We start from the raw sequence: 72,089 nt of genomic DNA on the forward strand, positions 1-72,089 counted from the left end.
TATTCTTAAGCAAACTAATATTGTTACTACCTAAGGTTATTTTTATGTTACTTAATCCTGTAGATGAACACTACGAAATACAGCAGGACCAGTTTATTGACGACCCATAATAACCTTAATTCAAGACTAAATTGTGTCATAACATACCCCTGTCATACTTCCTGTTGAAACTGACTCTCCAGATAATTTTGATAATGTTTCCATACTACCTTGGAAACTGCAACGCATCTACAAAATATGTTCTTTGTTGTTATTGCTACTAAGTAATTCTTTTACATTAATTTGATAACTAAATATGTGGCTATGGACTTCTTGTATTGCACTATTTTGTACTTTCAGATATGGTTCAAGTTGTATGTCTTGAAACGAAAGTCCCTATAAAGCTTGTGTCGCTCATCCATATATATATGCATCCCCATTTCCAACATTGTTGAATAAAAACATTTTTGTTTGATCTTTTATTTGTAATAATTTCTGATCTTTTATTCTTCGTAATTTCGGATCCATACTGGGTCTATGTGATCATTTCGAATTTTCAGATGGGGCAGCATTTTGATTTGAATACATATCATGAAATTAATTATGTGTTTTTATGACTTGAAGAAACATTATGTTGATTCCCGTATTTTGTTTCAAGTACAGTTATTCCACTTCTTTCCTAAGACACGTACGAGTACTGATACAATATCCGTATAGCAGGCAACTGCCAATTGATTTACAACTGTAATGATAATATCAATTGAGCAGGATCTATTTTACTATAAAAATCAGTGTCTTAATCATCTGATATCAGTCAATCAATGAGGTTAATTTATGTAATGTCATACGTTATTTGCTTGAAATCATAAACCAAATTGCATAAATCTAATCTGAGCATTTTCTGCAATAAAAATTAGTTGTTAATTCACTATTTATATTAAAAAATTATTTTACTGCCTGGTCAGGACAGGTCATCTTAAAATATTTAAACACAACTTTTCTATTTATATCACACTGAAGGTTAAACCGTATACCTTTAAAGTTAAGTGACATATAGTAAAGAGTGAGCCATTTGGACAGCAGTTTTGTTTTGTAAGTATTCATCTCTTGTAATATGATGCAGGCTACGTCATATTTTTAATCCAAACTTTTCAAAGTGTATTTATACCTCTTATACATCTACAATAAAACTGTTTGGTTAATCTGTAAATACCGGTTGCACTCAAAATATTTTTCCTTTCTTTTGAATTTAAAAATGTAGCTGTAGAGTGTTCCCGCATTAAGAAATCAGCTCAATCTAAAGATATTTGACATTATTGATCAAATGCCAAAAATCTTTTCTATTAGAACTAATTGTGTTATATAATTCAGACATGGATTAATTGGTAATACACACCACATCTTCCTATATCTGTTTATTATTCAGTGATTTAATAATCCTTGTTAGGTATTTAAATATCAAAACTATTATATTATTCAATAAATAGTCCGTAAAAGTATGATACCTTTGTTAAAAATACTTTGTTTTCTGCTTGGTGATTTGATTTCGGAGCATCGTCTGAACTCTGGGACAACTGAAAATGATATACAAAGTAGTTACAGACAATATCAGATGTAAAGTCGATATCATTCTTATTATTCAAAATTATTAATGTAAAGCATTTGCAAGTGCTTACATGTTTCATCGCTTGAACATTATGCTATCTATTTCATATTAAAGGGGAACTAGCTGTTAAATTCACGTTTATCGATGTGACTCAAATTCTCATATTTGATTTATATCCATGTAAAACTTTTATCCAAACCATTAGAAGTCTATAATAATCTTCAGAACATGGACTATATAGGATGTAGCTTCGTTTCGTGTGTATTTTAGTCTAGACGCTATCTCATCAACTATCGAGTTGACCTCCAAAGTCCTCCGATAACCATATAAGTGATGTAAACATAAATATAGATATGAATAAATTAAGCGAACTCGTGCAATTGGATTTTTCTAGGTCTATTAAATTGATATTATAGGTTAAAAATATGTGTGTATCATATTTTTTACCTGTATAAGAATAAATTTTGTAGATCAAATAAGTCAATCAAATGATTAACTAAAGGCAACAGTAGTATACCGCTGTTCAAACTCATAAATCCATGGACAAAAAAAAATCGGGGTAACAAACTAAAACTGAGGGAAACGCATTAAATATAAGAGGAGAACAACGATACAACACTACAATGTAACACACACAGAAACGGACCAAGCAACAGACAAAATCCCACGAGAATAACAAATATAACATCAAAACCAAATACATGAATTTGGGATAGACAAGTACCGTGACACGTCTTATCGCAATGTGAATTTACACTAAAAAATAAGAGAAAACAAACGACGCAACGTTAAAATGTAAAACATACAGAAACGAACTATAATATAACAATGGCCATATTCCTGACTTGGTACAGGACATTTTTAAAGAAAAAAAATGGCGGGTTGAACCTGGTTTTGTGGCATGCCAAACCTCCCCTTTTATAGCCATGTGAAATATAACACCAAGATGACAACTCAACACCACAGGACTACAATATAAATAAATTGGAGAATACAATTGACAAAGAAACATACGAACAACAGCCAACAAAAGGCAACAAGTTGAAAATTTAACATATTAACATTTGTTTCACTTTCAATGTTGACATTCTTTTCCTTTAAATAACTTGCAAGTGAATAGTTTACCAACAATGGTTCTTAGCTTATTGAACAATAGTGGCTGCTAAAAGAGAATAACTATCTCCCTATTTCACTTTCATAAATGATTGAACAATATTTTTTTAGATTTTAGATTTTTTATATATCTGGTAGCTAGTGGCCCTTTAAAACACATCAATTTCTTAAAAAACTCCTTTAGTTATTTCTTGTCTGATAGAATGACATATTTTAGCATAGTGTACAGACATGTTTTAAATATTAGTAAGACATTTACAGTTTTATGGTAATCACTGCTTTAAGACAAATATGAATTTTTGCATAAAAAATATATGGCTAGTGATGCTCATATCAACGCCATTTGGTCTCGTGTGTTAGTTTGTCTCATTGTAATCATTTTTGCGTCTCTTCTTAGGCCAGTAATCGTCAGCCCTAAATATTTGTTGACATGAATATTGATACATTAAAATACATATATGTCTTATATATTTCAACATTTTACTTACACATAGTGTATTACTTTGTATATCTGACCATTCACCAATGAACATGTGCGTTTCTATACATGTCTCACAGTAATATTCTGGATTCTGCTCTTCTGTAAAGGCAAAAGAACCTGTCACAAACTCTGGTTTTTTAATGCCACATTCCCACTTTTTCTCATAGTTCACATTGGTCATCCTAAATCTTGTACTTATAATTTTGTTGATTTCCTCTGTCACAAAGTCGGCAATGTGTTTGTACATGCCTCCCGTGATAATGGCTCTCCGACCAAATTCTAAAATCTGCATCTGAATAATATTTGGACAAGTCGTTACTAGTAATTTTCTTAGTTTTCTTGTCTTTTCTAACTCAAAGACAGCAGTTCCTTTGAAAAGAGCAATTACCCTTTCTACTTGTTTGTTTCCCTGTTCAGTGATGCCCACTTCCGACACTTCATACTCCCGACACAGTGAAGCAATCAAATGATTCATTAGATGTGGTGGCAAAAACCTGAATTTGAAGCATATCCAAGTGGATTTTTTACAGGTATCATCTGCCACATTAAACATTTCATAAATGTCACAACCTGGTTTTTCCATAATCATGCAAGGTACATAATAACACAATCTTTCATCGGCAGGATATCTATCTGATTTGATTGGACGTATAATTATATCAAATTTCTCCATTACATTCACGATATGGTCCTTGTGTTTGTACAAAATGTGTTCTTCTTTTCTTAATATATCTTCCAAAACCACAGTATGTAATTTTCCTTTAGAATGAAATTCTTCCCATCTTTTTTGATTCTTGATACTTACAGCTCGAAATTTCTTTGCAGTCACTATGCATTTAAAAACATTAGACAACCATTGTGTATCTAAAATAATATAATCTGGAAGATCTTGAAAATAAACCAAAGCTCTTATTTCGTGATGAAATTTCAAAAACAAAATTAGTTCCTCATCCTTCAGTGGCATTGGTGTTTCTGTACAGATATGCTTCAATTCCTGAAAGTCAATAATTGGTATATCCTTCTTCTTCTCTTGAAGACGTTTTTCCAGTTGAATAAATTTCAAAGGATAGTCTATATTCCATGTTCTCATCGTTCTAGCTAATTTTAAGATGTCTTTTCGTATTTTCTGGAATACATTATTATCATCTTCAGTATTGGAAATGAACACTTCATTCCTTATATGACCGCGTTCATCTTCAGCCATATTTTTAGTATACATTAAGATGTTTTCTCTGTATGAGTCTTCAATCTTAAAAAGAAATGAAATATGTGTTTTTGCTTAGCCTTTTCAACAAGGATGTTTTCAGGTCAAATGCTTTCACAATATTGTTTTACAATAATTGTCATATTGCTATTTCGTGTTTTTCTTGACAGAGTTTCAAGGCTTGGAGTCTACAAACAACATGTTTAATGTGGTACCCAACACTTTGACTAAAATTAATTTGGCTCGTTAAAATTTTGAAAAAATATTCACTTTGACCCTTTGAAAAAAATGTAAAAATTAAAAAAAAAAGTGAATCAATCACTTTCACAGAAAAATTTCGTTGGATATATAGCAATTTGATAAGCACTTATTTTGATCATTGAGAAGCTTAATATTTCATTAACAAAACAACGTGATTAAAACGTTTAGCTGGTTTTACAGTGTTATCTCCCTGTAGTGTTCGGTACTACCTTAAGGGTTAAACCTCCGTCACCTTGATATATTTGTTTTTAATCAATGCCTTTTTTTATTTGAATTCGTCAAAGGCATAGGTGAGATAAGGTTTCAATTTTACTAAAATAACAGAACAAAATGGTGATCAATATACACAACGAAAAGTTTGATTTGCTTTAAAAATTTCTACAGGTTCTTAACCTCTTCTGACTCTGAAGTCACAGCATCTTTCCAAGTACCAACAATTACTACCGGTGGATCAAGACTTTCAGATGCACTCATGTTTTCAGCAGATTTTTGTTTGTCCTCTTCAAGTCTACTGTAGCAATGTATAGAGTCTATCCACAATCGGAATAAATCTACAAAGTAATAGGACAATGATTTTGCATCAGCATTTTTCGAATACAACGAAGATTTTATGTTCGTTGTAGTAGACAAAAAGATAAAACAGTTACTCTTCAATATAAGTCAATGATACCAATAGGGGGCAACTGAAAGTGTCATTAGAAACACATCATTTACAATATTATTATGTGTCCTCATGACACCATGCCCTACTTGCACTTCCATATATCCATGATAAATGAAACGCCTTCCATGTATTTGAATTTAACAGTTCACTGCCTAATAAATATGTCATGTTCATTTCGGAAGGGTACCCGAACTTTAATATTTACTTTGAGGGCCATAACGCTTGACAGGTAAAGGTGAAAACCATCAATATCTGTCTTCTATTGTTGATTTTATCAAGCGCTGTATCATCCTTATCATCGGAAACCAGTATGTATTTTATGGCCCATGACTGTCCTTGACATTCTTTTTAGTTTCGAAGTTTTGGTCAGGCAGTGGTTAATCAAGTTTATCATCCGGAAAAAATCAAAACCGAATTCCGAAACATCACGAAACATAATCTGTGTTAAAGATCATTTGACAGAGAATAAGATTTCAATAGAGAAAATGGACAAATACACATTAGAGAACTTATTTTATGAATGAATACAGTGTTCTTGATTGTCAATGTATCTGTTCTTGTCCAAAGCAACAAAATAGGTCTAAATGTGCTCATCTGTGGTTGTGGTGTGATTGGTTTTATTCGATCTTTTTCCCCCTTTTAAACCCTTATTCTTGTTGTGCCTTTTTCATACATGGTACCTTGAACCATCTTATTTCCCAATTCCTTCAATGCATTAAGAAGATTTTATCACATTAGTGGTAGTTTTGTTACCTTGCGCCTTTTTGTCATCAGCCTCGTTGAGCTTTGTTACAACAAGGTAAATTGCATCTGGAGACAAAAAAGTTTGATGTGTATGGTAAAATTCTTCATCGCCTGCAAAATCCCACAAAAATAATGTAGCATACTCCTCTTTGTCATACAAATCAACTTTAGATTTGAGCATAGTTTTAATATCACTATATGCTTGTTGTAATAATACATTAGCAGGTAGTTCATGAGATGTGGTAGCTACTGGATCTGGAACTTGAAGATTTGGCTGCGACGATGTGGATTCAGATTCCTTTGATTCATCAATGTTTTCTGCTGATGTGCTCTGAAATGCTTCATGGGCTGCTACTGCTACTGATAATTGTAGTTCATGAGATATGGTAGACACTTGATCTGTTACTTGAGGATTTGGCTGCAAAGATGCTGCTTCATATTCCATTGATTCATCAAAGTTTTCTGAGGATGTGTTCTGAATGGCTTCACGGGCTACTACTTTAACTGATGATGGAATGTTCTTCAATTTTTCCTCATATGGTTTTAACAGTCTTGCATGAAGGTCAGATTCTTCATTGTTGCCTGTGATAGGATAATAAAAGTACTATATTTATGTTTCTTTTTTTTTTATTGTGATTAAAAAGGAGATAAATGGTAAATGTTAATGAGATAACAACAACAGTAGAAACCAAGGAAAAATAGTATTGTTTTATTATTATATCTGATGTAAAACATTTCGTGGATTTCACGATGTAAAGATTAACCAAGATTATAAATCGTCAACAAGAGGGGCGAAAGATACCAGAGAGACAGTCAAACTCATAGATCGAAAATAAATTGAAAAATAGTTATCAAAGGTATTTGGATTATAATTTAATACGGCAGACGCGCGTTTCGTCTTATCAGTGACGCTCAGATCAAAATAGTTAAAAAGACAAACAAGTACAAAGTTGAAGAGCATTGAGGACCCAAAATTCCCAAAAGCATTGGCTAAAGAATAAAAAGACAAACAGACAAATAAAAGTACAATGGACACAACATAGAAAACTAAAGATTGAACAACACGAACCCCACCAAAAATAGGGAGTTTTCTGTGACTTGTAAACATAATGTATTGTAGCGTATCCACAATCGTTGAAAATAGGTACTCATGAAATTCCAAAGTAAGAGCTAAATCATAAACTTTGTGCATCAACTTAAATTCAAGAGATCCATATTAATGTTTACAGTTTCTGTTTAGATACTACAGTTTGTCTAGATATTGGTTGCTAAAAGTTGATAAAATAATAATTTAGTATAAGGGTTAACTTGAAAATAAGACAAAAATTAATTAAGAACTATGAGCAAAAAACGAACATACACAGCATGGACAAATACAAAAAAGAAAGACATAATCAACCCACAACGCATCCCACAGAAAAGTTAACATTAAGCAAGTACTCAACCAACAACTGGGAGTGAACTATGGTGCTCAGAAAGAATACCCGTAATCAATTTTTTACTAAGGGTAACTTACATTTAACTCATATTCAAAGTTGGCTTATAATTATGATTTAAGGGCAAAAGCTCTCACAAGGAATTGATTGATAATTGAAGCCATATTGCCATAAGGTAAAAATTTGACATAATATGAATTAGGACTAAACTGAATATATTGTATTGCTTTTATCTTTACCACATGAAAACCTTAGTAAAATACTTTTACCTTCTTTCTAGGAAATCATGATATGAAATGAAAGCTCTGAATTGTCATTTTACTTAGTGTTTGGAAGATAAATACTTCTTACACTGTTTGAATGTTGCTACATACAATTGGAAATTGGTAAGCTGAAAACATCTCTTTGGACTTAAAGGTATCTTCTTAATCGACTTTCATTGTGAATTTTATAGATGTAAATAAAAAGAATGAGACTGTGACCAGGAACTTTCACCCAGTAGTCTCAAAATCGATAAAGTCTTTCCTCCCCAAGGCACATTGAAGATGTTTGAATATTAGTGCTTTGAGTCAAAATATATTGATTGTTTGTAGGAACTGTCACCTCCACAAACTAGAGGGATGCTGTTCCTTCCATTGGTTATGTTGGTTTTCGCAAGGATAATAAAATAAATAAATGATGGACATGTGGTTCAAACGATATCATCCAGAAACCGAGACAGAGTACACGATTCCGTCTATCAAACACTGGTGCTTCCTTGACCTAGTGACCACAAACTCAATTCTTTCTCTGTACGAGTTTATCAAACAAAGATTGGTAAATATCTGACTTATAGATTTAACGACATTGCCTTGCAACAAGACATTCTGACAATTTCATATTATTTATGACTCTGTTACCTTTACGTTTGATTTGTCCAAGACATCAATCATGGGTCTGTTTATATCCAAGGATTATTTTTACTTCAGGTTGGTAAGTGGATTAGACAAATCATTTAAACGATAACATCTCGAAATCAAAATACTGCCCTATGAATTAGCTAAAAATTAGTGTTGACCCAATTATTAAACTGAAAATCAATAGGGATCTTTATAACAAAGAAAGTGTCAATGACTGAAAAAGAAACTTCCGGGAAACCGAAATGAAATGTCATTGAAATGATTCATCTTATGATAAGCTGAGTTTGATCAAAGTTTTAAATTTTGAGAAATGAACTATAATGGTATTATATCATGGCAAAACAAGTTCTTTGGATAAATCTAATGGTATTAATGTAATAGCCTACAAGATATATTAAAATTTTATTAGTATATCAGTAATGTTTACTACAAACCTATATATTCAAACTATCGATATCAGGATTTATCATATGTTTAGTAATAAATACAGTAGTTTTGAATATTTAAATAGCCTGCAGTTTAATCCATATCGCGCAACTTTGATGCGCACCCTTTATCGTATACCCTTTATCTCATCCCTACCCTTTATCGCATACCCTTTATCACACCCCTACTTTTTTTTCTTTTTTTTTTACATTAAATCAGTTTTTATTTATGTAAGCTTAAAAAATATTTTTCCTCAAAATAGGTACGGTCATTCAGGCCTAATGCAATTTATTGAATGACGTCATTGTTTGGTATGTACATGTGACGCCACGAACTTCAAGTTTTCATATTTTTTGGCACACTAAATGCAACTATAAAATATACAAAAACACACAAAAAAAATCAATAATAAACAAAATATTTTTTAAACAACAGCACTCAAATTTTAAGGTAACCCAGGTGCTTTGGATAAGTAATTGAGCAGTTCTTTTAAGGCTTTTAAAACAAGACAAAAATAGAACTGAAGGTAACCCAGTGAATAGTTCATATATTATAACTCTCCTGTTGAAATATATGATAAAGCGTATAAAACATGTCAAAGTCCGTATCACATGCCGTATCACCCTCGAGCCTAAAGGCCCTTGGGCTGATATTGGTGTATCGGGATGATACGACATATGATACGGATTTTGCCATGTATTATTCTCTATGTATCACACAAATGTCCTCATATTATCTGGCTTTTCAAGTTTTTTCCTCAAAAGATCATAGGAGTATTACTTAAATATGAGAACCAAACCTGACTTAAACCCGGTTCATTTTGATTCAGGTTTATAAATGGTATTGTATTTTTATATGACACTAGAACACACCCGTGATATCGCGGGTCCGTGACTGAATTAAAGTATATAATTATGCGTATGCCTTATTTTAGTACTGATATTGTCATCTGATAAAGTCATGCCGATTATAAGATGCACATGCAGTTTTCTCTGCTTTCAAAATCTTTCTGTTTGAACCCGTCGATCTGGAACCTATCAATTATTGGTAATATTAATTATTTGGAAAACAAAAGGGTCTGAAATGGAGTACTCTTTAATCAACGACATTGCTCTATATTAGTTATGAATTAAGTTGAATTCTTAGATTCGCTGTTTTACGTCATACCGGCTAACAAATTGAAAACTGTACCTATACTTATTTTAAGTCCAGATTTTTAGTATTCGTATTGTCATCTTAGAAAGTCATACTGATTAAAAAACTACAATAGGGAACAATGTGACAATGATTGATTTTAGTAGTGTCAACCCTGTGATAATGACCCGTGTATATAGCAAAGTCCTAAATACACCGTTTGGTGGTGCGCCTGTGAGATGCGGAACGTACAGATAAGGTAATAGGTAACAAGTGAATATACTATTGGTATCGGTATCGGATTCGACCCGGAACTTGTTAATTATTGGCAATATTAATTATGTGGAAAACAAAAGGGTCTGTCGTAGTGTAATTTTCAATCAACACCATTGTCCTATACTAGCTATATATCAAGTTGAATTCTTTGATTTGTCGTTTTTATCCCATGACGGCTGACAAATTGGACCTCGTTATTTTAGAATTATAGATACTTCATAAGATAATCTGGGACTAATAAATTCATCTAGTATGCTTGGTGGGATAGGAAAGATGTGTTTTATTGCATATTTCCTGGTGGCTTAGCTGACCACTTCCTAGGTCAAGCTATTGTATTCTTTTTTATTTCATTATCATTTTATGTTTTGCATTTATTATTATCTTGTTGGACTAGTGTATATGTCTAAATATTTTCTTTTTGTATGAGAAACATTTTTACTCTAAATGAGTAAACATTTTGCAATTCACTTTCCTGTTTCTCTTTTCATTTATACAATGCCCTAATGGCTCAATAGAATGGTAAATACGTGAAATACTTATTGATGTATTCAAGTAAATGGTTTAGAGGAGGAAAGCATAAAGGCAAGCTATTTGATTATGTAATTTTATGCAAACGACGAAACCCATTAATTTGTTTCTAAATTTCGATTATTTTCCTTTGGAGGAACCCCAGGATTACGGTCTTTTGACTGGATGACCATTGGTCAATTTTCTACACAATGTATCTTATAGTAACACATTCTTGCCGATTTAAAGGGCGATAGTTCGTAAACAAGATTTTTTTCGGGGATTTTATAAATTTTCCCTTCCTCCACCTCCTTTCAACACCTTATGTTTTTTATTATGATGTTTGTTAGATGTACATAATTATATATTTTGTCCATTACAAATATATTTTTGTAGTAATGTTAGTTGAATTTTGTGGACATCTTCATTTTTTAATGCTTATGTTGCATGTTTAAAAAATATATTAATAAATCTTGAATAAAGATAGATAATTTAACGTTACTTGGTACTTTGACATCCAACCAAAATAACCAGAACCAAGCAATATATCATTGTATTTTTTAAACTGCTATTTTTTTTGGGGGGGGGGGGGGGTTTCAAATACGCAGGCTCTGTTATAATTACTCTACCGTTTTCACATTTGGAATATTTACAAACTTAGATCGGTCAATGCTGTTTATTTGGACTTTTTATTAAGGCAACATCGCAACTGTCGTCACTTTCGAATTTTAGAATTGTGCCAGTTGATATCGCACATTACAATTTTTATTTCAAGCATGTCTTTGCAGACTCTGTTGTTAAACCTATATAACATATGTCATGTTTAAAAGTTTGAGAATTGTACAATCGTCTAAACTATGATAACTTGTTTCCCAATCAATTAAAATAAATATGTTTAAACTAACTATGATTTTCGGTTTTAACTATTTTATATTGTATAAATTTCAAGATTGTAATAGTTTAATCAACGTACTAGTAGATTGATATGATTCATTTTACATCATAATCAAACACTAAAGAAAGATATATGTTATCCGAAATATTTATAAATTATTACATTTATAGTTTCCATTTTTTGTGATTGGTGTTGTTTTGTACACTTTTTAGGCATTACTATATATATATGTATGCCATTCTGGTCTAGAGAATAATGAAACAATTTTGTTAAAGTTTTAAAATCTTACCATCTAATTTATTCCATTTGCCATCATCAAAGTTTGCTTTACATTTTATTTTATGAATTTCTATCCCATTAGTACTGGCCACCTCTTTTACCATGCTAATCTCTTCTCCAAATAGTCTCTTTAGTAAAGATGTTTTTCCAGTTCCTTTCATTCCAACAGTAACTAAACGAATGTCCCTTTTTTTCTCAGATCCTGACTCCAGTAATTTGAGGTACAAAGGAACAGAGTTTATGTCTGCCAAATTTTTAATTTCAGTTGGAACTATATCCTCTAAAATGAAATATTTTCACAGACTAGAAAGTTATACTAATCATGAAAACAAATGTTGTAAATATTGCCCACAGAGTTATAGACAAATTTATTTTAATTCAATTTTTAACGGTGAGTTAAAATTGAAGAGTAAAAAGAACAATATGTATCTTCGTTACTTATGTAACTAAGATATGGAAGCTAAATATATTTTCTAACATATGGGTTTTATAGACTTGAATGGGATAATTTTATCATAAAACACTTGTACATGGACTTTCTTATAAAAGAAAATCCTTTATCTGATCAAAATCATGAGAAATGAACAGTTATTGAATTATTATAATATAATATTTCAGGCTCGAAAAAATGTATTATAATTTTGGTTAAATGCTGATGTTTTATAACACTGAAAAACCACCAAGGTCTTACCAGAAACAGTATTATCACATGCCAATGTATTTGTACAAGTCGAGGTTTTTTCTGCCGATTCAAGTTGATAATCACGAAGCTTGATCTTCTTCAGCTTAGTTAAATCTTTTTCAGAAACTAAAATATTTATTAAGTACCAAGTTACTTATACATTTTATATTGTCTATACAATTTTATGTGACAAGTCAATAAAGTTAGTTTTGACTTGAATATAGAGCTTAAACAACCTTTTTAGAATGTTTTAATTTTTTAGCTTAACGGTAAAGTATTCAGTAGCAAAGTCAGATAATAATGCGTCGAAATTAAACTTTGCTAATGATAGAAATTGTTATTTAAGATTATTTCACTTGATGTAAGTATGCTGTACAAGATGCTAATTACAAATAATGATCAAGAATTAAACAAAATAAAACAGTTCAAGACCCTACGAATTTCTCTTTGTTATCTTAAACCTCTCTAAAAAATTAGTATCCACTGTTAAAACAAGCGAAACTGCAAGCTACTGCTCACTGATGATACCCCCTCCCAAATATGTCGGTAAACAGGAAGTTGTTGAGTGAAGAATCTAAAAAAACATCACACAGTATAGCTGACTTACAAAAACTCTGAAACCAAATGTTAGAAATCCTTATGATGTATCCTTATGTAGTTATACTGAGAAAGATGTGACGAAAAATATTCATTGGACAGATGGATGGACTGACCAATGGACGAATGGATGGACTGACGAATGGACGGACGCAGGTGAAACAGTATAACCCCTATTTTTGTTTTAAAGCGGGGGTAAAACTAAACAAAATAAAAATGCCCCAGCTGGCTGTTAAAGGACGACTTGAGATGGTTGTGTCTTATCGGATACAAGAAATCAAAATCCTTAAAATATGTACACATTTTGTATAGTTACTTACACCCTATATAATACAGTAAATAATGTAGGAATAATTAGCCTTACAAACCATATACACTATATGTGGGACAGAAGGGGATTAAAAAATATGCCCAAGACATTTTGTTGAAAAGGTATAAAATATCATTGACTTTTAAAAATTTGGATACTGGATTCCAATGATGGATTGTCACCTTCTATTATATATTTTTCTTCTTTTCCTTCAGAATCCAGTCCAGCTTTTTCTCTATCTTCAGCCAAACCTAGAACACTTAGTCGTTCTGATAGCTCATCTTCATTATCACTGTCTTGTACTGGTGTCTCCATCTTTGAGTAAAGATATTTACAAGTACATATGTAAGTAATTATATTTTCATCTATAATATATCAAGACAGAATTCAAATGACTAAGCACTTATATAATCCTTATGAAATCAATGTGCGAATAACTATTAAATAGTACACGATTAAATTTGGTCTTACTTAATCTAGACAGTTTTCTGTTTTACAAATTTTCAAATGCATTCTGTCCAAACACACCGTCAAAAAATGTTTGGAATCAATAGTATCTTATATCCGGTACGGTGACTGACCATCAACAGACAGAGAAAAGGTACGATTTCTTATTAGTTATTTGTTATATTTTAATGATATTGAAGAACATAAATACAAAATAAATATTTTCGTTTGTAAGATGTAGTATTTTCGGTTATGCTTTGCAACATGTAAGGACGAAACCGGGTCGTACACATTACACAAAAAAAAAGGTCCGCCCATTTTGACATGAGGTATTTCTTTCGTTCCATACACATAAAAATAAACATTGAAAGGATCAAAGTGACTAGTCTTAGATTGCAATCTCCATGTTAATTTATTACGGTTTGCACCTTTAATTCTGTACAATGTGCATTATTTAACGAAATATAAAACAATTTCGAGGCAAGTTTAATAATATTTAATTTTCCGTGCCTTTTTTACCTATTTATCCGTTGATCTAGAATTATTGAAGAAAATATTTAATCTCACAATCGAAAATATTTATAAGTGTATTAATCTTCTTCAATACCATAAAAATAACACATAAATAAACAGAAATCCCTACTTTTTTTCAGTCTGTTGATGGGACATCACCGTATAAGATATTAAATATTACTATGTCCAAACATTTTTTGCCGAGGTAGTTTAGACACAGTTAGACAAATGGTCAAAAGCATTAACTAGTGAACACACATTTCCTTTTGTCTTTTGAGTCAATAATTGCTGTCTCGTTGAAGTATACGTCTTCGATGATTATCCTATGAGTATATACTTCATCAATTGGTTGTGTCTCTGAATTGCTGGTGGGTTGTGTGCTATTGAAGTGATTATGTTTAATCTTTTCGATTTTCTACATGTATTGGTAACTTCAAATGATAAAACATTACATATTAACCATGAGTGTTAACTTTCAAATGAACGCTGAATAGCACAAAAATGATATGGTCAATTTTGTGATCAGCCATTACAAATGACAACATTGGGAATCCACACGATGCTCGTTTAGCTAAGAGATACAAAGTAAATCAATTTGGCCATTTTTTTATATGACCTTCCCACTCAGGCACAACTGATTGAAAGAGTAACATGTTTTTACAATAATAAATACAATTAAAAACCAATTGTTCAGAGAACAATTGAAGGTCTTTCCACCAAAACAATGTATTTTAATATGAAAGGTGTAAAAATAGGTTTAAAATGTCATTTCAATCGTCAAATGATAGCTTATTGTACGCTGATTCCAAAAATATATGGTTTCTAAACAATATTTTTTTTAGATAAGGGAGATAATTTCTTACTTCCGGTTTGAAAAACTCTATTTCCGATAATATTTGACTATTTACTTGACACTGATTCCAAAAATATCTTGTTTTTTATACTTTTATGTAATAAAGTACAATAAATAGCTACTTCCGGTTTACACAAGGTCACTTCCGGTTGTTTTTTTAAGTTTAAATGGCTTGATACCGTTTGTCAAAAAGTCTCATGACTTTATTATGTATACAGATGGGGTAAAAGCAAAGGTCAAAATCTAGAACGTCAAATTAAGCTATGACCTTGTGATCAATTTCAAGGTCATTAACCAAGAACCTCAAATCAAAAGACCATAGGTCTTAATTATGTTTAGTTAATGAGTTATATCACCATACGCGTATTTTTAAATACCAAAGGGGAGAAAACTCCCTTTCACATTCAACGTACCCTTGCAATCAAAATTTACGTGTTACGACATGTCACAACAAACGATTTAGAAAAAATAATTTGTCGATATCTTAAACGATTTTTGGAAATGAGTGGAAATGAGCCATATTCAAAAATTAGAATATGACCTTGACCTTTGACCTTGACCTAATTTTCATTTTTTTGGACCAAGGACCTCAAATCAAAAGATCCTAGGTCTCTATCAATTATGGTTTACCAGTTAGAAATGCAATTCACTTATATCAAATGAATAAGGGGAAATAACTCTCGTAAGGAGCATTCATATCACTTCGGTCAAAATAGGACAAATCATGCAAAGGATATAACGAGCAATTTTGTAAAATAAATTTGTCATAATATTTTACGTTTGCGAAGGAGTTGCGCTCACAAGGAAAACAGTGTTTGGGGAGATTACTCCTACAAAGAAAAGTTTTCGGTTACGCAGGGTAAATTTCAAAAGCGCATCAATTGTTCGATATCATATACCAAATATCTAAGCGACATATTGCAAAACAAATGTTTATCGCAAGAACAAAATTAGGCGGAAGAAAAAAAAAAAAAAATTCAGAGAACAATTGAAGGTCTTTCCATCCTTTTTGATATGAAAAGTTGTGAAACTAAGTTTAAAATGTCATTTCAATTGTCAAATGATAGCTCCTAGTAAGCTGATTCCAAAAATATATTGTTTCCATACATTTTTTTTTTAAATAAGGGAGATAATTTGTTACTTCCGGTTTGAAAAATGTTACTTCCGATTATATTTAGATATTTACTTGAAACTGATTCCAAAAATATCTGGTTCTATATACTTTTATATTAATAAAGTACAAAAAATAGCTACTTCCGGTTTACAAAAGGTCACTTCCGGTTGTTTTTTTCAAGGTTAAATGGCTTGATACCTTTTTCTAAAAGTATATCTTTATCATGTATACATATAGAATAAAAGCAAAGGTCAAAATATAGAACGTCAAATTAAGCTATGACCTTGAGATCAATTTCAAGGTCAAATACCAAGGACCTCAAATCAAAAGACCATAGGTCTTAATTATATTTAGTTAATGAGTTATATCACCAAACGCGTATTTTTTAATACAAGAGGGGAGAAAACTCCCTTTCACATTCAACGTACGCTTGCAATCAAAATTTACATCTTACGACATGTCGCAACTAACAATTTAGTAAAAATAATTTGTTGATATCTTATACAGTCTTTGGATATAAGTGAAAATAAGCCAAATTCAAATATTAAAATATGACCTTGACCTTTGACCTTGACCTAATTTTCATTTTTTGGGACCAAGGACCTCAAATCAAAAGATCCTAGGTCTCTATCACTTATGGTTTATAAGATAGAAATTCATATCACTTATATCAGATGCATAAGGGGAAATAACTCTCATATGGAGCGGTCATATCGCTTCGGTCAAAATAGGACAAATCATGCAAAGGATATAACGAGCAATTTTGTAAAATAAATTTGTCATAATCTTTTACGGTTGCGAAGGAGATGCGCTAACAAGGAAAACAGTGTTTGGGGAGATAACTCCTACAAAGAAAAGTATTTGTTTACGCAGGGTAAATTTCAAAAGCGCATAAACTGTTCGATATCATATACAAAATATCTAAGCGACATATTGCGAAACAAATGTTTATCGCAAGAACAAAATTAGGCGGAAGAAAAAAAAAAAAAAAATAATCAGAAGAAAAACAATAGGTCTTTCCACAGAAAAGTGGAAAGACCTAATTAAAAAGACAAGTATAAAAAAAGCCAGTCAGTGACCCTGTAAGGTGAATCTTACTGATCTATTTTAACATAATGAATTTTAAATCTCAGATGACTTTTTACTCAGTTTAAAGTTTAAACCAAAGTCAATGATAAATGAAAAGTTAGTCGAATTTACCATATCTGCATTCACTAATATATACTAGTAATTTGGGATGAAATAAGATCTTTTAATTCTGTTTTCACTAGTTTCAACATTGTTATCAATAACTTTTAATATTATTGCTATACAGCTAAGGACATTGGATAAGCATGCAGTCTGTCAATATGTATATTTCGGCATTGCACATGATCTTGTTTTTCTCTGTTCAGTTGGTTCATGTATTTTAACGGATCAATCGGATCTGTATTGATTGATATTTAATCTTGGGTACGTGACTTTTGGCTTTGAAATAGCTCACAGTAACAGTTACTGTGCTCGACAAATCAGTACTTTGTGTCTTAAGTCTTGGTTTTGTTGTGCTTTTTTTTGTGTGTGTGTGTGTGTATGCTTGCTTGCTTGCTTTTGTTGTGTATCCAATATCAACTAAAGTACTAAAAATACTGATACGGTGACTAAAGATAATAACATGATCATTATATACTCTAACAATATATAATAAATTTTGTCTGTTCCAAACGTACCCATTTAAGAACTGTTTCTTCTCCAGAAGTTCTACTATTAACTGAAAAGAAAATAAATGATATATCAAAAAAAAAATTTTGAAAAGGTATATACATTTTGATTTGCATTTATATTGAAATTTGACTGTGTCCTTCTAGTAAAAGATTTGTTCTTTTGCTAATGTGAATTGCCATTTAAGTATAAACTTCAAAACAACCCTACATTACATTGGTAACCAAATGGTAGATATTTCTAGCAATGCCTGACGAAATGTCTGCTTTTTTTGTATAATTTTAGTATGATGTGTTATTGGTGTATATTTTAAATCTTCATATTATTTATTATGGTTGTGTCCTATTATCTTTTTTTTGCATGAGAAGATACTTCTCGTATCACTTTGTACAGTAATTGATATGGATAAGTGATACGAAACTTTTGCTTATTTGACTTATCTATTAATCATAATAAAACGTTATTGCGACATTTCCGTTTTCTATTCTTTAGGTCATAGGTGACTTTTAAAGGTCAAAACTATGTTAATGTTCTCCTTGATAACGTAAATATATGAATGCATTATTGATGCCAAATTACCACTAATCAAATATAGTCTTTGTTTGTTTAAATGAACACTGGATTTGATGAAAAAAACTCGAAAACTAGATCATACAAATATTTTGGTATCCATTATGAATGTTTGAATCTCTGAACAATCAAAGTTATTAAATGGTGTGAAGGTTTTGTATATTACTCTTTCTTGAGCACCTGAGATTACCCCCGGTTTTTAGTGGGGTTTGCATTGCCCATTTTTATTTTCTGTGTCGTGTTTTGTATTCTGTTGTTTGTCTCTTGGTCGTGTTCGACTTTTTGCGTTGGCGTTTTCAGTTTATCGTTGACTTGTGATTTTGAATGTTCCATGACGACATTATAAATGTATATAAAACCTAAATGTAGGGCTTTTATATCTAGCATACGTGACAGGATGTTGCAGGCTTGACAAAAATGTATTATAATTCTGGTTCAATTCTCCTGTTCTATAACATTGCAGAGCCACCGAGTTCTTACCCGAACCAGTATCAACACGTGTCAATGTATTTGTACCAGTCGAAGCTTTTTCTTCTAATTCAAGTTGATCATCATTAGCCGGGTTCATCATCAGCAAATTCGTGAACTCTTTTTCAGATACTGAAATATATATTAAGTACCATGTTACTTATATTGTCTATACGATTTTATCCTTAAAGTCAACACAATTAGTTTTAACTTGAATAAGAAGCTTACAAAACCTTTTTTAAGATATGTTTTAAATTTTAAAGCTTAACAGTATACGGTACAGAAGCAAATGCAATAATGCGTCATAATTAAGGGCGTTCATTTCACGACAATGCTAATGAATAGCAACAAAATTAGACTAAAAAATAAATCACTAACATCATCAAATTGGTTACTGGAATTTGAAAGGATATGCAAAGGTAAACAAACACATTGTATATTTAGGCACATAAAATCTACTGCAGTCGCATAACATTTTTAAGCTACAACATTAATGTATAGACTTGATACTAAAGAAATGGAATTGGAAAGAATTTTTTTATTTTATTTTAAGCTACAAAATGAATATGTAGACTAAAAACTAAGAAAAAGAAAATAAAAAAAAAAATGTTTCTATTTCAAGCTATAAATTGAATATATAGACCCCCATTTCTTTTCTTTTGCAATCGACAATGTACTATTTCAAGAATGAATTATCGAAATTGCAAGAAAGAGTCAACAACAGAATGTTTTCTATATGAAAGGACAACTTGAGATGGTTGTGTCAAATACACGAAAGTCCAACTCTGACAATATGTACAATATGTTTAGTATAATAACTTTCACCACACATAATACACTAGTAAAAGTTTCTTGCCTAAATAATGTTTGAGGAATGTATGTAAGGTATGCGTAACGAATTTGAAAGATTGCGCATTAATTTTATAATGGGAAATTTGTATAAGTTGTATAACTATTAACGTTGACCGGTTTGGTGGTAGTATAAAAGAAAAATTGCACGTCGGGTTTTAAGTTATCGAGGACTGGATAGTGAGCACATAATCGCACTAATATATGTATATAATACAACTCGTCTAAACATCAACCCATCAATGTTAGATCTGTACATTTGCTTTCGCAATTTTTTTGTTCTTCCCTCGCCGGGATTCGAACCCATGCTACTGAGATATCGTGACACCAAATCGCCTGCACTGTATCCGGCGCCGCGCTAGACCACACGACCACCTTGGCTTCACAAAGCTTTCGGTGGCCGTATGTTACCTTTCCCCGTCCGTTTTAATCAAGACTGAGAATAATATAACATCTACATACGCTTAATAACACGTGTAGTATGTCAATCTCTAGATTCGACTTCCGTGACAAGGTTACACTGCGACTATTGAAGTAATATTTTAATATAGCGGATGTGGTCAAGTGGTCTAGAGCGCTGAACATGAGACTAAGCGATTGATGCTGTAGTGTATCATAGGTGTGAGTTCGAATCCCGCTGACGGGACGGACAAAAATTTGTCAACAAAAAATCACTCTAACACTGTTTGGTGTAATTTTCAGACTATACATATATATATATATGACAATCGCCAATGGCAGTCAGCAGGGTTAAAGAACATCAGTTGTTCGACCTGTTAGTCATATGCGTTTTGTTTGAAAATACTTTTTCACTTTTTTGGTCTTTTGGACAATGTTGTTAGTGCTGTATTTAGACCCTTCTACAACGAAATTTGTTTGACATGCACACGTATAAAAATTGCGGTTTTTATCCAACGCAATCATAGGTTTGAACGTAGTTTTCAATTTAGACTCGTTTATATATATATATATATATATATACATAAACGAGTCTAAATTGATATATTCATATATATACAACTCGTATAAACATCAACCAACAATGTTAGATCTGTAAATTTGCTTTCGCAAATTTTTGGTTCTTCCCTCGCCGGGATTCAATTTATATATATATATATAGAGAGAGAGACCGAGAATAATTTACAATACAAAGGAAATCAGGTGCAGTTTGATCTAAATTCAGACATTTCAGACAATGTTAGTGGCGTAATAGACAACTTGCATCATAAGAGATATTTCAAGGCCGTTTCTTTATTTGAGGAGTCGATAAAGGTGCTAAAGAAGAAAAACAAATTGATCCCTATTGCGGACAAGTCAAAAGCAGGATAGAAAACCGTTGACGAATATCTTTCAGACGAGGTAGCTAGCAATTCAGAAGACGAGAGGAAGATACGAGCTGCAGAGACCAGAGCCGTGAAGAAGATAAAGGTAACAAAGGATAGTAACAGGAGTGTAAAGAAAAGACCCGCTGAAGCTTCAGATGGTCCGTCTTCAGTTGATCGTGGAGCTGATGGTGTTGCAACTGTTTCACAGCCGCCCTTTCGTGTTGGCGGGGCATCGGGCCCTAATTCAAGATTCGTCAGATCAAAAGCCAGAGACATCTGCTACAAGTGTGGGTTGTATGGGGATTGGGCCAAAAATACAAGAACGGAGGTAACAGTAACTCCACAGCTCCCAGAAGATCTTCTGCTTAAAAATAGTTCGAACATTTTACAGGTGCAAAGCTTAGACATGCAATTTTCAAACTTATTTTGGATATTAATCTGGTTCATTTTTTATTACTGTGCATAATAGACTGACGCATTCTATTCCTTTTTGGAAAAGCATCAATAACTCAGGTTTTATTCTAGATATTAAGTCTAATTATAAAATTCTAAAATTTTAATGTTCAAAACGCTGCTTTCAGTTCTAAATAATTTATGTGTAATTTCTGCTCTTCATAAGACCAAAAACCCTTGGTTTGAAGTTGTGTCAACAACATCACCCCAACCAGTTTTTTAACTGTCTTTTTTTTTAAATTATCTCAGGATCTGTTTGTATTAATGGCTTAAAACTAGACTCAACATGAGAAATCCACCAATTTAACACATCTACTGATTCATTTGAAATGATAGTTTTAGTGTCAAAATCTCCATTGCTTTGTTTTAAAAACTTGTCTTTTTCTATTTCTAAAGATTTTATACATATAAGTGCATGTTAAACTCCTGGTTCGGCAGGAAATAATTTGTCTATAATCTGTGCAAATTGCCTGATTGACATTTGTCTGTTTTTAACATGGGAACTCTTGCGTAATATTTATTTATAAAAATTCCTTTTATCAATGAACCTGAAAATCTATTATTGAAAAAAATAAATAAATCTGCAATTGATAATTTAGATTTTGTAGGGAAGGCTATACAGGATTTGTTAGATACTAATTTGATCAGAGAGGAGTCAAAGGCACCTTTTGTTTTAAATCCTTTAACAGTATCTGTAAGTCAGACAGGTAAAGGTCGTTTGATTATAGATTTACGACATGTAAACAAACAGGAACCTTATTGTGAGGTCAAATTCGAGGCCTTGAAAATAGCTAGTCAGTTTTTAACTTCGAATTGTTTTTTTTTTGTTTTTTTATATTACATCTGGTTATCATCACATAAATATTTTTTCTAATCAGCAAAAATATGTGGTATTTTCATGGAAGTTTGGTAATTCTGTAAAATATTACGCTTTTACTGTTTTACCATTTTGGGCTTTCATCAGTAGAGTATATAGCAAACGTAGTTCGTCCTTTGGTAAAACATTGGAGTAAGGATGGGATTAAGCTAACTGTTGATTTTGGATGATGGCTTGGCGTTAGCACATGCAAGAAGAACAGGTATGTACCCAACAAGCTATACGGGTGAAACATGACTTGATTTGTCGGGATTTGTCTCCAATAAAGACAGGTGTATTTGGAGGCCTGTTCAGAATTTAGACTTGCTTGAATTGATATGGGATTTGAAGAATTGTCTATTTCAATTGCTTCCAGAGAAAGTGGCAAATCTTGTAGATTAAGCAGGAGTCATTTTAGAATACCCATTTTAGAAAATAAGGCTGCTTGCGAAATTTTGTGGCAAAATAATTTGTTTTACCCCAGTAATTGGAGATGTCACTCAGATAATGACTAGGTGCACTTTTTCAGTGATTAACAGTAGAGATGAGAGGGATCAATTTGTAGATTTGAATTTTTATTCAGGTTCCATACGAGAGATTTTATTTTGGAGACAAAATATTGTAAGTTTAAAGCCTGTGGCAATCTTGCAAGCAATTTCAGATTTTAATGTGTTCACTGACGCCAGTGACGGTTCAGCTGCATGTTCTGCAGCTAATTCTGATTATATCATGCATAAGCAGTGGTTGCAGCATGAAACTATAAAAAGTTCCACTTCGAAAGAATTGAAAGCTATTGAACTGTCTATAGATAGCTTTAAGCATTTACTATCGAATAGTTTAGTTTCGTTTTTCACACATAACCAAAATGATGTTGGTATTATTCAGAAAGGTAGCAAAGTACCAGAGTTGCAAACGTTGGCTTTGTCAATATTCAGTATTAGTGTTTCTTTTAATATTTCGTTATATCCACAATGGATCCAGAGGGATGATAATGAATAAGCACATGCTTTGAGTAGGATCTTCGATATTGACAATTTGGGGTATTTCGTTTGAATTTTTTTACTTCATAGATGCATTACGGGGATAACATACAGCTGAAAGATTCGCTAATATGATCAAAGCGAAACTCGGGAGATTTAATTCTCTACTTTGGAATCCGGGTACGAGTGCAATTGACGCTTTTAATTGTAATTGGAATAGGGATAATAATTGGTTTGTCCCTCCTGATAATAATCTAGTTTGCAAATGCATCAATCATTCATTTAATGACACGGTAGTAGGAATATGCTTGGTTTGTCAGAGATGTTTAAGAATTTCATGAGATTGACAGAATCTTATTTGCAGGCAATAATAAGGATTCTAAGTTCGCTAATTTATTAGGACATTTAGTGGGCAATTATTAGCTGTTCGTTTGGATGCTTGATGAATTAGTATGCTGTTTATTATTTACAGATTGTGAATAAAGATGTTTCACCACTGGGTGTTTTTTATGTACTGATTACGCCAGAGATCCAGGGTTGCTGGAGAATGAATGTCTTTAGAGGTCACTGGACCATATGTTTAAGTGACCCTGGACGTACATCTTCTAAGATGTGTTACGTATTTGCATTGTGTAGTGTTGGTCACAGGACATATAGAAATCATAACGGTATGTGTTTATTATACAATGAATTTTTGATTGGAGTGTTTATTTGATTACAGAAAATATTTTTTACTGGATTCTGGTCTGAAAATGAAAAAGTGGCACATCCTGAACTTCGTCTGCTTATACATAATTTGCCAACAACTGTTACCGATGCTAGAGCTAAATCTACAGTAGACAAATATAGTTGTGGTTTTTAAAGATTTGCCAAATGGACGGAAAAGTATCGTGAAATAACTTGTATTTTACCATGCAAAGAAATTTATGTTGGTCTTTATCTGCAAAGTTTAATGGAATCTGTATAATTGAGTCTGCATTTTATAGCATCAGATGGGAACACAATTTTACTGGTGTAAAAAATCTTTGCGACTCAGATTTAATTTCTTAAATAGTTGAGTCAGCTAGAAGAACACTTTCTAAAACTTTAAAGAAAAAGGAACCTGTGACACCTGATTTTATGATTAAATTGTTTGCTAGAAATAATACTTCAAAAAGCACACTCAAAGAGCTACGTTTACTTACTATCTGTTCTTTAGCTTATACTGTTTTTTACGTTTCAATGAATTATGTAACATTAAAGCCAAACATATAAGTTTTTGTGAAGGTTATATAGATATTTTTGTCGAAGGGAGTAAAACAGATTGCTACAGAAAAGACAACCATGTTTTCATATGAAAGCTAGAAAGTGAACAATGTCCTGTTGCTTTCCTTTGAAATTATTTAGATGTAGCCAATATGGATATGAAGTCAGATATGTATAGTTTTAGATCGATCTCGCGTTTTTAAGAGTCGAAATGTATTTTTATTAAGAAAGAAAAATGTATGTTTGTCGTACACAATAATTAGAGAACTAGAGAAATCTATGGCATTAGCTGATTTTGGCTGTAGTATAACTGATTTTGGTTTACATAGTTTAATAACTGTAGGGGCAACAGCCGCCGCCCAGAATGGTTTATCTGATAGATTATTTATAATGGATGGTCGCTTGAAATCAGATGGTGCAAAAGACGGATATGCACTAGAAAATAAAAAAAAAGCGTTTATCAGTTTCTAAGAATCTTGGAATTTACATGTATATTTCTGTCTACATTCCTTGTGCGTCGAGATGGTTATTGCGCAATTCAGTATCCAAACTTGTAATTGTTCTATTGTATTTAGAAAGAAAAGACTAATGTTGAAGTGTACACAATTTGATGTGCTCAATTATCTACTACACATATGTTCAAATTAGATGGAGCCTTTTAGCACATAAATACTTAATCTTTGGTTAAACAACGTGTGTGGTATGCGGAAGGAATTTGAAAGATTGCACGATATCTCAGTAGCATGGGTTCGAATCCCGGCGAGGGAAGAACCAAAAAATTGCGAAAGCAAATTTACAGATCTAACATTGTTGGGTTGATGTTTAGACGAGTTGTATATATATGTATGTATCAATTTAGACTCGTTTATGTATATATATATATATATTTAAACGAGTCTAAATTGAAAACTACGTTCAAACCTATGATTGTGTTGGATAAAAACCGCAATTTTTATACGGGTGCATGTAAAATAAATTTCGTTGAAGAAGGGTCTAAAAACAACATTGTCCAAAAGACCAAAAAAGTGAAAAAGTATATTTAAACAAAACGCATTTGACTAACAGGTCGAACAACTGATGTTCTTTAACCCTGCTGACTGCCATTGGCGATTGCCAAATAAAATTGATCACAAGATGTAAAAAAATGGATCTTAATATAAATTTAATACTAAACAGAAAAAAACTTTTAACTTGTGGCCACGATGTTATGCCACAAACATACGGTGTCAATATTTTTTTAGTACAACAGATCCGGATTTCGACAATAAATGTCCCTTCAGTGATGTTAGGGATCGAAAAGGTACTTGGAAGGCCATATTAAAAGTACCCTCATTTTTAGATTAACTCTTGAATTTTAAGAGTCAATATAGGATGAACGGATCATATAAACCGGAGGGAAAATATGATACAAGCTCAAACAAAACAATATAAACGAGTCTAAATTGAAAACTACGTTCAAACCTATGATTGCGTTGGATAAAAACCGCAATTTTTATACGTGTACATGTAAAACAAATTTCGTTGAAGAAGGGTCTAAAAACAGCACAAACAACATTTTCCAAAAGACCAAAAAAGTGAAAAAGTATATTTAAACAAAACGCATTTGACTAACAGGTCGAACAACTGATGTTCTTTAACCCTGCTGACTGCCATTGGCGATTGCCAAATAAAATTAATCACAAGATGTAACAAAATGGATCTTAATATAATGTAATACTAAACAGAAAAAACTTTTAACTTGTTGCCACGATGTATAAAATGACTAAATAAACAGTCAACGATTAATCTTACAGGGCGATGGATCATGTAATATGATACTGTACACTACAAAATATAATATATAACAAGTCAAAAAGGGTACAACATTACCATTAAATAACTATAAAATGAACAAATATTAGATATTTCGGATAACAGATATCCTTCTTCGGTAATAGCACGATGTCAAATGAATCATGTCAATATATTCAAATTGAGACACTATCAAAATCTTGAAAGTGTATACAATTTAAGCGGACACTATGAAGATTTGAAAAAAATCTTATCCTAGAATGGAAAGTTCATATGTACTACAATTTTTTTTCAAAGGTCAAAATATAGGGCTGTGCGGCATATTTTCAACGTTTATATGCCCTGAACTTCTCAGAGTATAAACTAACAGTATTTTTCTTAACTACTCCTAACTCGAATGTAAGGTTACCACAGATTTCAATATAAACAATATGCACATGTATATTAACTGGTAACATTCCCAAGGTATGTCTCTGTGAGATGCAACACACAGAGCATTACTGGGAACCAGTATGTAAACAAAATTAATTTTCTATGAATATTCTAGATCTCCCCAAAAGAGGCGTGCTTTTAAAACAGCTGTATTTACAAAGTGCAACCTAGAGTATTTTAGTACATACATACTTTATGTTTGGTTAAACAACGTGCACTAAAGCATAATCAGTCTGACAAATCATATACACTATATATGGGATAGTAGTGAATAAAACATATGCTCCACGACATTCTGTTTAAAAGGTATGATGTCCATATCCAGCAAAAGCTATAACACTTAGTCGATCTGATAGCTCATCTTCATCACTGTCTTGTATTGGTGTCGCCATCTTTGAGTAAATATGTTTACAAGTACATTTCTATTTCATTATATTTGTATCTATATTATATATAGACTGGAAACAAATGACTCAGATTGGTACTTTTTTTTTTACTTAAGTCTTTGTTTAAGTAGGGTTATATTTTTTAGTGTGCTTTTGCTGTGTCGATCTGATAAGTCCAGCCGTTTTCAAATGAATTTTATAAGTTGTTCTTATGTTGTGTAGTTACACAAATGTTTCAGATTAGAGGGATTGGGATCCCCAAAACATGTTTAACTTCGGCAAAGTCTATACGTATGACCCAAGGTTGGAACCTGCAATTCAGTGGTTATCATTTGTTTCTGTATATCATATTTGTGTATCGCTTACATATTTTATTTTACATTAATTCGGCCTTTTTTTTCGTTTTTGAATAATTTTTTTTTACATTCTTTATGATTGTTTATAATTGGCTTTTAATAATTTAGTATGCGGTATGGGATTTGCTCATTCATGGTTAGGCCTTTCGGTTACCTAAAGCTGCGTACTTCAACAATATTTGATCTGTGGTGGAAAATTGTCTCATTACCATATCTTCTTTTTTTATATAAGCTTTCAGGCTTAAGTTAAGTAATGAAATTTAAAACATTAACATAAATGGTCATAATACATACAATATTTTACCATCTTATGATATCAAGATACTAACAAAGTACATATTCATGCACAAATTAAATGATTCTCTATCTACTTGTGGTTTGATAAAAATGTGATCTGCATTAACCCAAGCACTACATCATACTGATTATGAAGACTAAAATAATAACATAATCATTATATAATCTAAGACATCTAACAATATATTAATTTATCTATATCACACACATACCAATTTTGGAACTGTTTCTTCTCCAGAAGTTCTACTATAAACTGAAGAAAAGTAATTAAATGATATTTTAAAAACATGATTTTAAAAAGGATTTTGATTTGGTAGTCAATTGGGAATTTGACTGTGTTGGTCTAGTTAGATATGTGTTCCTTTACTTATGTGAATAGCAATTTTGAAAATAAACTTCAAAACAACCCTACAATACGCCAGTTACCCAATAGAAAATATTTTCAATAATGCCTGCAGTTAGCCTGACTACATGTCTGTTTTTTTTTAAGTCACTTGATTATAATGTGTAATTGGTATATATCTTAAATCTACTTCTATTATGGTGTTGTCCTATTATCTATTTTTCGCACGAAGAAATATTTTTCCTATCACACTGCATATAATGTGATTCGAATAAGTGATAGGAAAAATTTACTTATTTGACTTATTTATCCACCATATTAAAACGTTATTTCGATATCTCCATTTGCTATTCGTTATTGATGACTTTCAAAGGTCAAAACTATGGTAGTTTCCTCCTGAACAACGTGAGTATACACTTTTGTTTGTTTAAATGAACACTGAATTCGATGGAAACAAGTCAAACTGAATACTAGATCATACGAATGAGGACAATGTGTGAATCTCTGAACAACCAAATTTAGTAAGTGTTTTGTATATTACTCTTACTAGAGCTCATATCCCCGTATTTTGGTGGACTTTGTATTGCCCATTCTTATTTCTTTGTGTCGTGTTTTGTATTCTACTGTTTGTTATTTTGTTTTTCTCTCTTTTTTTTCTGCCATGGCGTTTTCAGTTAATTTTCGAATTGTGAGTTTGAATGACACTTTTGTATCTTTTGCCTTTCTATTTTATCGATTTATAAATATAAATATATACTGGCTACACTCAAGTTATCAATATGTTGATGTTAATCGATGCATTAAAACCTTGAGACATGTTGTTAAATAAAGAATAATTTGGATAATATAAGTGATGAAGCATCGATTATTGAAATTTATAATTTACAGAACAATTTAAAAACTACGCAAATAAAACTACAGTGAATTCATTATGATTCTAGGGACTCTTATTTTCGTGGATTTCGTGGATATGAGTAAACCAACATTTTTGCAATTTATCAAAACCGAAAATGAATGAATCGAATAGTATGTCTCACGAGACTTTCAACTGTACTAAATAGAAATCAATGGAAGTTGAATATCATTGGTTATGTTAATTACACTTCTTACTCTCTGTGACAGGTACATCGTGATGTTGCTGTGCACCGACTGTAACACCAGTCCTCTCAAGATCTTCTGAAATTCAAAAATATCAATGTCAAAATTTGAGCCACTTTTCAAAGTTTCATTAAGCTTTAATAACTTTTAAATTTATGTTTCATAAGCTAAAGATAAATCATTACACAAAATTCAACAGTTAGATCTAACCTATATAAAAATCGTATTCTTTTATTTTACAAATTATATGCAGACTAGATACTCCCATGTGTCGGAATCACTGCTAAAATATGTAACATTGAAATTATCATTAGCAAAAGTGGCACCTATTTTTCGCACACTTATATATAAATGAGGTTTGATCAAGGTCCAATCATTACGTCCATGTGTAAATTTTATTTAGTAAGCTTCTGTTTAAACAAACACTCGAAAATGTGTATACTAAACAGCCATAGCTCTTATATAAAGTTGATTGAGTTTATGGTTTGCAGATCTTATCGTCTTAAATTTTTCAAGGAATAGTATTTTTCGTTCAGTTATTGTTTTCAAGACAATAGCAAAATTTGCATCATTTTAGACAAAATGTCTATGACATAATTGTAGGTCTTTTTTTGCTGATCAATTTTGCTGCTTACAGTTTGTCACTTTGGTTCTTTTAAAGCGTTAGCCAAAACTACAAAAATTGTTCGAAATCATCATTATATAATTTATATTCTATATCGATGTTGTAAAAATGTACCGAACGAAACTTTTTAAAATAGGTCTTTAACATGAACAGCAATGATTATTCTTTGTTAGATTTTGATATTTCAGCTTAATACTGGAAACTTATAAATGCCAGTGATCTTCCTTTGGTCCCTCTACAGTGTGTATATTTCTAAAACTGGTTCACTATGCCCACATCTGTAGTGATGTTTCAGGTTTAAAGGAATGTAATCTCCATGCATCTATAAATATTATATTAATCACGTCAAAGATTTCGAATTAACAAATAACTTATAATACCACAAATAACTTAAGAGGCAATGTCAGAGAGCACCAGGCAGGACTGTTCAACTAAAAAAATTTATTTGGTCAAATACATAGTTTACCCTTTCAGTATAACATACTGACTGGGAATATATAATTTTTTTTTACATTTTTTTGTATTTTTGACATTTTTTTGATGAAATTCAATGTAAGCGCTAAATCCCCCAATTTTCATTGAAATGTATAGGAAAAAAGCCAGTTTCTTGGTCTTCGTTGGTTTTCCCGTTTGAATGGTTTTACACTAGTAATTTTGGGGCCCTTTATAGCTTGTTGTTCGGTGTGAGCCAAGGCTCCGTGTTGAAGGCCGTACTTTAACCTATAATGGTTTACTTTTTAAATTGTTATTTGTATGGAGAGTTGTCTCATTGGCACTCACACCACATCTTCCTATATCTATATTCTAACAGTTTTCAATTATCCATCACCGGTGAAAAAACAACACTTATGACTAACTACCTATATGGAAGTCTAGTACTATGTTGGTGTAAAATTAATTAAAATAAAATTGTTGGTATCTTTAATATATTTTTCCCAAAAAGGTAAAAAAAAAAGCTAAAATAGGGAAAATTGAGAAAAGCCAGTTTCTAACCGTTTTCAGTTATCCACCACTAGAGGAAAACAACACTTATGGCTAAACTACTTATATGAAAGTCTAGTACTATGTCGGTGTAAAAAATAATGAAAATAAAATTTTTGGTATCTTTTAAATTTTTTTTTAAAAATAAAGTAAAAAATTGCACGAATAGAGAAAATTGTAAAAATTTAGAAAAGCCAGTTTCTAACCATTTTCAATTATCCATCACCACAGGAAAACAACACTTATGACTAAACTACTTATATGGAAGTCTAGTACTATGTTGGTGTAAAAAATAATGAAAATAAAACTTTGGTATCTTTTCTATTTTTTTTCTCTCAAAAAATAAGGTAAAAAAATGCAAAAATAGAGAAAATTGAGAAAAGCCAGTTTCTAATAGTTTTCAATTATCCATCACCAAAGGAAAAAAACACTTATGACTTAGCTACTTATATGGAAGTCTAGTACTATATGTTAGTGTAAAAAATAATGAAAATAAAATTTTTGGTATCTTTTTTAATTTTTCAAAAAATTAAGTAAAAAAATGCAAGAAATAGGGAAAATTGTGAAATTGAGAAACTATTCTTTGGCAAACCAAAATGGTATTACTTGGACTAAGTTGCAAAATATCATATACTTTTGCATCTTTGTTGTTTTTATCATGTTTAAGTGAACGGTTTTGATGAAAAAAATAAAAGATAAAAAGGTGTAATCTTGTCTCGACTTTGTTCATTTGGTTGCCATAGCAACCATAAAATGTACACTGTTCATTTCCTATTGGCTTCTTTTATACAAATTTTCACCATGAAAGAACTAAATTGGAAGATGTAAGAAAATTCTCATTGAATTGGCCAGTAATGCCATAGATACCTACAATACAATTTTTGCTGTACTTTGACCTTTGACCTCAAAGTAAAAAGAGGATTTTTGTTTACACTTTTGTGTCGGGAGCAGATCTTTTTGCCCTGTGACAAAAGCTGTTTATAATTGACACCATTGTGCAGCAACTCAAGACAATATGTTGTGTTCCATGGATGATAACATCTGACTGACGTTTATCCTTTAACATGGTTAAAGGTATATGTATATAAAAGAGCTTGATATGTCCATTTCAAAATAATATACTTTTACAAAACTTATTGTAGCTGTTTGACAATCCACGCACTTGCTAGTTTTGTTATTGCAATTTCCTAAAATGCTGCATATAAATATTGCTTTCACAATTTATGATGAATTATTTTGGCAATAACAACATTGCACACATTTCTGAATAAACAGTATTATCTTGATCGACATGACAACACCGTTTTAATTCAACTAAAAATGTGTACCTTCAGATCATGCCATACAGGAACCCCACATAAAGAAAATCATTACATATCTTAATATGAATGAGACAGATCTCCATCCCAAACCATCATAGTTTAATCCTTAATGACATACTCTGCTCTCTTCATACAATATCTATTGTTAAATTTTTATTCTTTTATTTATATCATCTTCCACTCATTATATTAACTACTGACTAGATCCTTATTTCTTTACCTAATATATTTTGAACTGCCAACTGGCATGACAATCATGACCATGCATAGATCTTGTCCATTTCTTTTTGTGTTTTTTTTTTGGGGGGTTTGGGGATGGGGGATTTCAGAGTATCTTTCGAAGGGCAACTTTAGTTAGAGGACTGCACGTTTATACTTGGTAGTGACAAAATCTACAAATAATCATGCTCTTGGTTTTTACAAAATCAAATATGATATGCAGATTGGTTTAGTTCTTTATTGAAGGCTGTACACATTGCTATTAACTTTTACATAGTTTGGTCTCTTAATGAAGAATTGTCTAATTACAATCATACTAAATCTTCTGATTTTTATTGTGTTCCATTGCAGTTTCTTCAAAACCTTTGGAAATAGAAGCATTTTATCTTCATCACTTGGTTTGTATAAAAGTCAGATTATGACAACATAGAATTATTCCCATATATACGTCACAATAATTATGGCGTAAAGAGAACTGTGATAGGTACATGTAGCCTTGAAATTGGCAATCATATTAGATCTCCTTTTTAATAAGACGGATATATGTGACATATACTTAGCTACAGTGTGAACATAACAATTAGCGTATCATGTTTATTCAATCGATAAATTTTGAACAAATGCATGTACTGCACAAAACAAAATAACAAGGGCATACCACATTGATACTTTAAGAAGTTTAATTTTTTTGGGCTGCACATATTTCTTAATAACAGAAAAATATTAACACAGTTATTTCGAAAAATACAACTTTGGACTTTTTTTCCTCTTAACAGATTTTTTTTTATATAAATTGATCCCATTTTCCGTGACTAATAACTTTGATTTTTTTTATCAACACATAAACAACTTTTTTTAATTTTTCTTATGCTGTGCTGTCACAGCACTGTAATTCAGTAGTTGTCATTAGTTACTGTGAAAAGTAAAATCACTAAAATACTGAACTTAAAGGAAAATAAATTCAAAAAGTCCATAATCACATGGCAAAATCATATAACAAGACGCATAAAAAACGAATGTACAAGAACTGTCATATTCCTGGCTTGGTACAGGCATTTTCAAATGTAGAAAATGGTGGATTAAACCTGGTTTTATAGCGCTAACCTTCTCACTTTGATGACAGTCTCATCAAATCCGTTATATTTACATTGATGCGTTAACTAAACAGACACAATAAATAAAATAGTAAAAATATGGGTACACCAGTCATCATCGTATAACAATTTTAAAAGGAACAATTTAACATGACACAAAAACATCTATGATCTACAAACAAATTCATTGTTTGCGTGAGTCATGTTTGATTTTTGTAAATGTTTTGTTATAATTCAGACCCTTTTATATTATCATTTGAATTGTTTCACATGATTCATGTTAGGAACTTTTATTAATTATTATAGGGTTTGAGTTTTAGGTTTTGGTGAATACCATATTGTGACATATAGCTGCTTACATCTACATCTCCCTATTTTTATAATTCAGGACAACTTCATATGCTGAAGACATAATCTTTCAATCAGTTTAATTGAGGTCTGGAGCTGGCATGTCAGTTAACTGCTAGTAGTCTGTTGTTATTTTTGTATTATTGTCATTTTATTTATTTTCTTTTGTTACATCTTCTGACGTCGGACTCGGACTTCTCTTGAACTGAATTTTAATGTGCGTATTGTTATGAGTTTACTTTTCTTCAGTGGCTAGAGGTATAGGGGGAGGGTTGAGATCTCATAAACATGTTTAACCCCGCCGCAATGTTGCGCCTGTCCCAAGTCAGGAGCCTCTGGCCTTTGTTAGTCTTGTATGATTTTTAATTTAAGTGTCTTGTGTATAATTCAGAGTTAAGTATGACGTCCATTATCACTGTACTAGACTAAGTATACATATGTTTTAAGGGGCCAGCTGAAAGATGCCTACGGGTGTGGGAGTTTCTCGCTACACTGAAGACCCATTGGTGGCCTTCTGCTGTTGTCTTTTCTATGGTCGGGTTGTTTCCGCTTTGACACATTCCCCATTTCCATTTCCATTCTCAAATTCAGAAGTATATTTCTGTTGCCTTTATTTTTTCAATATTGTAACCAAGGAATGCAGAAAAAAAGTATATATCTTAATATCTGGTGAAAAACTCCTTTTTAGTGACAATTGAACATGCTGTCATATTCATTCATTTTTAGATCTTGAAGTGCCTGTAATTTTATTTATTTTTTGTTTGACTCTTTCTATCAAAAAAAGTAAAAACACAAAAATACTGAACTCCGGGTAAAAATTAAAAACGGAAAGTCCCTTAAAAATGGCTAAATCAAACGCTCAAAACATCTAACGAATGGGTAACAACTGTCATATTCCTGATTTGTTACATGCATTTTTATGTAGAAAAGGGTGGATTGAACATGGTTTCATTGATATGGGAATATTTATAGATTAAATGTTTACAAAATTTAGAATTTTTGAAATACTAAGGCTTTTCTACCTCAGGTATAGATTACCCTAGCTGGATTTGGCAAAACGTTTAGAAATTTTGGTCCTCAATGCTCTTCAACTTCGTACTTTATTCTGCCTTTTTAACTTTTTTGGATTCGAGCGTCACTGGTGAGTCTTTTGTAGACGAAACGCGCGTCTGGCGTAGATACAAAATTTAGTCCTGGTATCTATGATGAGTTTATTTATAGTAGTCCGGCGGCTACAAGCATATTTCAAACGAATTGTGCACATCCTGCTACAAGCATTAAATTTGGCATAGACCTTCCTCATCTGTTACTCTTTTATTTCAGATAGGGAGGCATTTGAAAAAAATGTCTCACTTCCGGTAAAATCCAAAATGGCGGACGTCATACTTGAATCAGCTTAATATCGAAGGCTAGTATTTGAAAAGGTGTTATTATCATGCTACTAGCATAATATTTGGTACAAACCTTTGTTATGTACTACTTTTGGATATATTTTATAGATTAGATGTCTTCAAAAACCATACTTTCGGTAAAAATCCAACATGGCGGACATTGTGCTTAAATAAGCTTATTTTTTAGGGAGGGTAATTGAAATGTGTTTTAACGTATTGCTACTATCATTACATTGTGCAGGAACCTTTCTTTGGTGCTTCTGATGGATACAATGTATAAGACATATGTCTTAAAAACCCTTACTTCCGGTTATATCCAAAATGGCGGACAAAGAAAAATCTATTTATTATTCAAATTTTCAACTTTTTTTAAAATGTAAAGAAAATGATTTTTTTTGTGCTGGTCATTAAACTTTTGGCTTTAAGTTATCCCCAAAACCACTAATTCTATCATGTTGTAAATGTTTAAATATAAATTTGACACTTCCGGTAAAAATATGACGTAAATTTCAAAGATGAGTCCTCAATCCATTTCTTCGATGTAGAGTTTTGGATAGATTGATTAAAACAAAATAAAATCACTATAGTACTAACACATATTTAAAATTACTACAATTTTCGGCCAAAAATACCGATCACCACGCATGCACACAAGGCAGTGCACGGGAAACCCGATTTTCCACATTAAAAATTACCGCGGCATCCTTTCTTACATCCACAATATACAAGCTTCTGACAAAATGATGAGGCCTCAAAAAGAGTTTTTAAAAAGTTATCCTCTTTGTCCCCGCCTGGAGTGGGTAGCATAAGAGCCAATTCCAAACTCGTCTCCCTAAACACCTACCTAAGTATATTTATTGCACGATTTACATGCTGGAAAAGACTAGACCAAGTTGAGAGAATAGCCTCAAAAAGCCTTCCCTTTTGCGCAAATAGTTATTTTCTTGCTTCGTTAACCATGTTATACCCATCTGTTAAGTTTGTGCGATCTTACAGTAAAACCCCGGTGATTTAGTCTGATCAATCATCATTCTTTATATTAAAGTCACATCTTCAAATGCAATCAATGTCTCCCACATAGTCTTTTTTATTCCCTTTCAAGCAAAGAGAGAACCATACACAACAGGTAAAGGCATGGATAACAATAAGTGTGTCAGATCACTCATTGCCTAGAGCATTTGAAAGGCCATTAATAGATATTAATCCAAAGTCTTTTTCCCTCCCAAACACAATCAATAGTTCGTCTACCCCTATGTCACGGAATAGCGAAACAGTAGTGACAGCATCATCATTAACGACTGTTCGAATCATGACTCTTTTAAGTTCATGTTTCACTGCATCAGACACATGCACCATGATTCTAGTGTCTGCCTCTAAATGTGAACTGGGTGCTAAACTTGAAATACATCACGTGGTGGATAAGATAGAATATCCTGACCATTTGCCTCCAAGACTTCATCCACTCGTATTACAGTTTCAAGGTATTTTATTAAGGTAAGGACATAATACCCAATCAGCATACTCGTTAGGCCGCAATTTACAATCGGAGAGCTGATTTCCCACATTTACAAAGACTGTGGTATTGTTTCTCTCATCCATAATTCCAAAAACACATATTTTCTTGCTTTGTTAACCCAATCTGATAAGTTTTTTTCGATCTTACAACAAAACCACGTATCGTTTTCAATGACATTAAATTTATCAAATCCATATGGTGATGTTGGCTGGTCAATCATCATTCTAAATGCTAAAGTCACATCTTCAAACGCCATTAATGTCACCAACGCAGTTCCTTTTCCAACTAATTGTTATCTTTTAATGCCTAGTGCATTTGAAAGGTCATAGATAGATATATATCTTAAGCTTTTCCCCCTTCCAAATGCAAACCAAAGTTTGTCTGCCCCTCTGTCACGAAATAGCGAAACAGCAATGACATCAGTATCGACTGCTCGAGTCATGACTCAGTTAAGTCTGTGTTTCACTGCATCAGACACATCGATCTGGATTCTAGTGTCAGTCGCTTCGTGAAAACATGGTGCTCAACTTAAAACATCATCAAGTGGTGGATAACACTGAACATCATGAGCATTTGTTGCTACAACTACCTTGTAATCAAAATTGTATTGAGCAAGCTGCTGTGAATGAAAACTTAAAAGTTCTTTCTTATTGTCGTCATCGCTCAGAAAACTTTACCAATTTTGAGGATGTTTTTAACCCTGGATTCGTCTGTGTATTCCCTTTCCCCTAAATGTTGCTCTTGCTTCTTTTAGCAGCTTTCAAACTACCAGTGTTCGCATCCGACATTACATCCACTGTTGTTACAGTTTCAAGGTGTTTCCTAACGATTATGATGATTGGGTATTATGTCCTTACCTTAATAAAATACCTTGAAACTGTAACAAGAGTGCATGAAGTCTTTGATGAGTATGGTAGTTCTAGCAACAAATGCTCAGGATGTTCTATCTTATCCACCACGTATTTCAAGTGTAGCACCATGTTAACATAAAGAGACAGACACTAAAATCATGGTGCATGTGTCTGATGCAGTGAAACACGAAGTTAAACGAGTCATGATTAACAGTCACTGATGATGCTGTCAATGCTATGTTTGGGGAGGCAAAATTTTTTCGATTCATATCTATCAATGGCCTTTCAAATGCACTAGGCAATGAGTGATCACACACACTTATTTCTGACCCATACCTTTACCGGTTCTGATACGGTTCTCTCTTTGCTTGAAAAGGAAAAAAAGACTGCGTGGGAGACATAATGATTGATAGCATTTGAAGTTTTGACTTTAACATAAAGAATGATGTTTGATCAGCCTAAATCACCAGGGTTTTACTGTAAGATCGCACAAACTTATCAGATGGAGCTAACATGATTAACGAAGCAAGAAAATCATTTTTTGCACAAAACGGAAGGCTAATTATAAGTGAGGCTATTCCCAAAACTTGGTCTAGTCTTTTCAAGCATGTAAAACGTGCAATATACTAATGCAAGTGTTTAGTGAGACGAACTTGGGATTGGCTCTTATGCTACCCAGTCCAGGCACTAATGGATTGCGAAGGGACAAAGAGGGTCCCTTTTAAAAAAAACACTCTTTCTGAGACCTCATCATTTTGTCAAATGCTTGTACATTGTGGATGTAAGAAAGGATGCCGCGGTCATTTATAATGTGGAAAATCGGGTTTCCCGTGCACTGCCTTGTGTGCATGTGGTGGTGACTGTGAATAAACATGCATTCTTGGCCAAATAGTAGTAATTTCAAAAATGTTTTATTACTAAAGTGATTTTATTTTATTTTAATCAATCTATCCAAAACTCTACATCGAAGAAATAGATTGAGGACTCATCTTTGAAATTTACGTCATATTTTTACCGGAAGTGTCAACTTTATATTTAAACATTTACAACATGATAGAATTAGTGGTTTTGGGGATAACATATGTCTTATACATTGTATTCATCAGAAGCACCAAAGAAAGGTTCTTGCACAATGTAATGAGAGTAGCAATACGTTAAAACACATTTCAATTACCCCCTCCCCCTAAAAAATAAGCTTATGTAAGTACAAAATCCGCCATGTTGGAATTTAACCGGAAGTACGGTTTCTGAAGACATCTAATCTATTAAATTTATACAAAAGTAGTAAAAAACAAAGGTTTGTACCAAATATTATGATAGTAGCATGATAATAACACATTTTTACACACTAGCCTTCGATATTGGGCTGATTTAAGTATGAAGTCCGCCATTTTGGATTTTACCGGAAGTGAGACATTTTTTTCAAATGCCTCCCTATCTGAAAAAAAAGAGTTATAGTTGAGGAAGGTCTATGCCAAATTTCATGCTTGTAGCAGGATGTGCACAATTTTTCACAAAGCCGCCGTACTATAGCGCCAAACCTCTCACTTGTATGACAGTGGCAGTATCAAATTCCATGTTATTGACAACGATGTGTGAACAAAGCAAACATACATAATAGGCAAAAAAGTCAAAAATACAACAGTCAACATTGTGCTCAACATTGTGCTATAATCGTAATTGTAAAAATAACCATACAAACATGTAAAAAAAGAAGCCAAAATGGCATACAGACAAAGCATATTAGTAACAATTGAAGACAAAAATACACAAATTTACCAAAGTACAATAACACAATGACGGTATGTATAATTACATAGCCATATTGAAAAGAAAAAATAAGAAAATTCACAGAAAATAATAAAAAAGGTTTGATCAAGATTTGAAACAACTTAAAAAAATTGTCACATAAAAGGGCAATTTAATGTCAAAATTTCCAAAAGACCCAATCGTACGGGGCTCTTTTTTTAAGACATATAAACAATACTCAAAACTAAGGAGAAAAAAGAAAAAAGAATTCAAACAGCTTATCTTAGATCGCTTGGACAATTTGGAAACCAAAATCCCAAAAGAATACTGGTCGCTGGTAAACTCCTTAAGCGATGAACAACAAAATAATAACACAAAAAAATATAGATGGAGATAATTGGTTCAAATGTTTTTCTAATTTGGCATCTGTTTCTCCAAATCTGTCAAATAAAGTAAACGAAATTACAGAAAAACTAAAGAAATTAGAAAAAAATGTTGGAAGCTTTATTCCACTTGATTTTGAATTTTCTTTGTCTGAATTACAAAAGGCTTTGAAAAAGCTCAAATCTGGAAAGAGTCCAGGATTGGACAACATAAGTAATGAAATGCTGAAAGTGTCACAATCCCACATGGTCCCATGTTTTCTAAAACTATTCAATGCAATACTTCGATGTGGTCACTATCCGAAGTCTTGGTCTCAAAGTTTTATATGCCCTTTGTACAAATCTGAAGATCCCAATAAACCTAAAAACTATAGTGGCATAGCAATTAATAATAGTATTGGCAAACTGTTTAACATGATTTTAAACACCAAACTTGTTAATTTTTTGTCTGAAAACGGGATTATACATCAAACTCAAATTGGGTTCTCTAAGAAATCCAGGACTTCGGATCATGTCTTCGTTCCAAAATGCATTGTTGAAAAATATTTAAACTGTGGTAGCAAAAAACTATATACATGTTTTGTGGACGTTCGTAAAGCCTTTTATAAAGTGCTTCACGTTGGTATCATGTTGAAATTGTTAGAGGGAAATATTGATGTTTTTTTCTATAGAATTCTAAATAGTGTGTATAACAATGACAGACTCTGTATGAGGGTAAATAATAAAATAATTGATTTTTTTAGTTCTAAAGTTGGAGTCCGTCAAGGGGATGTTTTAGGTCCTAACCTGTTTAAATGTTTCATAAACGATTTGCCCAACTGTGACTGTTTACAATTAAATAATAAATGTGTACCTTGCCTTCTCTATGCGGATGACCTGGTGTTATTTTCAGATAATAAAAAAGGGTTACAAACCCAACTTAATATTTTATACCAATATTGTAATGACTGGTGTCTTGAAATAAACACAAAGAAAACACAAATTATAATCTTTAATAAAAATGGGAGACTACTGTCAGATTAATTTAATATAGGTGCAAACAGAATAGAGTGTGTGAAATTCTATAAATACTTAGGATTAGTTCTAACTAATACATGAAAATTTAATGCAGCTAAAAAAAAACTATATGATAAAGGACTAAAGACTTCTTTTAAATTTTACAAAAACATTAAGTCATGTTCTCCATCTATTAAGACTTTACTTCATATATTTGATCACACCATCAAACCAATAGCTGTATATGGCTGTAAAATATGGGGTATAATAAATTTAACTCCAAAAAGAACAGCCATGCATATTTTTAAATCTTCAAAGATTGGGAACCTGATCAATTAAATCTTAAATTTTGCAAGTATGTTCTATGTTTTCTCCAAATATTGCATAAATATTGCAGTTATATCAGAGCTAGGTAGCTTTCCTTTATATATTAACATAGTAATTCAAATATTTATGTATTTGCACCGCCTTGAAAACTCGCCCACTGATCTCTTAAGTAAAAATTTTACACGGCCAAGATCAGAGAGAACATGCCAGTTTTGTTCAATGAACTCGGTTGAAGACGAAGAACATTTTTTATTTAAATGTACCTTTTATTATAAGGAAAGAAAAACCTTTCTGGATGAACTCTTTACAAAATACCCATATGTATCCCAAATATCCGATAGTAATCTGCTTATTTGGTTTATGTCAAACGATAGCCTTCATTTTAACTCTAAATTATGTGAATTGCTATCCTCATTTTACACATTGAGAAACTAAATATTTGCTTAACTAAAACTTAGAAAACTTATTTATATTCTTCACCAGTTCATTGTCACATTATACTTGAATTGTTTTATCTTTTTCTTTTCTGCGCAGTAAGAGTTATCCTTCGTTCCACATATACAATGTAGGCAACTGACTCTCCTCATAATAAAAATAAAAAAATAAATAAAAAAGAATAAAAATACATTTGTGTCTGTATTTTTTACCGGTATTTTATTTTTCATTTACATGTTGTACTGTTAAATCAATCATCCTTAATCAGAACGATAGTTGTATGTGTGAGTGTATGCATGGTATGCGAGTGGGAGAGAAAGGCTTTTGAGTTTTACTTAATGTGATTACATGCTTGTTATTAGCCCTATGATTAGGAAATAAAATATCTTTATCTTCATCTTTATCTTTGTCATATCATATATATAATAATGATAAATAAAAAGGCATTCAAACAAAGCACATAGCAAACTTTAAACAGGAGCTTTTTTCAATCTTAGTTTTCAAGATACTAGCCAAAACTTTTAAAATTTGGCCTAGTGAGAAAATAAGGTTAAATCTGCTTGTGTAATAAATCACGTCAGCCGTAGAATTGTTTCGATTTAACCGTTTATATTTTATTATATTGTCCCGAGCTATATTGTGGGGGTAAACTACGGCTATAAATGCCATAAAGACTAGAATATACCAGTGTTTTCATAAGACCCCGAAGGGTATACATACATTGTTTAGTTGCTAAATACAATAACATTATTTAGCGTAATTTACATTTTTATGAAATTTTACACCGCAATAATAACTGAAATCGAGTGATTTGTTTATTCTGCATTAGTAAAGAGAGACTGGAATATATATGAAGTTATGTCTAGATTAAACATGGGTTTTATTGTCACAAATTTAGTTTACTTGGTCGTATAAATAAGGTGGGTGTTACACAAAACAGCTGATATAATGCGTTTGAACTAGATTGATCGGATTGACAATATATAGGCTGTCATGTTGGTGTAATACCACCAAATCATAGTAGGTCACATTGGACTGCATCCCAAAAAGTGTTAAAAAAAATATTCAGTTGAATTTATAGTTGAAGGAAATTAATCCAACATTTCATTGCAGTAAAACAATTCTGAGTCATAAACATATATATATTCGGTGTTTCTGACGTATCAAATCATTAGCTTGGTACCTTTGCAATCTAATTAAAAACCGATCTCTCATCGCCCCCGTTTTCTAATATGTCACGTGGGAGATCTAACGAAACCCGCTTTGAGGTCAAATGTTAGTGAACTGGAAGTTGTGAATTTATAATGATATGCAAATGAGTTGACGACCTATTGATAAGCCAATCAAAAAAGAGTATGAATTATTTGGACTGACGATTACTTCGTAAATGAAATGAGTTACATCCCTTTACCTCAAGATAAACTTTCATGATCGTCGAAGACTCATTTTCATTGGTCGAAAAAGACACACATACAAGGTCACTCACATGTGACCTCAAATCGGGTTTCGTTAGATCTCCCACGTGACATATCAGAAAACGGGAGCGATGAGAGATCGGTTTTTAATCAGATTGGGTACCTTTGATAATTATTTACACTACTGGGTCGATGCCACTGTTGGTCGTCGTTTCTTTACCGAGGGAATAGCCAGCCCAGTAGACAGCACTTCGGTGTTGACATGAACATCAATGATAAAGTCATTTTTTATAAATTAACTGTTTGCAAAAGTATGAATTATTCGAAAAACTATGGATTTTTGTTTATCCCATCCATATATTACCTTAGCCGTATTCATCACAACCTTTTGCATTTTTGGGTCCTTCATCCTCATCCACTTTATACTTGTTATGCTTCTTAACTATTTTGATCAGAACGTCACTGATGAGTCATTGATAAAATGAGATTATGAACCTGATACCTTTGATAACTATCAAAGCACCATTCTTTTTCGTTTGTATGTATATAGATTTTTTGGGAAACATGAGGTTACATGGTTACTAAAGCTTGTACACAGGAAAAAAGGGTCACCATTTAATTAGTTAACTTCCAGTGATGGTTATCCTATTATATGCAATGACAAGTACAGTTTTGTATGTAGTACTAAACAGAATAAAACTATACTCACACAGATCTTAGTAATTTTTTTTGAAACAAAGACAAATTCTACACAATTTTGGGAAAAGTTCAAATTTAAAAAAGGAGTTAAAGAACTGTTGTATAAGACCTTTACGAATACTTATTTTACAATACCTGGTGTTGCTCCTGGATCCATCTTAGCTTTTAAAGCTTCTCCTCCTGATTCTTTAAGAGCTTCCATTAAGAGAACTGGCCAATTATAACTTCTTCGTCGCATCAGGAAAAGTAGTTTATTCAAGGCTTTAAATTTTCCATGAGAATTGCATTCTGATCTTATAGTTTCCATATCACTCCGTTTAATGCAATTATTTTGGTATAAAAACCCACAGATATTCATTGGTTCTATTCTTTCAAAAAGATCTCCCTTCATATAACAAATTAAAAATTCATAGTAGTCCTGACAAAACTTGTCTCCCCTGTCTGGATATTCATTATTAATAAGATCAATGAATCTTTTATAACCTGAAGTAAAATAATACAAACATTTTCAATTTGCATGGATTTTAAAACCAGCAATGAATTCAGGATGTGTTCTTGATATACTAGTAAACATGTTTCAATAAAATCTAAGCACTATGTATTTTGGTGGGCAACCAATATTTTTTTACACAGGGAATATCATACAGTCAGGGGAACTTGAAGAAGTAAATATTAATATACCTATATGAGTAAATTTGTAGGATATTCATTTTCAAGTGTATTTTATTGACTTGTATAGGTAAATTATTTCATTGGCTATATAAGTTATGTCCCTTAGACTTCCTGATTTGTTTTTTGCTTATACAAGTAAGAAGGTCTTTTCTTGAATTTTTCTGGATTCCTTTGCTTTAATAGAGTTTGTAATACAATCTGTTCTTTGCAGATGTCTTAACTAATCATTTAAGTGTAATTTCATTGACAATAAAAATCTCATTTTTCGGTTATCTTAAGAACACTGCTCATTTACAAGATCTAAGAGACAATTTTTGAAAGCCTTGCGCAAAAACTTAAGATCGGTGCGCAATTAGTTTCTTTGTTGAATAAATAAGATGAAACATTGAATTCTTATAAAAAAAAAATTATGAGCTAACCTGAGAAAAACTGTTAAAAGCTTGTTTTTTTTTGTATCTGAAAAGTTTCGAATTTTAGGGATTTGAAAATCATTTACTTATACAAGTAACTTTTTTAGAAAACTAAGGGGAGATTATTCAATCAGCATAATTTACTTATACAAGTATATCATTATTTACTTCTTGTACACGAAGTATCCAGTCCTTGACTGTCACATGTGTCATATTGGAAGTACAATTTTTATCTTCAAAATATTTTGAAATTTTAGCAAAAACAGATGTTAACATATAATATTTACTTCTTCTTTTTTTTTTTTTTACATAAACTAAGTTTTTATCATAAATTATGAACCAGGTAACAATTTGGAATGCATATTATAATTCTATATAAATTTTTTGAACTTAATTTGAGAATGAGTATTTTCAAAGGCAAAACAAAAAAGTAGTCATATCTTAAACCTTACCTCCATCAGATAAAGCCACAACAAATTTCTCTGACAAGTCTTCATTTACAGATACTGCATTTATCAGTATTGCAACAGCTTCTGTTCGACTTCTTTTTTCAATTTCACGAACATTTTCTTGGAGCTCCACTGCATATGAATATAAAAAATTCAGCTACTATAGTACAGTTTCTGTTTTTTGCATTTCCAGTGATCATGGTGATAGCTTTATAGGCCTTTTATTATAAATGCAAGTAGGTTATTTCTTGTTTTTTTTATTTTTACTTTGAACATATTACTGTACTGATGCAAATGAGGCCAAAACAAAAATATTGTTCCTACCATCTTTCAAAAAATGTGATGCAATTTATGTCTATACCCTCCCACATTTACTGTAATTTACATTCAGATTGAGCAGTAGCTGTTCAAGTCCAGATCATTTCCCTCATATATTGTCCATGTATTTTTGAAATATTATTTTAACTAACCTATATTTTCTGCAAACAAGCAGGAACATTTCTTGACTGACATTCATCTGCATGCATCACAAACTATGTAATGCTTATGTAATAAATCACCAAAAAAAAACCATCCAATTTGAAATAAATCTGCCACAGATGATTCCCCCATGCTTGACAAACACATAAACTTAGAAAGGAAAATAACCATGACAACTGAAAGATGGTAATAGTGATTCACCCCAAATTTGTACATTTTTGTTGGTGCACTGATCTAAGTTTTGTGGTAACAACAATTGTGTATAAGTTTTGTGGTAACAACAATTGTGTATAAGTTTTGTGGTAACAACAATTGTGTATAAGTTTTATAACATTTGATTGAGTATAAAAATCAGCATTTTTCCCATTGTAAAGGGCATAACTGTAGAGCAATAAAATTGACACCCCCAAAATTCAAACGTGATCTGTATTATGTGGTTATAAGCATTGTGTTTGTTTCATACCATATGGTAGAGGCTAATCAAAGTAAGAGTACGGAAACAAAATATTCAGCATTTTTTCCATTTGCCAAGGGCATAACTCTAGAACGGTTAAAGTGACACCACCAAAATTCAAATTTTATCTGTGTTTTTAGGTAATAAGCATTGTGCATAAGTTCCATAGCACTTGGTACAGGCAAACTTAAGTAAGAGAACAGGAAAAAAATCTCAGCATTTTTTCCATTTGTAAAGGGGCATAACTCTAGAACAATTAAAGTGACAACCCAAAAATTGAAACTTAATTCTGTATTTTGTGATAAATTAATTGGCATTGTGTATAAGTATCATTGCATTTGGTGGAGGCAAACTTAGGTTAAAGAACAGAACCGATGAATTCTGCAATTTTCCATTTGTAAGGGGCATAACTCCGCAATGTTCAGTTAAAGTGACGCCACCAAAATTCAAACTTGATTTGTATTTTGTGGTAATCAGCATTGTGTATAAGTTTTATAACTTTTGGTTTAGGCAATCTAAAGTAAGAGAACGGAAACCAACTTTGGGACGTATGTACAGAAGGACAAGGGTAAAACGTAATGCCCCTTCCCCTGCGGCAGGGGCATGGGAACTAAAAAATACCGAAATGTACTTGACAAGGAACAGTTGAAGGCGTTGCCTTCGGTAAACGTCACTATAGCGTGTTTCAAACTTTTAAAGTAACAATTGATATTTTTCTGTCATAATTTGGCCTGACATTAGTTTTAAAACAGAATGTGTTAATTTTTTAAAAGTAGTAAAAACTGGTTGATTATATAAGGAATCCCTTCAGCATGACTGTGCGGCGCTGGTGGGGCCCTTTCTGAAAAGTTCTGCCACTGTATATATATTTATCAACTTTAATTCAAACTAAGATAACATTTTCAATTTTGTTTTTATATTTAAAATTTTTATAAATAAAGAAATTTAAATCTTGATATGTTCCAATCTGAGCCTTATATACCATATATAGTCATCTCACATGTCTCAGGTCCCAACACACCTTCTTTAAAAACTTTGGACGTTAAACTTAAATTAACATAAATTTTGACAAGATAATTATAATTTGTCAAAATGCAAATAACTGTTTTACATATTTATACAATATTAATGAATATCTATTAATAGCCTTTTAATTTATTTTGGTAAAACATGTAAAAGGCATAGATACAATGTCAGTGTTGAATGTAAACAAACTAATTTGTAATAATTATGGATTGTCAAAATGTATCATTATAGTTTCACCTGACAAGCCCTGTATACTGAAAAGTATATCACTTGGCTTTAGAAATTTTTGAAACTCTGGCAACAAGAATTTGATTCTTTCTCGTAAATCGTTTTCCATGTTGTCATGGTTGTGGTGGGATGTGTGTATTTCCAGAAATCCCCATCTACTTTCACTTTTGTTCTTCTCCTTGTTGTGTATAACTCCTTCCAATAGGGAGCACCAAGTTTAACTTTACATTTTTAAAGTCTGTGTGCCTCAACGTCAGATATTGCTACCATTTAGTGTAACAGAAAAAAATCGATAAATAAGAAACGCGCACTATCAAATTTTTCCTGCTTTCCTTGTTGTGTAAATGCAAAGTATAACACAACGTCAAATAATGTTAACGGACAACCTTGCAAGACATTTTCATTAATCCTTATTTTTTTAGAGATAACACTGTAATCTTAATACAATTTGATGTAACATCTTCAACTTATAAAAGTACTTTTTATTGGTATAGTACTCAAAGCCAAAATATAATCTTCACGAAATCAAATTTTAGTTTTCTGGCCGTAAAAGTTTTGAGAAGGCATGAATTTCAACGTTTAACCCTGACATTTCCGCAAGACATAGCAAACCTATTGTTTTGAATTGAATATGTAACTCAATTAATCTATTAATTTGAATTTTTGGAGCTTACACTTAGTACAAAACGATCGTGATTACAATTTAACAAATTATATGTAAACATTTTTTTTTTAACTGAAATGTTTCAAGTTTCCAAACTTAATTTCTCCTGGGACAGTCATTGTACTTTATTTGGCTTTTTTTTTAAAAACTGTTTTGTAGACGAAACGCGCCGCGCGTCTGGCGTATATACAAAATTTATTCCTGGTATCTATGATGAGTTTATTTACTCACATTCTTTTCAAAATATCTGTTAAAATTTTATATGGACACGGCCATGTAAAACTATACTGAAATATATCACGTCATAAAACATTCTTGCAAAACTTTCATAGAGTTGGGTGAACATTTCAAGAATTGTTCGAGTTTTATGATTCGAGTTTGTTACATGAAACAACGCTAACTTAAAGTAAACGCGTTTGCTGATAATCTGTGTCTTCCGAAGCCTATGTATATTATATTTTTATTCTTTCTCTATCATAATGTGAACATTTAAGACGCAATCTTTATTTTCATATATAATTTGAAATATTTATTTCACCATTTCTAAGAAAATTTCCTTATCAAATATTTACTAAGCGCTATTTTTAGTGGTAGCAATATCTAACGTTGCGTCTGTATGTTTATAATCAATTTACACAATCTGAAAATGTATAATGTAAATATAAGAGGGGCGTTTGAACCTCAATATGCATGATCAGTCGATACCACAGCTGCTTGGGGGACCGGGAAAATATTTGTTTGCCCTCCCCCTTTCTTTATTTTTGGGGTTTGCTCAGAAAGATTTTCATAGCTCTATGAATTAAGAGTATCACGTGTTACTATTTACTATCCATTGCTTGTGTACTTTCCGTTTTCACCACTGAATGATAAAGTATAATTAAAAAAAAAATAGGAAAAAGGGGGAGAAAAATTGGTTCCAAAATTTGTTTATCAGTATTGATTTGAAAAATTAAACAGGTTTTTTCTACCTCAGCCATGAACATCCTTTAAAAGCTGTATTGGACAAACTTTTGGCTATTTTGGTTTACGAGGAGTTGTCGTGCTTATTATATATAAACATGATAAAAATAATGCTACCATTTTTTCCAATCTTTAAGAAGGCTTTTTAGTAAGTATGTTGTCAATAAATAAAATACATACAATATATACTACCATCTAGACACATATTCTCGTTTCATTTATATTTATAAAGTGTGTACAAGGTATGTGTTTCTTTAAACTAAAAGGTATTTGATTAAATAAACATCTTAACCATCTTAAAATGTCCTATACCAAGTCAGGAATATGGCAGTTGTTATCAAATAGTTCATTTAATTAAGTAGTTTCTATGTATGTTGGTGGTTGTTTTTGTTGCACTTCAGTGTAGAGCTGTCGTTCCTTTGTTTTTCTCTTGTCGTTGATACAATGTATGTGTCCCTCGGTTTTATAGTTTGTAACCCGGATTTGTTTTCTCTCAATCGATTTACGACATTTGAACACCGGTATACTGCTGTTGCCTGTATTCATGTATGCAAAACAGATCTGTTAACCGACTGGTCAGATGAAAAATGTTTGTTTTTTTTTGGGGGGGGGGGAATAAAAAGCTTGGTGTTTGCATAATGACGTATTTTAAATTGCAAAGTCAAATGTACCAATAAAAGCTTAAATGATTACTTCTCATACATTGAAGGAATTATTTATGTTTTTTACGTTTTTACATTTATTTGGTCAAGACGTTAAAATTTGAAAAGCTATTGCTTTGATCAACACTTCTTAATCAGAATATAGTATGTTTCATTAGTCCTATCTTTTATTTCTATTTATTGCCATGTAAATTATTTTAATGTTTAAATATACGAAAGCAAATTTTTTTGGAAGATATTGAAATTTCCTTTTGGTATTTTAAGAGTGCGTTAGTCATCATTTGTGAAGGCTTCTATGCAACTGGGACCGCCTATTATATCATGAACTAGCAAACAAACATTTAACTCAACTCGCAAAACACATGCCAAACGTTTAAGTCCCCAGTGGTAAACTGGTATCCGTTCCTTTTTTCCAGTCTTCAAACAGTTTATATTGTTTATGATTCGATAACCATAACACAATAAAAATAATTATTGGAGATTAAGGTTCATATGAATCTTTGAGATACCATGGCCTTATTTTCACTCCAAATTAAAAAAAAAACATGTCTTGAATATAGACAAACCTGTGCATTTGGAAAAGCATGATTCTGATAAATAATTTCTTGTTAGTAGTAATCAGTAAGTTAAACAGTGGTGCAAAAAGCTCAAGATATTATTACACATAATGCAAGTGTTAACTGCTTTTGGTTTTATAATTATGTTTATAAAAATATCATAAAAATTTGCATTTGTGTTTCACGCATTAGATAACAAAAACGAACCACACCAAAATTATGGCCAAATAAACAATAAAGCTTCAGCCATTTCTGCATCTTATGGTATCTATTTTATAAAAAAACACACATAAGAGTAACTTGACAATAATTTTCTGAAAAATATCGATTTAAGTTGAAATGATAGGACATTTTTCTTTAGTGGGAACTCACTTTTGTCCTATGACTATTTATATAAATATCAGCACATACAACCATGATAAATCTGCAAATTTGGGTTGTTCTTCTCTTTATAAATATAATTGAATACAAAGTTATAAAATTTTGTGATACAGGAATTTAAGTGTGTCTACATGCGTACCTGCCTTAATGTAATGAGACAACTCTCCACCAGAGACCAAATACAAAGCCTGCTCCATTGATCATGTATGACTGATAGATAAGTTGAAATCAGCCCTTTGTAAATTTTACGGACATCATCACGAGTAGGTTGACGATTACGGAATATTCGTTTCACTGATCATATCTGATATGTACCTTATATCAATACTACAATCCTGTTCCCTTTCCATGAATATGACCTACTGACTATTTACCGGGTTTCTAATAACACGAGCAACACGACGGGTGCCACATGTTGAGCAGGATCTGCTTACCCTTCCGTAGTACCCGAGATTAGCCCCTGTTTTTGATGGAGTTCGTGTTGCTTAGTCATTAGTTTTTCTATGTTGTGTCTTGTGTTCTTCTGAATTGTTTGTCTGTCATTTTCTTTTTTTTTAGCCATGGCGTTGTATGTTTGTTTTCGATCTATGAGTTTATATGTCCCTCTGGTATCTTTCGCCACTCTCTTGTTCAAGTGTTCTTAAATATTCAGCGATGGTCGCATTTCCCTACATAACACATCCAATTAAACGACCCACTTTCAGACTGGATATGACCGTGAATTTATGCATCTTGCAAAACAAAATGATGTCCCCTTTTTAACATAGATTTTACTGTCAAACAGGTGTCATATTGCCATATCTATACACAATAATCAACCCTTAAACTTAAACTTAAACATAACTGAACACTCCCTTTGATTGAAGTCAACTTTTTGCAACGAATTTACATTTCATTATGAGTAGATGTGAAAATTGCTTATATGCATCAACAGATTACCTTAGCTGTATTTGGTAAAACTTTTAGGAATTTTTGGTCCTTAATACTCTTCAACTTCGTACTTTATTTGGCCTTTTAAACATTTTTTTATTTAAGCGTCACTGATGAGTCTTATGTATACGAAACGCACGTCTGGCGTAAATATAAAATTTTAATCCTGGTATATATGATGAGTTTATATATAAACACCAGATCAAAAATGAAATATCTCCATTTAGGTCAGTTTTAACCTCTAATTGGTTTGCAAAAACTACCTTTACAATGTTTTATAATAAACATGTTTGCATACCAGGATCGTACGTCTATCAATTATATAGAGTTTAATTATGCAGTCATTAAACCATCAATATAATCTTAACATCATTAATTTGAAAGTCTGAACAATAAATTGTTCCGTAACATTCAGTCTTTGATTCAATGTCCAGATTATGAGATATACCCACTGTGAAAAGGTCAGTACTATTATATTTAGACAATGCGCTTAAAGTCGATTCTGTACTAGCTGTTCTGTAGCATTTCGGTCAATTCAGCATGATACTGATAGAGACTGGTCAAAAACAGCTTTTGTACAGACTGAACATATCTTCATTGACTGCAAGTAAAATGTATGAACAGTATTGAATATAAGTAAAGCCTTAAAACTTGCAATTATTTATTGTTCAGTTGTTCAATAGCAGATTCAGATCAAAATTAGTTTACTATTTGTGCTATTGTATTTGGAATCCAGTGTCATATACAAAAAGGATAAATAAATATATTTGCTTGACTTTGACAGTTTTTTTAGTTTGTAAGTTGCATATATCATTGGCCATTGTTTCAAAGCACAATTCTTTTTTCATTTGGTGTTTCTATACAACATTTTGGAAACTCGAGGTGACATGGTTACTACAGATTGAAAATGAGTAAAAAAGTAGTGAACATTTGTTGGTTATGCAATGAAATATTTTGTGAAACTATGACGGTAGTACTCGACTTGATAAAACTGTACTCCTGCCAAGTATTTCTTTATTTGAAACGAAGATAAATTCTGCACAGAGATATGTCTTATCTGTCCACATGAAATTAAAAAAATAAACTGTTATCACAGACATATGTCTCATTTTTATGTTATTTTGATAATGTAAATGTAGAAATTAAAAAGCAATATATTTAAAACATGTTACATAAGTTATGCAAATATTCAAAGTCAATGAACCATCTCAGAGGTACATGACTTAACAAACACCATGTAAATGAGATGTGCCAATGCTTATGCAACTGCATACCAAATATCATTGACTTAGACCCCGTTCACACTAGGACATTTTTATCGATTTAAACTAGACCGGTTCACTTTAGATCGATTTAAGGGGCAATGTGAACGCTTTGAATCGATCTTCAATCGGTCTAAACTAAAACACCAAAAGAGTTAGTTTAGTTTGAATCGATCTAAAGTAAACCGATCTAACTTTGAATGTGAACGCAGAGATCGGTTTAAACTAGTCCGATTGAATAGAATATAACGTATGCGCATGTACAGCGCCAAAACTATCTCTGAGGTTCGTTGTTTAACCCATATTTCACTGTTTAATTACAGACATTGAAAACAAACTGAAAACATTTTGTCTTCGTCATCGCATAGATTTGCGAAATCTGTGTCTTCTTTTCTTATGATGCCTTTTTTTCTTTTCAAGAACCGCAATACTTCGTCGTGTTGTAACTTCGTTACTACAGATATTTTTTTCAAAATTAAAGAAAACGGCAATAACACCTGTTCCAAAATGTTAACTTCTGATTCAGGAGAAACAATAACCCATTTTTTTTCAAGTGTGTGTGTCAGAGTATCAATAGATGAATTTAATAAATCAGTTCTATTTATACACAATGTTTACAGTTTTACGGGTAAAAAGGTTAGATCGATTGCGTTTTTAATTGTAGTGTGAACGCAGTGGATCGGTTTAGTCCGATAGAGATCGTTATGATTAAAGATAATGTTAACGCTTAACTGGTTTTATTTAGATCGATTTAAATCAGTGACAGTGCCGGATCCAGAACTTTTCCTAAGGAGGGGCCCGCTGACTGACCTAAGGGGGGAGGGCGCTCCAGTCATGCTTCAATGATTCCCTATATAATCAACCAAATTTTTCCCACGAAAGGGGGCCCGGGTCCCACAGCCCCCCCCCCCCCCCCCCTGGATCCGCCTATGCCTAAACACAAACATTAACTTGTAAACTGTGTAAAAGGTTCAGCGTCAGTGAGCCATTACGAGGGGATGGGGTTATATAATTTTCATGGAAACCATACTTGCAAATGTCAATAAATTGCATACCAAATATCATTGACTTAACATTGGCAGTTCATCCTAAACTGATATTAAAAACTAATACATGTTAACTATGCAAAAGTTTAAAGTCGATAGGACATGATTTAGGAGGCAGGGTCAAATTTTCTCCATTTAAATGAGATGTGCTAATGCTTATACAACTGAAAACAAATTGACATTGGCCTACCACTAATGGTTCCACTTGAACCGAACTAATCACACAAACTAATACATGTAAAATAATCAAAAGTTTCAAAGTCAATAGACCATGAATGCGGGGCAGGACCAAATAGTATCCTTGTAAATGAGATATGCCAATGCTTATACAACTGAATACCCGTTATAATTGACCTAACTACAAACTAATACATTGTTGACGCCACTGCCGCCAGACACAGGTTATCTATGTCTCGCTTTTTGACTCCGTCAAGATGAGCCAAAAACCCCAATCTGATAGACAGCAACATTGCTTATCATTTCAAAGTCACTGGACCATGATTTCGTGGGCAGGATATAGAAATTCTCCCAAAACTGAAATTTACAGGCGGTAATGTAACTGTAAAGACAATATCTTGGTCTTTTGTGATTAGTTCCTTTCCATATAATAATAAGGAATTTTGAATGATGATTTTTTTCTGCTTAAGTTAGTTCAGCAGAAAATTCAAAATTGAAAATTACTTATCATTTAAGGTCAATGAACCATGACCTTGATCAACCTCAATTCAGCAGAAAACATAACACTAACAATTGCTTATTAATTCAGAGTCGCTTACCCTTCACCTAGGGGACAGGGGCTCGAATAGTCATCAAAATTATATGTACTGATAGTAATGCAATTTAACATAAATATCAATTAAGGATCTATCACAAGTAGTTCCTTTTAAACTAACTCAAGCAGAACGTTAATGGTCAATTAGTGACGCGGTCACCATTGTAATCCCTATGTCAGCCTTTCCGCGACTTTCAGTGCAGGCGAGACAAATATGCCATCAAGCAAAGACTCATTGGAGAATAACAATGGTTGTATCACTCCTAGTGCATGTTGGTTAAAAAAACATTGCCAAGAGTCAAAACTTTATAGTTGAGCAGACAAACATTTATTTCAGTTCATTAAGTAGTTTCAGAAGAAAATGTTTAAAGAATAGTTTTCAGACAGAAGGATCACAGATGCATAGTAATGGGTAAAGCTCACATGGCCATTTTGGATAGGTGAGCTAAGAATTATGTCTATTGGGTATTTCAATTTTATTATGTGACATATTCTTCTTCTTATAATGGTTATATGGTAAGCATTATTACATAGAACTAAACATGCATCAAGGATGGAAACTATGAGTGGATGTTAAGGACTATTTTGTGAATTGTAAAATTGCCTCTAGAGATTACATTATTTCAAATGTGCCTTTCTTTGAAATCATACCATTTTAAAGTCCGAACCTTTGAACATGTTGAATTCATATACTTTCTTAATGGAAAAAAACTTTAACAGTTGTTCATAATTCAAAAGCAATACCGAGCAGAAACTAAATTTAGTTTTTCTTCTGTGTACAATTCAAAAGTATGTCTTGATTTGCATAAAATAAATACATTTCTAGTACAAACATAGTATCGCCAATCTGTATCTCACTGGTTTCCAACCTGTCAAAACAAATAAATAAAAAATGCAAATGGTATTTAGAAATACTTAATACTTAGCTACTACTTCATCACTTCTATCATCTTAAACCTGCTTATTTTCTATAAATTTATCTTTGTTAGTTTTACTGAATAATATGAAATATTATCTTACCTTCTATACATTTCTAGGAATATGATTGGTTGAAAGCGTCCGCGTGCAAACCGTGTATATTTGATATTAGGTTAGTAGGGAGGCGGGGCTTATTCCATACACGGTTAGTAGTGGTGTTACGTCCCTTTATGTTTCATATTAGGCAAAAAGGGAGGCAAGGCTTATTTCATACACAGTTAGTAGTGGTGTTACGTCCCTTTCTAAAACAAAACGGTACTGAGACAAAATCTTAAAGGTTTCAACAGACGAAAAAATTGATGATTAAGATGGAAATAAATTCATAAAACACATTTAAAACTTACAAGTTGTTATTGTCTGCATCTGTATTTGTAGGATCAATGGAAGACAAGTAGTTTCTTAATGCTAACAGTATATTGAAGACTTGCTCATTTTCATGGGTCACTAGTGTTAATTTCTCTCGTTAAGATAGTCGTTAAGATAAATTCGTTACATAGTGTGCTAGTGACATAATACGGTATATATGGGGTCAGTAAATTCCATATGGGGATTCGAGCTTCGCTCACACCCCATATGGAATTTACTGACCCCATTTATACCGTATTAGGTCACTAGCACACTATTTAACTTATAGTCTCATGTTTCTGTTTATATTGGAATTCGAAAAACTCCTCTCTTAGCTATATTACATTCACCTTGTTTTTTTTCATATTGTTTTGTCAGTTTGTCAATTTAAGCAGCTTTGTTATTCTACCATACTTACACTGAATCATAGGCGGATCCAGGGGGGGGGTCCTGGGGGCCCGGGCCCGCCTTTCGTGGGAAAAAATTGGGAACATTTTGGTTGATTATATAGGGAATCATTGAAGCATGACGAAGCCCCCCCCCCTTAGGTCAGTCAGTGGGCCCCCCTTTAGGAAAAGTTCTGGATCCGCCACTGTGAATCTTATACAACAAACACATCTAGTGCAAGGACGCACAATAAAGTTATGCTTAGAACAAACATCATGATCAATTACATTTTACTTTGCATGCCGGTATGTAAATATACCAATGATTACTTCCCGTTTATGTAAAGAATATGATATTTTCAAGTTTTTACATTTATTTGGTAAAAACGTTAAAATTCGATAAGGTATTGCGTTAAACGACACTTTTTAATCTTCTTTTTTTATTATGTGTCATTTGTTTAATAATTAATTGTTTATTTATTACGAGGTATTTTATTCTGATATTTAAATATCTGAAATCGAAAGTAGAATATTGGAATTTCCGTTGGGTATTTAAACCTTTCGTACTTCAATATTTGTGGAGGCTTCTATGCCACTGGGGCCGCCTATTAACATGAACAAGCAAAACAAAAATTTAACTCAACGCAAAACTCATGCCAAACGTTTAAGTCCCCAGTGGTAAACTGGCCTCCGTTCCTTTTTATACTTTTTACAAATTTAGGATAACCATGTCATGACATGACAATAACATAAAATGCCATCAATAACTTCAAGTTAAAAAAAACATTATTGTTTCAACAGCAAAACCGAATACCTTAGTTATCTGTGAAGAAACAAATAAAAAAAATCATTATTTCAACCTATTTTACCGACCATCCCACTATTCTCAGGTGTTGATACAGCCTTTGGATCATTCAGTATGTAAAAAGAAATCATTATCAAGCTTCAATATTAAGAATATTATTGCAATTGCTTGAAGTAAGACACAATTAATTGATACCACCCGATAACGGTGTATGAAAAGTCACCTTTGATTCAATCCACCATTTTCTACATAAGAAAATGCCTATACCAAGTCAGGAATAAGACAGTTCATACCCATTCCACTGATGTGTTTGAGCGTTTGATTTTGCCAGTTAAGTATTTTGTTGATTTTCCTTTTTACATAAATAATTTAATGTACCAACTTAGTTGATGAAAGGTGAATGTTATGTGTTTTTTTTTTTTTTTTTATTTTTTTTTTTATCTTTTTTGCTTTATTACATTTTGATGGCGAAAAAGCCAATCGCTTTTTTAAACAATTTTAACGAATTGAACTATTCAGGAAATATTTCCTTTCAATGGCAACATATTGTTTTTAAATTGAAAATCAAGATTACAAATTATTTTATTCTCCCTCCCCAAACCAAATTTAAAGCATGTGGCTGTTATTTTATATAAACTATAAGAATATTTGGTCATTTGAGTAAAATGTATATATAGCTATTAACAGTTAAAAATTGGTACCCAGCACGAAAAACAACTCTCCATACAGGGATGGTTTCCAATACCGTGTGAATCAATAAGATTTTCAAAGTGATACACACGAATGTGTTAAATCTGACTTCACAACAAGAAAGATGATTTTAGATTCCAAATTCTATTTATCAACATTCCTGCAGTACTCTAACATTAGATATATATATATTTAAAAGCAACAGTAATATACCGCTGTTCAAAAGTCACAAATCGATAGAGGGAAAACAAACGCCGCCATATATAAAAACGGACTATTTGATAACTACTGTAACAGTCTTGATTTAGTACAGGACACTGTAAGAAAAAAATGAAATTCGATCCTGGTTTTATGGCTAACCAAACCTCCCGCTTATATTTCACAGTGGATATAATATTCCAGAGCTTTGGTTTCTAATAATGGTTTCATTTGTACTGGGTTACTGCTAATTAGGAACCTACATATCAAGGGTTCCGTTAAATAAGGTTAGTAATCTCTTATAACATTTGACAGTTCGGTTGTCATTTTGGAATACCTGCTTTACAGATGACGATAAATATGTTCCAATTGTCGTAACTTCAATGTTATCCTCTTTTCCTGTAAATTTCTTGTGACACTACTGGAATTTTTTTTTTCAGCAAGAAGCGTGACATATGTTAAGCAGTATCTATTTAGCCACAAAGAGCACATGGGATCATCCTCAGTTTTTAGTGTAATTTGCATTGTTCAGTCTTCAGTTTTCGATGTTGTGCTTTCTATACACATACACAATTGTACTGTTGTCTTTATAGTATATTTTCGTTTTATTGTCGTTTTTTGTCAGTTCATTCCGTCTTTTGATTTTGTAGATCCCTTTTGTACTTCACCTCTCTTTCCCGTTATAAGAGGATTTTGTAGCAGTCACTTAACCATTCAAATAAGCAGGGTCCAGGCAAATTATCATATGTATAAATTTCCCAGAAATATTCGTTTTTTTCATCCATATACACGTTTGTACCCTATTCTCCTTAACACCTTACAAGAATTTAATGCAAGTTTTTCACAATCCCCTCTATTTAATACCATTCAATACATCATACTTTTGGTTTAGGTCGAGTCTCATATTTTGAGATTTCCTCTCAGTACATACAGTAATCAATCTTACGTTTAAAATAATCAATTCTTGCACCCCGCCGCATTTTTGCGCTGGTCCCAAGTCAGAAGCCTCTGGCCTTTGTTAGTCTTGTATGATTTTTGATTTGAGTTAGTATGTCGTCCATAATCACTGAACTAGTATACATATGTTTTTAGGGGCCAACTTAAGAACGCCTCCTGGTGGGGGAGTTTCTCGCTGCATTGAAGACCCATTGGTGGCCTTCGGCTGTTGTCTGCTCTATGGTCGGGTTGTTGTCTCTTTGACACATTCCCAATTTCCATTCTCAATTTCATTGCAATCAATGTCCAAGTTTTAACAAACTATGCAACCAGTATCGCAATTTTTTGACAATTACTATTCATTTAATTTGATAACCATTAAAAAATCCTCTCTTCATCATATGGCACCCTTAACCTCTTATTTTTACGAAGAAAAAATGACCGAAATAAAGAATAAATGCGAAATAAGAGACTGTTATAATGTAATCCACAAGATGATGCAAGCTGTCATTGTTTTCTAACCTAAGACTATAATGTGTATGGTCAATAACATTTCAGTTAATCAGGATTATAGGCTGACCACTGCATGAGTACAACATAACGTACACCATGATAAGTTGATTTAACATGTTATGTAAATATAAAAAAGAGGATGTGATATGAGTGTCAATGAGACAAGTTTATTAAAATAAAATGGTTATCTTCCCTTTATTCAAAGAATATTATGTTATTTTGTTTAGATTTTGTTTTGATATTGACAACCCGAAATGTTATAAACAGATATTTCTTAAATGTCAAGCTTTTGTTTTATTCAAGCATGTTTTTTAGTCTAATGCTCTTATTTACGTTCTAATGAAGGACTTAATCTTAATATTTAAATATATCAAAGTGAAAGTACACTACTTGAAGTTTCCCTTAGGTATTTAATCTGATCATACATCATGCTACACGGAGGCTCCTATGCCACTGGGGTCGCTATTGGCTTGAATGACCAGATAAAAATATTGAACGTATAAAAAAATGCCTTCTCTTGCCAAAAGTTAAAAATGGGCTATTGACGTGGAACGTTAACAGCACCTGCAACCGCTCATGACCCCAGTAGTATTTAAGTGGCCTTCGTTCCTTTTGTAATATATAACACATTTTATATACAGAAACAAGATAGAACAATGTAAAGATAATAATTTGTTAATCGCCCATATATGTTATTTAATAGTCAAAATCTTCAAAAGGGCTATGGGTCTCATATTTACTGTCAGTGCTTTCACAGATGGTTTGTTTTTAGCTCACCTGGCCCGAAGGGCCAAGTGAGATTTTCTTATCACTTGTCGTCCGTCGTCCGTCGTTTGTCGTCCGTCGTTTGTCGTCCGTCGTCCATCGTTTGTCGTCCGGCGTCGTCGTCGTTGACATTTTACATTTTGAACTTCTTCTCGAGAACCACTGAATGGAATGAAACCAAACATGGCATGAATGTTCCTTATGAGGTGCTGACCAAGTGTTGTTACTATGTAGCCGATAAATCATCCAAGATGGCCGCCAGCGGGGGACTAAATTTGACATATGACCCTATGGGAAATGCATACAAATGACTTCTTTTAGAGAACCACACAATGGAATGAAATCAAACATGGCATGAATGTTCCTTATGAGGTGCTGACCAAGTGTTGTTACTTTGTAGCCGATCCATCATCCAAGATAGCCACCAGGAGAGGGACTCAGTTTAACATAGGACCCTTTGGGAAATGCATACAAATTACTTCTTTTGGAAACCACCAAATCGAATGAAACCAAACATGGCATGAATATTCATTATGAGGTGTTGACCAAGTGTTGTTACTTTGTAGCCGATGCATCATCCAAGATGGCCCCAGCAGAGGGTCTTAGTTTAACATAGGAACCCTATAGGAAATACATTCAAATTTCTTTGTAGGGTTTGGTTCTTTTTTTATAATATAGATATTTTATTCCGAAAAACCTATGTTGATACAATGGTATCAGAAACACATAGACATACTTAATAATATCATGAGACATATTGTGAGATACAGCAAATAGAGAATGTGATATGAGTGTCAATGAGACAAGTTTATTAAAATAAAATGGTTATCTTCCCTTAAAGGCTTACATTTTCTCAGAGATAATTCATTTTTTTTTATTTATGATTCCAATGAGCTTACCCGGCCAACTCTTTAAGTTTTGATTGTTTTGAAAAATGCATAACTGCTTTTAACTTTTTAGAGTATTAATGTTGGTACATAATTTTTCATCTATAATTCTTTCGTTTCTTCTGAAAAAATATGTACGTTCATAAATATATCTTCTTATCCGAAAGGCAATAACACAACAATTAAATAATTATTTACCTTAGTAACAATTCCTTTGTCATTTATATTTTACTAGTATTTCGCGTTTTGGGTGCTTGCAAAAGTCGAGCCACTTCATGAATGTCATTTTCCTAATACAAAACTGGTCATGATAACAAATGCCGGCTTCTACGCACTTTTTAATAGCATAAACTGGCAAAGATTAAAGAAGTTTGATGCTGGAAATGTGTACAGACATTTAGGATATATTTGGAATTTGATTATATCAGATCGGCAAAAGTAAGTTTTGTATAACTTATTTTTGTTTATAGAGAATTTGCATTACCCAAGTATACCCGAAATGAAATGTAATTATAAGTTACCTTATATGTTATGTTAGAAATTAGGTAATTATTAGACACACGATATTTAACTATCAAATAATTTATTATTAAAATGTTGAAAGTACTTTCACTGTGTAGAACGCCAAATACAGGGTGTCATTTATGTTTGACACAGGGTGGCGGTTTTGAAGCGGAGAAAAACTAAAAAAGGAAAGTTCAAGTTTTGAGAATTGTTAGAACCAAATAAGGTATTGCGCGGAAGGAACTATAAACATTTTATATTTCAAAAGCAGAAGCAGCCGTTTTGAGTTTTCCCTGTTTTGAGGCTTCATATCCACGTATCAGGAAAAAAATCTACTTTAGACAATTTCCCCCCGTATGATTTATATAGAAATGAATTCTTAACATGAAATTGAGTTAAAAGTTATAAAAATTAGTTTTAAAACTATTTTTGTATCAAAAATATAATGTGTCGCTCAAGGGCATTTATCAAAACAAATTTGATTTGCATGTAATTCCCTTTATCTGATACCTTATAAATCAAACGCACCTTCTATGTTATGTCTCCGGAATCGTAAGCAGATCCTGATCCACATGTGGCACCGTCATTTATGTGCTTTTTAAGGTGGTACCCAACACTTTAACTTAAATTAATTTGGCTCGTTTAATTTTCTTAAAATTTTGACAAAGTATTTACTTTGACCCTTTTACAAAAATATAAAAATTTCAAAAAATTTGAACCAACCGTTTTATCAGAAAAATTTCACAATATAGCAGTTTGACAAACACTTATTTTGATCATTGAGAAGCTTAATATTCCCTTAACAACATAACGTAATTAAAACGTTTAGCTGATTTTACAGAGTTATCTCCCTGCAGTGTTAGGTACCACCTTAATTTAAATAATATGGAAGAAAAAAGACTCAAAGTATTTTGTTTTATACCTGAACATGATTCCTTTCTTTTTCAGTCACTATCATGGTCAGGATAAAGTTGCGATAATGGCTCATTTTGCCAAAACATGGAGCAAAATTACAGTGGAGAGTTTCTTTGAAGATTTTCCCAAAGCTCAGTCAAAATCCATAAAATTTCTTTACCAGTTTCCTCTACAATACATTCGTGCACGCCGCATAAAGCATCCACTTCCGGACGATTTCAATTACTCTCTCCATAGAAATACAAACCGGCTCCTGTATCAACAAATGACGATACAGCTTCTACAAGACATAAAAACGAAGACATTTCTATTCTAAACGATTTCAAAACAACAATTGAAATGTAGAAACACTTAATCTGGATGCTAATTTTCTTTCATTTGTCCAAATATGGTAACGAAAACAAAGGTCCATATTAGACAATACTTCTCTTCTCCTTTGCCTGCGTTTTCAATGCCACTTTTCCGGTGTAAACCTTCTTGACAAACATCTCCAAGAAAAAGAAAATAGGTATTTCGACGGCGTTTTGAAATCATTTAGAATAGATGGGCATCGTCTTCAGGCCTTTTTTAGAAGCAATTTTGTCATTTGTTGATATAGATGCCGGTGATAATTTCTATGGAGAGAATAATCGAGTTCGTTTGGTAGTAAGTGTTTTTACAGAGTGCACGAATACTTTGTTAGGGAAACTGGTGAAGGAAGTGATTACATTTTGACTGTTGGTGGTTCGGACAAATCTTATACGGAGGTCTCTTCTGAAATTTCGGTAAATTAAAATACCGTCAGTTTAGCATTTGTTATCATAACAAAGAAGGTGCGTTTGATTTACAAAGTATCAGATAAAGGCCGAATTATATGCAAATCTTTTTTTTTATAAATGCCTGTACCCCTTGAGACACAAGATCTGACACTCCGAGCGATACATTATATTTTGATAAAAAATTGTTTTAAAACCAATAATTTCAAACAATAAGCTGGCAATCGGTTAAATTTAGGAATTAATTTCTATATTAATCATACGGAAACAAATCGTCAAAAGTAGTTTTTAGTCCTGGAACATGGATATGAAGCATCAAAATCTGCACCACGGAAAACTTGGGAGAGATGATTGAGAAACCAGAGCACTGAAAATATCTGCTTCTGCTTGCAGGAAAGATTATGGTTCAGTTCCTTCCGTGCATACACTATGTGGCATTAAAATGTTTCTAAAAAGAAATTTAGATGCTTAAACTAACCTCGATAGTTTTTTCCGCTTCAAAACCGCCACCCCGTATCAAACATAGTCGACACCTCGCATTTGTTGAATTTGTTAAACGTTCACATTAAAAAATGTAAAAGTATATGTCTGAAATGGCACAGAACAACAAAACAACTATTTATCAAGTATAAACCTCAACATTACAAATGTTACCTTTAGGACATGATGGTGAATCTAAAGTATAAAAAAATATGAACTACTCTCGCTGTGTACTTTTGATAAAGATGAATATTTCAAATGCACAATAACGTAGAACTAGGTAGATGTTTGAAACTTCAGGATCGCATTTTAAGAAATCACATACTTTGCCTGTCATGATTAAAAACTGTCAGTCTTGTATTTGTCTAAATACTATAGTGTTATTAACTGGCTGTTTCTGTATTGGCACTGGTATAGATTCAAGGTTTGCTGTATTGGCCTCGAGACCCGTAGGGTCGAGGGCCAATACAGCTGACCGAGAATCTATACCAGTGCCAATACAGAAACAGCCAGTTCATAACACTTTTATTAAATGATTATAAGAGAATTAAAAACCGGAAGTGAACGTCCTGTATTAGCCCATGGGCCAATACAGCTTTTTTCCCGCTTTTTTCTGTATTGGCCCTGTTTTTTCCGTTTCAAAACTTTAAGACATTACAAAACATTGCACATTATTTAACCTGTTTATTTTATGACTTTAATTTAAAAAATATTATACCAATGTTTTTATGCATAACGATTCTTCCAGAGTTAAGTAAAGGCGTAAGAAAATTGAAAACCGGAAGTGAACGTCCTGTATTAGCCCTAGGGCTAATACAGCTTTTTTTCCCGCTTTTTTCTGTATTGGCCCTGTTTTTTTCCGTATTGGCCCTGTTCGAAGAGCAATATTAAATCTTGATTTATATCGACAGTGGAACGTTTTTAGTATTGCACATGCTGATTTATCCGTATTGGGGCTTATTTGCTCATATCATTGAATAAAATAGCATAAACAACAAATAATGATTATATACAATGATTTTTAACTTTAAAATTGTCAATATTGATTGTTTATTTTGACTGAATATGTGCAAACTTAAAAAGTTGAGTTTTGTTGTCTTTTCGTCGTTTTTCGGTTTTGTTTTTATAATGACGATAGTTTGAGAATGAATATATCTTTAGTATTTTCCGTCTCCCTTGTGGTAATCTATAAGCATGCTGTTATCTTTATCAATGCCGACATAATAATCATGAAATCAATAGATTACTTCCAGTGCATTTAAACAAAATGCTTTATTTCGTTCTTTCTATCTATATCACCAACACGAAACAAATCTTATCAGCCATCTCATCATACGGTAAGTTATTTTCGTATTAACCTGAAGCTTTTGTGTATCTTTTGAACATTATTACGTTTTTACTAATTATTTTAGTTCAATATTCAAATATTTTAATGTGAAGGAAGGATACTTGGAGTTTTCGTAAGGTTTTTAAAACGTCCAAGCTAAATTATACATGGAGGCTTTTATGTCACTGAGGCTTTCTAATGATCGTCAAGGTATAAGCCCCAAGTGGTAAAATGGCCTTCGTTCATTTTTCCTGTAAATGCTATTTGAATCTCCGAAGGACACGGTATGTCTGTTTTGTTCACACAATGTTGTAAATATAATGGAATTTGATGGGACTGTCACACAATTGAGAGGTTTAGCGCTATTAAACCAGATTCAATCCACCATTTTCTAGATTTGTAAATGCCTGTACCAAGTCAGGAATATAACAGTTGTTGTCTTTTCGTTTGATGTGTTTTATCATTTTATTTTGCCATTATTTAAAGACTTTCCGTTTGAATTTTCCTCGGAATTCAGTATTTTTGTGATTTTACTTTTTTTGGGAGTAGACGAATCAAGTTTTGAAACTATCAATGTACGGTCTTATCATCGAGTATATACAAAGAGACATATCGGTTATATTTGACACTATTTACCAGTATCATGCGTTTAGGGTGAATCAAACATAATAATATTGCAAAATGGTTATTTTGCATAATCATTATTGTTATCTCGTAAACTTGTGTTAAATATATTTCGATGATTTTATTAATATTCAAACCATGCTGAAAGTCATATATCACATTTTAATTCTCGATAGAATGCGGCTTCAGAAATTGCAATATATTTATAGGCTGTCTTAGTTTTGAAAATGTCATGAAAATATAAGAATTAACAAATTCTTATAACTCTTATCAATAAAGCCCTTACTCTTATAATTCTATAGACAAACACCCAGTCATGAGTTTATACGAGTTATAATTGATAAATGAATCGGATGATTTGATTGCTAACACCCCTTTATGGAAAAAAAGACACTACTGACACACAATTCAAACTAAAACAATATTTTCCTTACACTACTTGAGTTTGTTTTTGTTCGTCATTCTTTTTAAAAAATAACGCTCTAAATATTCAAATTATACAATTGACTAGAACATTTGACAAAAATCTTCGATTATGATTATAACTGCATCTAATTATTATTGTTCAATATGTTGAAATGATTGTATCTATTTTTTTCTGCTTTTTTGCAATCTTAAATTAAAATAAACAAACAAACAAACAAATAATTTATTAGAGTCTCATCTCTTTAAAACATTTGATATAATAATATTATAACAATATAATATTAACAATTCATAAAAGAGCCACTCTAAAAAGAGTTATGAGAGACTGTAAAAACACAGATTAAAATACATATTTTTAATATAGGTTTTAAAATGATACTAAAAAGCAATCACTTGTAAAATAAGCAAATTTTGTCTATAAGGACAATATCTCCTATGCCTCGAATGTTTTTTTTTACATACTAGAAATACTTAGGGTATTGTTTCGCTGATTATTGCTGATTACAGTTATCTATTAGTTTTCAAAATAATAGTTAGAAATAAAATGCTGTCAAAATTTGCCATTTAAAAACAATCATATATCATTCGCATCGTTCCGACACATCTATTCTATTTTGCCGGCTTCTACAAAATAACCATTGCTTTTAATACGAATAAAAAAATACAAAAAATGATGAATCAGGCCGTGTCTATTATCCATGATGTCTCACACACAATAATAATACTTTGACAAAAAAAAACAACACTAGAATAGAAAGATTTAATTCTAAAAGAAGCTCACACACAAATATTGGAGACTTTTTATTGATAGCATTGATCGAATGAACATAGTTGATTAGATGGTAACAGAAGAATTTTTACTGTATACATCAATTATTTACGATGCATTGGATTTTTGTTTAACTTCCCGAGATTTTATGGAAAGTCTTGTTTTTTGAAAACTGATATCTACTTTCGTTTTGTTTTAAAACGTTTAGAAAGCAGTACTTATACCTATAAGGAAGTACCGGTTCTTCTAAGCTAGTAAGTATTCAAGATTACAATTTTTGTTGTTTTAAATTGTACTACACGTCACCTTCCATATCATAATTTGTTATATAGTTGAAATCAAATACTTTCACTTAAGGTTTATTAATCCTAGCAATTGGACAATAATTGCTGGTTATGTCTACCGCTCTGTGAACTGGGCAGAAACAAAAACGAATCGACACTACATATCTCTTTTCGTTTTGAAATCTTTAATATACAGTAAAAATAGATATAAGAAAGAAGATGAGATATGAGTGCCAATGCGACAAATTAACTCCAAGTATCAATGTGCAAAAAGTAAACAATTATAGGTCCAAATACGGTCTTTGCACCGATCGCACGACTGTGACAACATGCTATAAAGGACACTATAATGACTTATGTAAAACAGTTCGAACAGAAAAATTAACGGTAGAATCTATATGAAACAAAAGAAATGAGAATTACCGATAAACCACACCAACAAAGGACGGACACTGAAACTTGAGCAAGAATATAAATATCCATGATTACACACTTTATTTTTGAAACACTTAAAAAACATCTTTTAATGAAATTACTAGTATGATTAAATGAAAATTTATTATGTGGTTGAAATATACTTTTATTTTAGGTTAATGGATTTAAATTATTGAACCAAAATGACTGGTCATATTGTTATCAGGGCCCTAAAACTTATTCTTAACACATCTGCACTTAAGAGATTCTCAAACTTAGATTTCACTAGAATTTCCCTAGTTAAGTAAAATTCCTAAGTCGTATGCATAACATAATTTAATTTAAATCTTCACTTATGTAAGGAATACTTCAGTCGAAGCATTTCAATAATTATCATATGATATATGATTGCTTTTGCAATACCATCCGTGTAAAACAAAATTGATTATTTCCTCTGATCAATTGAACAAAACATACTTTTATTCAAAAATGTGGTTAAACTGATGTAAGCTTGTTGTAAATTGAAAAATAAGTAACCCACTACAATGTCCTAACAAATTACTAATTGGCACAGGAGAGAAAATGTTGATTTGATGAACAAGCATGGGAAAATAAACTATTTGTAATAAAAATAACTTCCCCCTTCAGATACTACCGGAGAGATGAAATGAGCTTGGAAGTTAAATCTAATAATGTGTTCCTAACGTACAGTTGCAAATTTTTCATGCAAGCTCAGGAATAGAACACATAAACAATAGGTAGATCCTGTAAACGAGGTTGTCTTGGATGAAAGTCGGGGAAACTTGGCTGCTTCTGCAAAATAACTAAGGTAAATTGGAAAGGGACATCAATTGTACCATGCAAAAGACCACATATGTACCCCAAAAAGTATTTGCAGGTGCTATTAATGTGAAGACTTATCACTCTTCACATAGCGTTGAATCTAAAATCCCCATTCTAACCGGACTAAGTAAGGTACTTATAGATATCACAAAGCTTACCGGACGACCTACTTAGACAAAAAGAACAAAGTGATTTTGGTGGAGGAAGGAAATAACAAATATACCTGTTTACAAAACTTTGAATTTTTCGAAAAACTAAGGATTTTCTTATCCCAGGCATAGATTACCTTAGATGTATTTGGCACAACTTTTTGGAATTTTGGATCCTCAATGCTCTTCAACTTTGTACTTGTTTGGCTTTATAAATATTTTGATATGAGCGTCACTGATGAGTCTTATGTAGACGAAACGCGCGTCTGGCGTACTTTAAATTATAATCCTGGTACCTTTGATAACTATTTACACCACTGGGTCGATGCCACTGCTGGTGAACGTTTCGTCCCCGAGGGTATCACCAGCCCAGTAGTCAACACTTCGGTGTTGACATGAATATCAATAATGTGGTCATTTTTATAAATTTCCTGTTTACAAAACTTTGAATTTTTCGAAAAACTAAGGATTTTCTTATCCCAGGCATAGATTACCTTAGATGTATTTGGCACAACATTTTGGAATTTTGGATCCTCAATGCTCTTCAACTTTGTACTTGTTTGGCTTTATAAATATTTTGATATGAGCGTCACTGAAGAGTCTTATGTAGACGCGTCTGGCGTACTATAAATTATAATCCTGGTACTTTTGATAACTATTTACACCACTGGGTCGATGCCACTGCTGGTGGACGTTTCGTCCCCCAGGGTATCACCAGCCCAGTAGTCAGCACTTCGGTGTTGACATGAATATCAATAATGTGGTCATTTTTATAAATTTCCTGTTTACAAAACTTTGAATTTTTCGAAAAACTAAGGATTTTCTTATCCCAGGCATAGATTACCTTAGATGTATTTGGCACAACTTTTTGGAATTTTGGATCCTCAATGCTCTTCAACTTTGTAATTGTTTGGATTTATAAATATTTTGATATGAGCGTCACTGATGAGTCTTATGTAGACGAAACGCGCGTCTGGCGTACTATAAATTATAATCCTGGTACCTTTGATAACTATTTACACCACTGGGTCGATGCCACTGCTGGTGGACGTTTCGTCCCCGAGGGTATCACCAGCCCAGTAGTCAACACTTCGGTATTGACATGAATATCAATAATGTGGTCATTTTCATAAATTTCCGGTTTACAAAACTTTGAATTTTTCAAAAAACTAAGGATTTTCTTATCCCAGGCATAGATTACCTTAGATGTATTTGGCACAACTTTTTGGAATTTTGGATCCTCAATGCTCTTCAACTTTGTACTTGTTTGGATTTATAAATATTTTGATATGAGCGTCACTAATGAGTCTTATGTAGACGAAACGCACGTCTGGCGTACTATAAATTATAATCCTGGTACCTTTGATAACTCTATAACAATTTAATAAATACATAAAATTCTATGATCTGAGATTGTTAATAGATCCAGGTACATTTATATTGTTAGTTATACTCTTCCCAGATAGAAGTGAGACAACTTAACATGCATTGCGTTGTAAATGAAAGGTAACAAATAAACTCTTAGATACCAGGACAAAATTTTACACTTACGCCAGACGCGCTTTTCAAACTACTAGTATTGTTTTAAATAACAAACAAAACTTCTATAATATGAGGAGTCGCTAAACGAATGCTATATTACTTTGTAGCAAATCATCTAGCTTGGATTTGTTTTTTTGAAGTAAAATCTTAAATTAGAATAGTTCGTAACCATCATATTTATATCAATATCTAGTGCACTGGACCCATATGCATTAAAGATCTTACCTGAAATGTTCCTTTAACATAGATTTAACTTTGAATTCCCTTAGCTAAGTAAAATTTTTGAGTCGTATGCATACAATTATTATAGTCTCCACTTCAATCTAAACACTTCAATCGGAAACTTTGTCTTATTACCGTATGGTATATACTAGTACATGCATGATAGCTCATTGCATGTACTCATCAAGTTTGTTATGATTATTTTCATTAATTGATCAAAACATACCTTTATTCAGAGCTGGAGTTACATTGATATTGGTTTGTAAAACAATACAATAATACGTAACAAAGGAAACTGTTGAAACATATGACAAATTGGCGCACATGAGAAAATATTGACGTTTTACAATTTCCTTTTGAGTTTTTAAAATGTGTTTTGATTTGAAAGAAACATTCCGATGACTTCCCTTACACATAACAATAAAAATGTGTAGGCTATTTTTTCCATTAATTAATATAAAAAGTTCTACAATCGTAAGAAGGTCATTTCTATTGGAAGCGATTACTAAATTTTCTTTCGGATACAACAATTCATTTACGTTAAAGTCTTCTTTATATAGAAAATTTGAAATTTGGAATATTTCGTAAACAGCAATATGCCATTGACAATAAAAAAAATATTCAAAAATTGATTACGGTGAAGGTATCATAAATATGTTATTAAAACTAAAAACTGCATAGAATAGGTATAAAAACATTCCGATTTTGACCAAGGAAGTACAACAAATACAAGGGACATTTCCTCTATATCTTCAGAATAAAACTAAATAATTGAAAATTCAACCGATGCCCCCTTAATCCACACATATATATAATAATGCATCAGAGACTAAATCAATTAAAACACATTGTTTTATCGCAACGAACAGTCAAAGAAGATAAAGACCCTTGGTTTTCCTGTTTGAGTTGTTGTACAATAGTCATTTTTGAGTCTTTTATAGCTTGATGTTCGCTCTGAGTTAAGGCTCCGTGTTGAAGGCCGTACTGCGTTCTATAATTGTTAACTTTTTAAATCGAATACAGGAAATATACCTTTTCCTTAATGAATAATTAACACTAATTTGAAAGTAGATACAAATTAGTTGTATTCATTTTGTTGTTGTTGTGAAAGGGCATTTTCTACGTCTCTTTCTTGAAATACTTAGGCCAATTATTATTTAAATGGTATAAAAAAAAATGCTACACGTTGAAAATTTTGTTTAACACTATTGTCAAAATCATTGAATGCAAATGTATCTGAACAGAAATAGTTGTAAAAGAATCTGACAGTGTTTTAAAATGAAATACCAAAAATAATTTGCATCAATATTGCAAAATTCTACATCTTTGCAATTTAATAAAAAATTTACAGTTAGATTATGGAAATGAAAATAACGAAAAATATTGAAAGTATGGTAAGAAAAAATGTAAGACTATTTAAAAAAATGCTGCATCACAGCATTCACGGTGATTTGATTTAAC

General features: G+C 32.1%; 2 protein-coding genes across 2 annotated transcripts in view; both read right to left on the reverse strand.

The window, feature by feature from the left end:
* LOC143072066 (uncharacterized) overlaps window positions 1–13,816 on the reverse strand; it is an 18,398-nt gene extending 4,582 nt beyond the window's left edge. The window contains exons 1-8 of the mRNA XM_076246850.1: window positions 13,676–13,816; window positions 12,596–12,712; window positions 11,915–12,184; window positions 6,062–6,634; window positions 5,038–5,195; window positions 3,187–4,428; window positions 1,485–1,553; window positions 148–228 (exon numbers count right to left, since the gene is read on the reverse strand). Of these exons, the coding sequence (XP_076102965.1) occupies window positions 148–228; window positions 1,485–1,553; window positions 3,187–4,428; window positions 5,038–5,195; window positions 6,062–6,634; window positions 11,915–12,184; window positions 12,596–12,712; window positions 13,676–13,808 (2,643 nt within the window). The 5' untranslated portion in view covers window positions 13,809–13,816. The remainder of the gene's footprint in view (window positions 1–147; window positions 229–1,484; window positions 1,554–3,186; window positions 4,429–5,037; window positions 5,196–6,061; window positions 6,635–11,914; window positions 12,185–12,595; window positions 12,713–13,675) is intronic.
* Window positions 13,817–27,386: 13,570 nt separating this feature from the next.
* On the reverse strand, window positions 27,387–47,796 carry LOC143071017 (uncharacterized). The gene is made up of 6 exons (XM_076245105.1): window positions 47,647–47,796; window positions 45,453–45,581; window positions 44,054–44,401; window positions 29,580–29,645; window positions 28,339–28,379; window positions 27,387–27,479 (listed from the first exon to the last, which is right to left on the reverse strand). Exons 1-6 carry the CDS (start codon window positions 47,744–47,746, stop codon window positions 27,387–27,389), a joined length of 777 nt encoding a protein of 258 aa, XP_076101220.1. The 5' UTR covers window positions 47,747–47,796.
* Between the last annotated feature and the right edge of the window lie 24,293 nt (window positions 47,797–72,089).

This window comes from Mytilus galloprovincialis, chromosome 4 (genome assembly GCF_965363235.1).
Source record: "Mytilus galloprovincialis chromosome 4, xbMytGall1.hap1.1, whole genome shotgun sequence".
NCBI lineage: Eukaryota > Metazoa > Mollusca > Bivalvia > Mytilida > Mytilidae > Mytilus > Mytilus galloprovincialis.

Coding starts and splice junctions, on each gene's coding strand:
- LOC143071017 (XM_076245105.1), bottom strand. CDS start 47,746: ATGGAAAACGATTTACGAGAAAGAATCAAATTCTTGTTGCCAGAGTTT. Junction 44,402..45,452: donor TGTGGCTTTATCTGATGGAG/GTAAGGTTTAAG, acceptor ATTTTACTTCAG/GTTATAAAAGATTCATTGAT. Junction 27,480..28,338: donor AAGAAACAGTTCCAAAATTG/GTATGTGTGTGA, acceptor ATTTACTCAAAG/ATGGCGACACCAATACAAGA.